The sequence below is a fragment of the Quercus lobata genome, chromosome 5 (genome assembly GCF_001633185.2).
Source record: "Quercus lobata isolate SW786 chromosome 5, ValleyOak3.0 Primary Assembly, whole genome shotgun sequence".
Taxonomy (NCBI): domain Eukaryota; kingdom Viridiplantae; phylum Streptophyta; class Magnoliopsida; order Fagales; family Fagaceae; genus Quercus; species Quercus lobata.
Window position 1 is genome coordinate 80380316 of NC_044908.1, and position 72089 is coordinate 80452404.

Below are 72089 nucleotides of genomic sequence, written 5' to 3' on the forward strand. Positions count from 1 at the left end.
TCCCAAAAATCCTGGCCATTCCAAAATCTGATATTTTTGGATTTAGCTCTTTATCCAACAAGATGTTACTTGCCTTTAGATCTCTGTGAATAATCCTTAATCTAGAATCTCTATGAAGATAAAGTAGACCTCGACCAATTCCTTCAATAATGTTGACACGTTTTCTCCAATCCAACAGTTTTTCCTTGTGAGGATCTAATGAATTTATACAAAAGCATTAAAGAGAAACTCACAAGATGAGAGAACATAAAGTATGAAAAAAGTAGTTCTAGTGGTGAAGCTACAAAGAATTGGAAAAGTCTGTTTCAATTGAAGTACCACAACAGAGAACATTCTTCAAATGTCTCAAAATAGTGTAACGGTAACTATTATGCAGAAAATTATCACTACTCAATAGTACAATACACTGACATTTATATTGCAGAAAATTTAATATTGTAACGCATTTCTATTATAAAAAAGGACTAACCAAAGAGGAATGCATCCAGACTTTTGTTTGGCATGTATTCATAGATCAACATCTTTTCTTCTCCTTCAACACAGCAACCAAAGATCCTAACAAGATTCCGATGTTGAAGTTTAGAAATTACCACCACCTCATTCATAAATTCTTGTAACCCTTGTCCAGAGGCTTTAGAAAGTCTTTTTACTGCAATCTCTTGCCCATCTGACAATTGTCCCTATAAACAAACATCAAATAGTTAACTAGACATTCAAATTATTATTAGACAAGAAACCTCTAGTAGAGCGATCATTACCCAATATACAGGACCAAATCCACCCTGCCCAAGTTTGTTAGATAGATGAAAGTTTTTAGTTGCACTTGCCAACTTCTCAAAATTGAATAGTGGTAGCTCCTGCAGTTTAACTTGGTCCAGGTTGTCACTATGAAATTTTGGTTGTGCTCCTTCTCTATTGAACATCAAGATCTCCATCACTTTCTTTTTCCTTGCTAATGTCCAATATAGTAGTGAGTAATGAAATATATAGAAACAATTACTAGTCAACCGAGCTAATTTAATTGGGAATATTACCTTTTTGATTTGCCATCCACCTCCACAGTAAATAAGTATAGATGAAAAGGATAATTGTTCCTGTGATCACTGTGATTGTGACAATTTTTTTCACATCTCCCACTTTATCTGTAAATGAGGGAAAAAAAAAGTATAATTCTTGTTCGAACAAAATATGCTACAAAACAGTCTTAAATAAAGTCTTTTAACACTAATTTCATTATCATGGGGAGCAGGGGGGAAGTTGGGTTGAAGTTATAAAACTAACCTAATTTGAAGCATAATTTTCACATAAAAGAATAAAACAAATACAACTTACCAAGTTCTGAGTAGGCCACACGAATATAAAGATCAACTCCCGAAATGGAGAATTGCTGTGTATCGATTAGTTTTTCAGTCCAAGACATACAACCAACGCCAGTTTCAAATGCATATGCCATGCAAGAACAATTTTCCAAGCATTGCTCTTCGCATTTGTTTTCTAAAGCACTTGACCAATCTGCAAAGTCTGGCACTTTCATCATCTTCAATTTCAAAAACCCATCCCTTTTGCCTTCTTCACCACCAGTGTTCACCCTCTCACACTGCAACGGTGTGCTCCTAACACATCCACTAGTCCAATTGCCTTGATTCCATTCTTCTGTATTATTTGGCTCAAAACCCTTGAAGCATCTGCAAATAGGAGAATTATTTGGATTACATGTTCCGAATGCCCCACACTTTCCATAAACATCACACTCAGTGTGCAAAGCTGACCACCCGATATCCTCTACCCCATTATATTTTTGCACTAGATTCCCTTTTGAATCCAAGGCAAAATTTGACAAGTAAGACTCGTCTACAAAATCAAAAGTTATATAAAAACTTCCATCTGGATCATCTCCATATTTGAATCCATCAAGATATACAGAATTCATATCCGGTATTCCAATGAAGATCCGATTGTTCCATGGACCACTGCGCCAATATGGGCTACCGTTTTTCCATATGAATACTTGAAGAGGACTACGAGGTTGAATACCACAAGAGAAGCTTCCAATAGATGGATCAGAAGGGCTTTTCCAAGATGTAATCTGGACATTCTTACCTGTTCTTACATTAGCACTAAGCTTCATCGTTGGCAAGATCGTATCAGAAGGATATTGGAAACTCTCCCATTTCTTTGTCCCTGTAGTGTTTTCTTCCAAGACAAGATTCCCTGAATCCAAAAGCTTGGCACTTGAATTGGGAGTAGAGTTTGTAACATTCGCTGACCAAATTACCTCCTTTTCTCCATTTAGTACCACAAGAACTCCATCCTCAGATATAGTAAGAACCCCATTAGAATCCCTAAGAGGTTCCTCTCTGTTAGCTACCCATACAACTGTGAATGCAGAAATGTTATTATACCATATTCCGACGTATCGATTGGTAGAATTTTTTGGGTTGAAGAATCCCAGTTTGAAAGCACTCCCATTATTGGAGATTATAAAGTCAGGGTCTTTGATGGGTCTAGAAGCTGTGATGGTGTTTGTGGCAGACCCAAATTCTAAACAAATGCAACATAGCAAGACTAGAAGAACTGACATGCTTGTATTTTGAACACGTCCCATAACTTGTTCAATGCTATGAATGAAAATTTAGATGCCAGGAGCATAATTAAGTCATTGCTTCTTTTCATACTTTTCTTGCACAGAAATATCTCTTTAAGAGCTGCATACTTGGAATTTCCATTATTCAACGCAGCCCATATTGACTAAAATGTGAAATATTTAGATCGGCAAATTCTGGGCCATTTATTCATTTGCCAACTTGCTCTTGTTTGTAGCATGATATTTTGAAATTAGATACCTAATGGGTTGCATTCACACAGAAGATCACTATCATGGGCTTCTGGAAAAACTCACATACTTCTAAACTTTTCAGCATCAAACAACACAATGGCTCCATGAAAGTCATGAGGAACCTGGAACCGTACATGCAGGCAATGAATTCCATCTCTAGGAAGTTAGTTGAATTATTTTCCTGTTATTTTTACATTATTTTTATTATTAGATTTTCCATAATAAGTATCATTTAGCTGAAATGAAAATAAATCATAAAAGTTACGCTAAATATTCTATCACACTCCTTCATATCCATTATTTCATTCAAATGTCCACAATTGATGCAAAAATGTACACATTTCAAAAAACAGGGAAAAAAATATCCACATTTAAAATATAAAAATGGATGTGAAAATATAGATATAAAAAAGTGGATGCAAAAGGATAAAAGCGGTAAAAGTTAAGAATCATTAAATGGACAAAATTTGATGTTGTTGGGCGTGTCATTGCACATTGCACTGACACCATTGGTCCAGCCCACATGGTAAAGGCCCAATTGTTTGGGCGAGTCATTTTTAGCTTAGATTTGGTCTAATATTTCAAGTATAATTAGGAGAAGGCGGCCAAAATGGCCCATTAGCATTAATTTTTGAAATATTTAGCAACAGAGCACTGTTTCGGAAATAATTAGGGAAATACCACTTTTTCGGGCCCTATAGCGGCGTTTTCCTGCAAAATTTTTTTATAAGTCCCATAACAGGTTCAAGGGGCCCTATAGTGGCGTTTTTAAGCCCTATAGTGACGTTTTTGGGCCCTATAGCGGCGTTTTCCTGCAAAAATTTTTTATAAGTCCCCATAACAGGTTCAAGGGGCCCTATAGTGGCGTTTTTTAAGCCCTATAGTGACGTTTTCGGACCCTATAGCGGCATTTTCGGAAAAAGTGGTACTTCCCTAATTATTTCCGAAACAGTGCTCTGTTGCTAAATATTTCAAAAATTAATTCTAATGGGCCATTTTGGCCAGGAGAAGGCAATGATATAGTTCAAGCTGCCAAGAGGAAGGCAAAAAAAAGAAAAAAAATGTGCAGTGTTTATGTGAGAGCCAAAAAAAAATTCTTTAATCGTGAGACATATACAGATTGATTAAAATTATTAATCAATTTTCTTAATTCATATGAGACTAGATTTGGATCATCAGATGTCATGATAGATTAGGTTTCTATCTCAATTTATTTTAGAGAATTCTTGGGTTTTTGTTCAAAACTAGTAAGTTGCCCGTGCGATGCACGGATAATTTTATGTAAAACAGTTTTGAATAATGTTGTACATTAATTAGAAAGAAAAAGTAAACTAAATTAGAGTAAAGAAACAAATACATTTTGAGATATTAAAATTTGGTTTAGTAGTTTCACTGCATATTTGTAGCCTTCTTATGGTAAGATTATTATTTTTTTTAAATCATGAAACCAAAAATAAATGCAAAAGAGTAATGGGACCATGAAATAAAATAATTTGTGTTGTATTCACATATTTCATACTATGAAATAAAAGTATACACAACTCTCTAACTATCTTCCACTCATTGATAGTGCAACATTAAGACATGGTATGGGCAAGTGTGTATGCATGTGTCTTATAGATGATTTAAAATTAAACCATGGTAGAATATGACTTTACATTGCGCACCAAATATTCTCCCTACTTATATACTCAAAACAAAAACAATCCAAATTACCTAACCTAAATCATATTTAAACCCCTAATTTAAAAAGGAAAAAAGATTACCCGTAGGGGTTTCGATGTCTTGATGGTGGTGGAAGGTCAGTATAACGGAGGTGGTGACCCCTTAGATTCCTCTTTCTCTCTCTTTCAAATGTTTTGTTAATTTCAGGTCTTTTATTTTGGTAATATATAGTGAAATAGTGCCTTTTATTTAACAACCCACAACATTTTTGTGTCTCTCTATCTCTCTTTAGAGCCTTATCTAGTTAGTTATTATTATTAGCCCTTACTTATTTTTATTTTATTTTTTTTTAAATACTAAAACAGTGGATATGTTAAAAGACATGAAGAATAGTGAAAGGTGTGTTGTAAGCTTAGGCAATTAATGAGATATTAATGAGATAACAGTAAAATAAGATAATGTGAACTTTTGGGTAACAATAAAAAAAAAAATTAAAAAAAACTTATTGAAAGTGGCAAAAAAAGGCTAAATGCAAAATTAGAGTGCCACTTGGTAAGACCTCATGCACTCTCGCATGAGGTCTCTGAGAGAGAGACATTTTGTAACAACTTTTATTCTACAATATTCCTCCAATTTTTTTTTTTTACTAATTCCTTGAACTGAATAATTATAATGGTTATGTGTGTGCAATTTATAACTGTTGCTTCACTGCATATTTATAGCCTTCTCAAAGTAAGATTAATTTTTCACCCTAAAAAAAAGGTAAGATTAATTTTTTTTTTTTAAATCATGAAACAAAAAATAAATACAAAAGAGTAATTAGACCGTGAAAATCAAATAATTTGTGTTGTGTTCACATATTTAATACTATGAAATAAAAATATATCCAACTCTCTCACTGTCTTCCACTCATTGATAGTGAAATATTAAAACATGGTGTGGGCAAGTGTGTATGCACATGTCCTATAGATGATTTAAAACCATGGTAGAATATGGCTTTACATTGCGTACCAAATATTCTCTCTACTTATATACCCAAAACAAAAACTATCCAACCAAATTACCCAAACCTAAATCATATTTAATCTCCTAATTTTTTTTAAAAAAAAAAAAATACCCGTAGGGGTTTCGGCATCTTAATGGTGGTGGGAGGCCAATATGATGGAGGCGACGTCCCCTTAGATTTCTCTTTCTCTCTCTTCCAAATGTTTTGTCAGTCTCAAGTCTTTTATAGTGAAACAATGCATTTTATTTAATAATTCACAATATTTTTATGTCTCTCTATCTCTCTCCCAAGACTTATCTGGTTAGTTATTACTATTAGTCCTTAATTTTTTTTTCTTTTTTTAAATATTAAAATGGTGGGTATGCTAAAAGACATGAAAAAGAGAGAAATGTGTGATGTAAGCTTAGGCAATTAATCAGAAACAAATGAGATAACAGTAAAATAAGTTAATGTAAACTTTTGGGTAACAGTAAAAAAAACTTAATGAAAGAGGTAAAAAAATGTAAAATGCAAAATTAGAGCGTCACTTGGCAAGACCTCACGCACTCCCGCATGAGATCTCTGCTTATATATATATATTGATGATTATTCCTTTATAATTTATAATCATTAATCAACATGAGTCTCAAAAAACTTTGTGATAGCACTTTATCATATGTACAAAATAAGTATAGATTTTTTTATCTTTATTTTTTTTAAAAGGATATTGCTATTGTGTTCATCCTTATAAGAATTTAAGCATAGATTAAATTTTCATTATTTTTGACAGTTTTTCTTTGATTCCTTTATAATTTATATACTGTGTTGGTTTAAATGAATTTTTTCTCAAGCTTTCAGATGATGGACTTTAGATAGGATGTTCAACTTTTACATGCCAAGCATTGACTATAAGTCTTGTACATGGAACAAATAGAGATAAGAAATTAAGAATATGGTCCATATTGGCCGGCCTTATCTTGATTTGTCTAGACATCAATTTTCTCTTTTGCCAAAAGTCCGACTTATTTTAGGTGGAAGTTTCCTTGATTATTACTTGTATACAAAATTCCAGGATCATTAAATTGGAATAGGTCCCTTACTAACCTAACTAATTGGAATAGGATGAAATTTCTTCCCATCCACACCAAATGTTGTGTACACTCCAAATTTTTTCTGCATCACATAAAGATACATTGTTGATAGGTGTCATCCAAGTCCAACATGATTGAGAGTTGTAATTAAGACTATGGCCCAGAAGCTTTACTATTCAATACTTTGCGAGAAAAATTAACACTCATTTGATGTAATAGGAGACTATGGAAGTTGACATTGTATACACTGGGGTTTGTTCTTGATGTTGTGAAATTGCTGTAGGTACTAAAAACTCCAGTTTGATTAGTTGGTAAGTCATGTTCTTTAATCGTGAAAAGTCTACAATGGAAAACTTTTATATTCCAACAATAAATGTTTTGGAGAGAAAATTGTTAACCCCCTCATCCCATAAGTCCCTTCTATTTATACAAAAGAAAAATGGTCCAATATTCCTAAGTGTGACTTAGTTACATGGAATTTTTGTGCAAATGTGCCTAGATTTCTTTTAAAATTTTAATTATAATTTTAAACTCTAATTTGGTGATTATTATATGATTTCATGTGTTCTTAAATAATCTTAATGATATTTCAGTTTGTGCAAATTATAAAACATATAATCGGTAATTTAGCAACATAGGTATAGGAGAAGGCATGTAGTGGTTTAGGAAGAGTAAGTATTTAGTTTTAAGGGAAGAGGAGTAGGCATAAACATAAGAAAACCTTTGGATGGAGGAATAAGGAAAACAAAGAGTTTTTGATGATTAACATCCCTCTATCTTATCCATTAGTCTTATTTATTACTAATTAAAATCTATTGAGTTTAGTAAATAACTGATGTGGCATATAATAAGTGTAATAAATTAAGAATGATGTATTTTATTTCAAAAAAAAAAAAAAATCAATTATCTATTCAAAGAGAGTGCCACTTGGCAAAACTTCGTGCTCTCTCGCGTGATGTCTCTGCTTTTATATATATATTGATGTGAAAAAAGTGCATTTTGTAGAAATATTTTGAAAATTTCATGTTGAATTGTGTTCTTCATGCATAACGTTTAGGTTGCCCCGGTGGTGGAGGGACGATGGAGTGATTGTGGAGCAGAAGAAATTTTCGAATTGGAGATTTACGATTTATAAGAATCTGAATTTGGGGGGAGGCTAGCACACACACAAGACAAAGAAAGATGTAGAAAAAATTGGCTTTTGTTTTAATTGATTTTGAAAAAGGGTGTTTCGCTCTTTTAAGTTTGTTCTACCTAAGCAAGAAGCATATGCTTGTCATGTGCAGTAGGATTCCGTCAAACTTAATAGCCAAAGTAACACTAAGGTGCAAAGTGTGATAGTTTATGGTGTAAAGTGTGTCTACGGATAGTTTAAGGTGCAAAGTATAATGATTAATCTAGTATATAGTTTAGGGTGGTAAAATATAATTTCCATAAGAAAAAGATAAATAATAAGTTCCTACTTTATCATTTATCGGACTAAATCTATCTTGAAATACAGAAGCCATGTTTGGTATTCGAATGAAGATCCAAGTGTTCCATGTACCACTGCGCCAACATGGGCTATTGTCTTTCCAAATGAATGATTGAGGAAGACCAACAGGATTAGTACCGGCAGAGAAGCTTTCAACAGATGGATCAAAATGGCTTTTACATGATGTCAACCCAACTTTCTTACCTGTTCTTGTGTTAGCACTAATTTTCATGATGGGCAAGAATGTATCAATAGAAAGTTGGAAACTCTCCCATATGATTCTCCCTGTTGTATCTTCTTGCAAGCAGTGTTGGCCCCATATACTACGCAAGTGAGGCGATCGCCTAAGGCCCCAAATTTTAACCAATCAAAAATTTTAAGTCCTAAAACATTAGATGACAAAATAATGTTAGTAGTGACCCCAATAAAAACCAAAATCTACTAACTCAATTGTTGTGAAAAATATCATGTTCTATAACATTACTTCTACCCACTAGGATATTTCTTTCCTGAAAGTATTAATTAAGCCCCAAATTTTAACCAATAAATAAAAAGTAATTTTTTTTATCAAAGAAAAAACTAGAACAAATAAATTTTTGGTTTGATGTGTAACCTTTCATCTTCTCCATGGGTGTTTTCCAGTGTAGAATTCATTAACTCCCACACAGAGAAGCCAAAAAAGCACACATTCTCTCTCTCAACCAAACAACTAAAGTCTGAAAACAAAAAATATATACATATTCAATTACAAACCTCAATTTTTCTTGTATTAATTGCTGGAAATTTCGCCCCACTCTTTATTAAAATTAAAGCATGAAAAAGGAATTTTTTTTTTTTAAGTTATAGCTGCTGCGCTTCAAACCTTCTTCTCCTCGTTCGAGTTGGATCCTTAGGTTTGTTACTTCTCTAGAACCTTTGTTTCTTTCTTGAACTTTCTCATAATTCAAGCTATTTTGTTTTACTTTTTCTTTTTTTTATTCTTTTTTTTTTTTTTTGAGAAACATTTTATTCTTTGTAATTACTTTACATTCTGACACAGCACATAAGTACACTCATTTTCATTCATTCATTCATTTAACAGATTAATTGGGACGGGGAGTAGCATAGGACCATAAATTTATTTTATTTATTATTTTTAGTAATTATGGAACTATGTCTGTACTTACACTCCTAGGGCTTTAATTTTTTTAAATAAATTTCACCATTCTTCTTTCTTTTCTTTTTTTGAGAATTTCTTTGATTCTTTATAAATAACTAAAAAATTTACTTGTATACTCTTGTGTGGGTCCACATTAACACTAGTTGTTATTTGTTAACAAATAAAACTAATTTAGTGAAAAAAAATCAACAAAAAAAAATTTTAATATTTCAATTAAAAAAAAAAAGCCCCCCTCAAAATTATTGCCTTAGGCCCAAAATACATTGTGCCAGCTCTGCTTGCAAGACGAGGTTCAATCTAAAAGCTGGGAACTTGAATAAACAACAGGGCTTGTAACATTCGATGACCAAAGAATCACCTTTTGTCCATTTAATATTATAAGATTGCCATCATCAGATATAGTAAGAACCCTAGAAGAATCCTTGAGGGGTTTCTCACTTTCTCTCTGTTAGATACCCATATGACTGTGCAAACAAATACGTTATTATACCATATTCCGATGAATCAACTGGTAGAATTTATGGGGCTGAAGAATCCCAGTTTGAAAGCACTCCCATTGGAGATTTTGTTAAAATGTAATTTGCAATTGTCAAAGTGGGTCCCTAAGTTTCATCTAGGAGTCAACAAATGAAGAATCCAGTAGCAGAAAAACTGAACAAGCAAGCAAGTGGACAACTCGTGGATAAGTGTCAATTAATGAGAAATCAAGCAAACTTCTGTAATATATTCTTGAAGCTTGTAGTCATCCAAACTCCTAACACATCTATATATAAATGTGAGTGGTAAAATGAAGTAGGTAACATCCAAAAAAAAAAAAGAATCAGTGAATAAAAATTACAATGAAATGGTTATGCAGCAATGCTTTGCTTTTCCTTCATATCTAGCATTACAGTAACATCTCTACAAAAGGAAAACACTAAAATTCTCCTCACAGCCATATAATTAAGAACTTGCAGCCAACAATTTTTGTATCAGAGCTTGGTTGCTAACCCCTTTTTGTCCTAAAATAAAAAATTTAAAGACTAAAAAATGAAAAAAAAAAAAAAAAAGACTAATTTAAAGACTAAAAAAAGAAAAAAGACTAAAAATTTTAAAGAATAAATATCTCTAAACTTTAGTCTATTTTCATTTAAATTTTTATTTTTTTTTTCAAAACAAGTCTACTTTAGTATTTTAAGAACTTGAAAAATAAATTAATTAATTAACAAGGAAAATCCCAAAAATACAAAGAATCTCAATCAAAAATTCAACTAAAAAATACACACAGAAAATATGTGGAGAAAGGGAACAGAACCTGAGGCGAGATTGGATAACACAGAGAATAGCTTTGAAACCAATTCGAACAGAGAAGCTCGGCTTAGGTAAACATAGGGTGATTGCAGGATTTAAGAGGATAGATTAATGGCCAAAATAAATAATAATAAAAAGCCATAAATATATAACCAATTATGTCACTTGCCATGAACACATACTAGCTATCGACCTTAAACCATTGTAATAGTAACATCGTTAACCCAAAAAAAAAAAAAAAAAAAAGGATCTAAGGCAATCTACCTTTCAGTAAATGCCGGCTACTTTGGACGAGAGAGATCAACAATCTCACTTTTAAGCATGGAAGTAACAACAGATACAATAAACCTATCTTTGGCAAATTTTTGCACACATAACAGGTCGACATGAATGCATCTCAACATCTCCATTTCAAAGCATGGTTCATATATCATTGGGTCTATTAAGGCTATAATGTTGTCTGCATTCCACAACATGATTGAAATTCTTAGCATCAATACTGAAAACTATTGGAGGTTTTAAAAAATAAGGCAATGAGATAAGGATGACATAGAAATCCTAAAAGGCTCATAGACAGCTCATCATGATAAAAGCTACAGTTTCTTCTTCCACTTAGTATCTCAAGTAACAACACCCCAAAGCTGAAAACATCCAATTTTTCTGAAAATCGCCCTTCCATTGCATATTTAGGAGACATATAGCATCTAAATTTTTAACAATAAAACACATCAAAATCTTGTCATCAAATATTATTATTAACTAGCTTGTAGCTCCATGCATATGCATAAATACACTTAAAGATATACAATAAGATGCATAATATAATTCCTATATATATAATTTAAATAATATTCATAGTCATTTTTATATTTTATTAACTCTTTAAAAAATTTTGTAAGGATATATTATTAGGTATAAAATGTAAATTGTCCATATTTTTTTTAATTATTGTGAAGCACTTTTTTTTTTTTTTATTACGATTCATTTATTATAGACTCTTTGGTTTTTTTTACTTAATAACTCACTTGGATGAATATTTAAGATGTGGTCTCACGTTTGATTCTAAAATTAAGAAATAAAACTCTTTAAGAATAAATAATTTAGCACGCATGACGCAAAATTGGAACTCTAATTTGAAATTCTCTCAACTTCACCTATTATTATTATTATTATTATTATTATTATTATTATTATAATATATAGATGTCTAATTGAATTGACCAAAACAAAAGGTACTTACTATGTTTCGATGACCCTATTAGTATTGGCCTAGTCTTCATTATTACCAAAAATCCTGGCCATTCCAAATCTGATATTTTTAGATTTAGCTCTTTGTCCAACAAGACGTTACTTGCCTTTAGATCTCTGTGAATAATCTTTAATCTAGAATCTCTATGAAGGTAATGTATACAAGGACCAATTCCTTCAATAATGTTGAAACGTTTCTTCAATCCAACAGTTTTTCTTTGTGAGGATCTAATGAATTTAAACAAAAGAATTAAGAGAAACTCACAAGATAAAAGAACATGAAGTTTGAAAGTAGAAGTTCTAGTGGTGAAGTTATAAGAGAATTCGAAAAGTCTGTTTCAATTCAAGTATCACAACAAAGAACATTGTTAAAATGTCTCAAAATAGTATAACCGTAATTCCTATGCAGAAAATTATCATTGCTCATGGTATAATACACTAACATTTATCTGCAAAAAATTTAACATTATAATGCATTTTGAAATATGCTAAATTACTCCTAGCACGTGTAAACTAGACTAGATAATATAGTAAGTGTAAATGATTTAACCAATTTCCAAGCAAACTAAACTACTCTACACAAAGCATGGTAATATAGTAAAGCAAAGGAAATAAAGAGGAAACCAATCAAACCACACTGAACACCAAGAACTATTTAGGAATAGGAAAACCCAAGCCTCGTGAGTAAAACCTCTCCCCTGACCATTTGTCAAAAATCTTCACTAGGCAAGATAGTTGCAATACATTAGGACGCTATGAATCCTCCATGCCCAAAAGCCTACATCTACTTGAGACCTCCAAACTCCAGCTAGTAACCGACTGCTCCAAGTTACCACAACACATTAGCTTCATTGATGCTTTAGAGGTTGTGTTGATACCATATTTTGTCTGCCCTCGGTTTGCGTGCCAAACCCCAAAAAATCCAAAAATATTATTTTCTTTCCATGGGGCCGCGAGAACATCTAGAAAGATGTGGCGCAACCCGTTCAAACATTGGAGCACCCAATGTGCATTTTTCAACTCAAATGACCAAAATGCCCCAAGTTAACCCTAGGTTTGACCAAAGGTCAAACAAGGCCAAAACTCTCACAAAACAATACTTTTCATAGTTTTACATCAAACCCGCGCTTCTTGGAGATTTTTCGCCACTTTGACTGAGTTTGACCCAAAGTTGATCTCGGGTGGGCCCAAAAACCCTAATTTTGATTTAGTCGCCAGAATGGGTTGAAACCAATGTCATTATGAAGATTATCAAATTCTCATTCCAAAGACTATTCATGGGTCGAAATTGAAGTTAAAAAGGCCGAGATATCACAAGAACCGGGATAACGTACCAATCGATGCACCGCTAACTTCCAGGAGCCATAACTTTTGATCCAACCGTTGGATTTTCAAGTTACATACCTTTTCAAAAACAAGAAGTCAAGATCTTTTCAGGAGTGTCAAGATCAACCCGATCAAATATTGTTTGAAGGGGGCATCCCTTGAAGGGCTACCGCCTCGAAAATCGTGTCGAGGCTATAAAAGGCCCCAAGCACCCTTTAGACTCAAAAAAATAAAAAATAATAAAAAATAAAAAATAAAAAAAAGGGTCTCTGTCGGTTCTGCTCTCTATCTGAATGTCTTTTACACATTTTTCCTCTCTTCCAAATACAAAAAACACATCAAAGCCTCTTGATTCTTCTCTTCACCAAAAACCCAAGGTATTGTTCTTATACCCAATCTTCTTCTCCTTGGTTTTACACTTTGGGATTTGGGGTTTAGGGGTGTGGATATAGCTTTTTAGCTACTATCCACACCCCCTAACCTTTTAAATTCTTTTATCTAGTATTTATTTTGCTTTTATGCTTTCATAACATGATTTATTGCTTTCCTAGCATGTTACTTGCTTTATTTGTGTTTCTAGCCTAAATCTCCATGCTTTTTATGCTTTTTTCCATGTTTCATGCTTAGATTTACATCCTTACATGCTTATATGTTTAGATCCACATGCTTTATACCCTTATGCCATGTTTTCCTATGCTTTGTTCCTCTTTTTGTTCTAGGTTGATGTTAAGGTTACATGCTCACATGCTTGTATGATGTTGTTGGCTATGCCCTACTTGGATCTATGTGTCTATGTGTTTATTTCCATGTTATATGGTTAGATCATTGTCTTCACATGCTTGTATGCTTGGATCCATGTTCTTCCATGTCTATGTGCTAAGTTTCTACGTGTTTACATACATTTTTCTATGCCTATATATCTAGATCTATGTTTTCGCATGCTTGTGTGCTTAGATCTAGGTTCTCTACATGATTTATGCTTTCTTCCATGTTCTTGTACACTCCATACTATGTTTGTATGCTTAGGCCTAGACCTTGTTTTTCATGCCATGTGCTATTGTAGCCCTTTTGTTGCTTTGTCTTTCTTTCTTATGTTTTGGTCTAATGGTTAGGACCTAATCTAGACCATATGGTCTTTGTCATCATTCATACATCAAGGCCCACATAAAAGGGTTTGGATCACCCCTATTTGCATGTCTATGCTTGCTTGCTTGCTTCTATGCTTTATGCTTGTGTTAGCCTCTTTAGTTCTAGGCTTTCCCATGCTTGACGCCCTTAGCAGGTTTGTGGTTATGTGGTTACATCCGACGCCCACGAGGTCTTGTTTGGGTGTAAACACTTGGGATGCATCACCATGATGCCGATTGCTTCTTGCATACCTTTCCCCTTTTCCACTCCGTGCCATGATGTGCATACCATGCTTGTTTGTGCCACCCATTGGCTTTATATGTATCTTTACACACTTGCTTACATGTCCATGCATGAGTCTTGCTTGCTAGTTTGTCTTCCATACTTCAACACAATGAGGCTATAGACATTAGATCCAAACCTACATTTGTCCCTTGCGGACACCACCATTTGTTTGCAGTCTTGCTTGTCTCCTTTCTTGCTTGTTTGCTTGCTTCCTTGTTTCTTTGCTTGCATGTCTATCATGCTAATCTACTTTATACCTCTGTCATGTGCTCTTTGTATCTTTTCCTTCTATTGCTTATCTGCAAGTTTCTTGTCTTTGCCTTTGCATGTACACACATGGAGTGATGACGCATGGAGCTAAGGCACAGTTTCCCTAGCGCAAGCAAAATGGGCGAGGATGCGAGCATGCAGGTAAGTGGCTATGTTCAGTAGATTTAGGGGGTCTAGCCTTTCCCATCTGGTTTTGTACTCTTTTAAAACCCCTTCCTTCCTCCTCCCTTTCTTTCTTAGATGGGTTATATTAGGTATATCATGTCGTGTACCATTCATCCTCATCTTTAGAGTGTGGCGACCCCTGTTTATTTTCCTGCACTTATATTTTAGGTCATGCTCTAGGGATGTAGGCATTTACTTTTCTGCTATATGTGCTTGCATTGTGCATGATGTATGTGTGTGTATATATATATATATATATATATATATATATATCTACTCGTCCCTTCTGGTGTGATTGTCACAGTCCTTGTCACCTAAGGCAAAGCAATGCCTAATTTCTACTACGAAAGTAAGGTGACATGTTGCCGGATTTTTGCCGTGGAAATTTGGCATTTTGTCCGAATGCCTTAGGAAAGCATAGATTGGGACCACGCCCATTCAAAAGCCAAACCTCAAAGCCCCTATGCATGCAAAGCCCCGAAAGCCTGCCAATTTTTGAAAATTAAGGTTTTATCAAAATAAAGGACTATCCTTGAACAGGCATTGTGGGGTGCCTAACACCTTTCCCACATGTAACCAAACTTCCGGACCTAAGAATCAAGATTTTTTTGCCATCCATATTAGATTAGGAAAAATGTCCTTTTTCTTAGCCTAGGATTGGTAATAAAATCAACTAGAAACAGGTGACCAATCACACCTTAGAAAAACCTAATGATTAGTGATGACTTCACTTACCTTTGGTAATCCCTTAAAACTTGGCCCAGATTCCTGCCATAACGCCAAAGGTAGACCTACCTTCCTTCACCGAGAGAGAGAGCGCCTAAAGCCCTGCGCGAATCACGCCCCACACTGTTACACACGCGCATACCCATCATTAGAGAGGGGGACCTCCAACGGGGCCCACGCGCGCAAGAGCGTCGCCACTACTGGTGGTCGAATGAAGGCCCACAACGGTGACAGCTCTCCGCTCTGTTTTAAGGCCGGGTGTCTACAGGTTGCTCTCAAGAAGTTATCTCAACTAGATTTTGACACCTTCTACACGGCATGTTAGCTAATATGGAATTGCAGAAACAAGTTAATTTTCGTGAATAAAAGTCCATCCTCTATGGATCTGTGGTCATGGGCTGAATTATATAGGCTAGAGTATGTGGAAGTTCAACAAAGAAACACCAAAGCTCCAACTCGTCTTTTCCCAAAATGGCAGCCATCTCCCTTAGATTCAATTCATAAATTGAACTTGGCCATTTCATAATCAAGGAACAGCTCATCTATGGGGGTTGGACTGCTTATTCGGAATTGCAAGGGAGAAGTCTTAGCAACAACATGTTGTTGACAACAAAAGAACTTGAATCCTGTTTGCACAGCGGCTTCAGTGATGAGAATGGCTCAGTTGTTTTGTCAAAGCATCTATTTCTTCGAGTTGTATGTTGAATGCAATTTTGCTAAATTGATGTACCTGCTAATTTCGGATAGAATTTGTCCTCTTGAGGTTGTTTGGATACTCGAAGACATCAATCTTTTTAAGGATAGTTTTGCTTTTATTTCTTTTCATATTATACCTTTATGATGTAATCTTGCTACCTTAACTTTGGTTAGTACTGCAAAAGAGGAGGAGGTCATTGTATGGTTAGAAGAATGACCCTCCTTCCTCTTCCCCATCTTACAGCGTGATTTATCATAAATAAAGTCTACTATCATTTCTGCTCTAAAAATAAAAATAAAAATAAAAACCTCAAAGTTTTTAACATGTTTCATAAAGTTTCTACCACACCACACCACACCACACCACCACACATCTTTGGTGCGGTGGTCACTCTACAAATATAAATACTTATGGGGTGCAAGGGCCAGGATTCAAGTCTCTAGGAGGAAACTCTATGTACATATACGCTTAGATTAGGAAAGAGTAGAATTTTTATCTTGTGTAAAAAATAAATAAATAAATAAAAAGTTTCTATCACATTTATTCAGTTAACACTTAACACTGATAAACATTACATTACTAATTGTATTCAATGACTTTGAGTTTTAAATGAAATTTGCCCAGTAACTCTAAGGTTTAGATAAAAGTATATGAAATGGGTTCCAGTTAACTCAACTGGTAAAGTCTCTGATGGTTGTATAAGAGATCTGAGGTTCAATCCTCGCCTACACCAAAAACTAATTGGTGTCTTAGTTTGATGATAAAAAGCTATCATTAGAAGTGGACGCCATAAGTTGAAACTCTCTCTATAAAAAAAAATTAAATAAATAAAAGTATATGAAACTATATGGTTAAAATGAGATATTCTCATAAATTTGAGGTTTGAATGGAACAATTTGAAAGTTTTAAGGTTTAAATGAAACATTTCCAAATTTTTAAGGATTAAAAGGAATTTACTCAATCTTATTTTCAAATGAATAAAATTAAAATACCCACATGCCCATCAATCAACTTGCTTACTCAAAACGGCCATATAGAGACATTTAAAGAATTAAAAAAATTATTAAAAAAAAGAAAAGAAAAAAACAACAACAACAACAACAACAACAACAACAATGTAGCGTTCAATCATTCAATAAAATAATGTCTCATTGTTGTTCTAGTCTTCTAGAGCATTAGGTGTTTTTATTTTTTTTATTTTTTTTTCTTCTTCTTTCTTGGGACCATTGGATTTGTTCAACTTGGCAGCTTTGGAAGACAATTTATCCTAAGCCACGGATTCAACCCAGTTCCAACTCAAGAGCGAGTTTCATCAAAAAATAAAAATAAAATAAAAAATTCAAGACCGAGGAAGATCAACAATCTCACTTTTAAGCATGGAAATAACAACAGATATGATAGGCCTATCTTTGGCAAATTCTTGCACACATAACAAGCCGACATGTATGCATCTCAACATCTCCATTTCACAGTATGGTTCATATATCATTGGGCCTATTGAGGCTATAATGTTGTTTGCATTCCACAATTTCCATGCTTGGAAACATCAAAACAAGATTGAAATTCTTAGCATCGGTAATGAAAACTATTTGAGGTTTTAAAAAATATGGCAATGAGATAAGGATGACTTACAAATCCTAAAAGGCTCATGAATTGCTCATCATGATAAAAGCTAGAGTTTCTTCTCCCACTTAGTACCTCTAGTAACAACACCCCAAAGCTAAAAATATCCGATTTTTCTGAAAATCACCCTTTCATTGCATATTCAGGAGACATATAGCCACTAAATTTTTAACAACAAAACACATCAAAATCTTGTCATCAAATAGTATTACTAGTATCTAAATGAACTGACTAAAATGAAAGGTACTTACTATGTTCCGACGACCCTGTTAGTATTGGCCTGGTCTTCATTATTCCCCAAAATCCTGGCCATTCCAAAATCTGATATTTTTGGATTTAGCTCTTTATCCAACAAGATGTTACTTGCCTTTAGATCTCTGTGAATAATCCTTAATCTAGAATCTCTATGAAGGTAAAGTAGAGCTTGACCAATTCCTTCAATAATGTTGAAACGTTTTCTCCAATCCAATAGTTTTTCCTTATGAGGATCTAATGAATTTAAACAAAAGCATTAAGAGAAACTCACAAGATGAAAGGACATGAAATATGATAATAGAAGTTCTAGTGGTGAAGTTATAAGAGAACTGCAAAAGTCTATTTAATTGAAGTATCACAACAAAGAACATTGTTCAAATGTTTCAATATAGTATAACAGTAATTCCTATGCAAAAAACTTTTATTACTCCTAGTATAATACATTGACATTTATATATAGAAAATTTAACATTGTAACACATTTGTATTATACGAATAGGCATCAAAATTAACTAACCAAAGAGGAATGCATCCCAACTTTTGTTTGGCATGTATTCATAGGCCAACATCTTTTCTTCTCCATCAACACAGCAACCAAGGAGCCTAACAAGATTCCGATGTTGAAGTTTAGAAATTACCGCCACCTCATTCATAAATTCTTGTGACCCTTGTCCAGAGGCTTTAGAAAGTCTTTTTACTGCAATCTCTTGTCCATCCGACAATTTCCCCTATAAACAAACATCAAAAAGTTGACTAGACATTCAAATTATTAGACAAGAAACCTCTAGTAGAGTAACCATTACCCTGTATACGGGTCCAAATCCACCCTCCCCAAGCTTGTTAGATAGGTGGAAGTTGTTTGTTGCACTAGCCAGTTCCTCAAAATTGAATAGTAGTAGCTCCTAGACTTTAACTTGGTCCAAGTTGTCACTATGAAATTTTGGTTGTGCTTCTTCTCTGTTGAATAATAAGATCTCCATTGCTTTCTTTTTCCTTGCTAATGTCCACTATAGTAGTCAATAATGAATTATATAGCAACATTTACTAGTCCACTGAGCTAATTTAAGTGGGAATATTACCTTTTTGTTTTGCCATCTACCTCCACAATAAACAAGAGCAAATGGAAAGGAAAATTGCTCCTGTGATCACTGTGATTGTGACAATTTTTTTCACATCTCCTACTTTACCTATAAATCGGGGGGGGGGGGGGAAGTATAATACTAGTTAAAAAAAAAAAAAAAAAGACTACAAAACGGTGTTAAATAAAGAGTCTTTTTACACTGATTTACTTGGTTGAAGTTAAAAGACAAAGTAACCTAGCAACTAGAACATTTATGGATAATTTGAAACCTAATTTTCACATAAAAATATAAAACAGAAACAACTTACCAAGTTCTGAGTAGGCCACACGAATGTAAAGATTGACTCCAAAACTGGAGAATTGCTGTGTATCAAGTAGTTTATTTGTCCAAGATATACAGCCAATACCAGTGTCATATGCATATGCTATACAAGAACAATTCTCCAAGCATTGCTCCCTGCAATTGTTTTCAAAAGCAATTGACCAAACTGCAATGTCTGGCACTTTCATCATATTCAATTTCAAAAAGCCATCTTTTTTGCCTTCTTCAACTCCAGTGTTCACTCTCTCACACTGCAATAGTGTCCTCCTAACACATCCACTAGTCCAATTTCCTCAATTCCATTCTTCTGTATTATTTGGTTCGAAACCCTAGAAGCAGCTGCAAATTGGTGAATTCTTCGGATTACAGGTTCCAAATGCCCCACACTTGCCATAAACATCACACTCAGTCTACAAAGCTAACCACCCAGTATCCTCACTCCCATTATACCAATCTTTTTGCACTAGATTCCCTTGTGAATTCAAGACATAAATAGATGGGATAGTCTTGTCTGCAAAATCAAAAGTTAAATAAAAATTTCCATCTTGTTCATTTACAAAACTGAATTCGTAAAGATATACATAATTCATATCCGGAATTCCAATGAAGATCCGACTGTTCCATGGACCACTGCACCAATATGGGCTACCATCGTTCCAAATGAACACTTGAGGAAGACCAAGAGGTTGAATACTGATAGAGAAGATTCCAATGGATGGATCAGAAGGGCTTTTCCAAGATGTAATCTACACTTTCTTACCCGTTCTTACATTAGCACTAAGCTTCATATTTGGCAAGAATGTATCCGAAGGATATTCGAAACTCGCCCATATGATTGTCCCTGTAGTCTTTTCTTACAAGACAAGGTTCCCTGAATCCAAAAGCTGGGCACTTGAATTGGGAGCAGAGTTTGTAACATTCGCTAACCAAATTACCTCCTTTTGTCCATTTAGTAGCACAAAAAGTCCTCAGATATAGTAAGAACCCCAGAAGAATCCCTAAGAGCATCCGCACTAGATGTGCTAAATGTGCCAAATGCCAAATATTTGGCACACTAAACACCAAAAACCCCTTTTTATCAGATGTTCCAAATCTTATAAAATTTGCAACATGCTACAGTATCCTCACAAATTTTCCACAGTACAGACATATGTGGCATATGCTCTCTTTTTTTCCCTCTTTCTCTCTCATCTCTCCGTCATTCTCACCCTCAAACCCTAATCCTCTCCTCTCTCTCACCCCAATCCTCTCCTCTCAAATCCCAACCCTCACTGCTCTTCCACGCCGACACCAACGCTGATGATCACTTCCACGCCGATCTCTCTCTTGCAATGGTTTTTCTTTTTCTTTTTTTTTTTCTTTTTTTTTTTTTTTTTGGGCTGTGGTTTGATGGGTGGGTTGGGCAATTGGTGGGTTTAGACAGTGATGTGTGGGTTCAAATTGTGTTGGCTGGATTCAGTTCGGATGGGCTAGGCTATGGGTTTCGATGGATGGGTCGGCGATGGGTGGGTATGGGTCTGTTGTGTTGGTCGTTGAAGCTTTTATGGTTAGGAGTAATGTCGATGTCGATGGCGGTGATGACGAGGTCAGAGTCTGGGTTGACAGCAATGATGATGACGGCAATGAAGATGGTGGGTTTGGAGTCTGGGTTGACTTGGATTATGAAGGTTTTGGGTTTGGAAGTGGGTATGGGTGAAGGTGTGGAGGCGGTGGGTTTGTTGGGGTTTGTGGTTGAGGTGGTGGGGCTTCCGATTTGGTGTTGGTGGGCTATGGGTTTGTTTTGAATTGTGTTTTGGGTTGTGGATGAAGATGGTGGTTGTGTGGTGGTGGTTGTTGGTTGTTGGCAGCAATGTGGTGGCTGTTGATTGTGTTTGATGAGTTGTAAATATTATTTTAATGTGTAGTAAATATTATTTTAATGTATAGAATTGAATAATAAAACATCTGATAAATGGAATGTTATAAAATGATGTGGTAAAATAATAAAGTAGACCTTTGGTGTGGCAAAATTGTATAAATTATGCCACAGCTGCTGTGGATGCTCTAAGAAGTTGCTGTCTGTTAGCTACCCATACAACTGTAAATACAGAAATGCTTTTATGCCATATTCCAACATATCGATTGGTAGAATTTTCTGGGCTGAAGAATCCCAGGTTGAAAGCACTCCCATTGGAGGTTATATAGTCAAGGTCTTTGATGGGCTGAGAAGCTGTGATGGTGTCTGTGGCAGAACCAAATTCTAAACAAACGCAACATAGCAAGACAATAAAAACGGACATACTTGTATTTCGAACACGTCCCATAACTTGTTCAATGCTGAGAATGAAGATTTTAGATGCCAGGAGCATCATTCAGTCATTGCTTCTTTTCATTCTTTTCTTAAAGAGCTGCATAGTTGAACTTTCTATTACTCAAAGTCAAAGCAGCCCATAGTGACTCAAATGTGAAACAATATTCATTTGTCAACTTGCTCGTGTTTGCTCGTGTTTGTAGCAAAATATATTGAAATTAGACACCCACTGGATTGCATTCACACACAAGATCACTATAAAGGCTTGTGAAAAAACTCACAAACTTTCTTCTCAACAATTTAACATTTCAGCATCAAACAACACAATGGCTCCATGCATGGAAGCTTCCATGATCCATCTCTAGGAAGGCAGTTGAATTATTTTCTTCTTATTTTGACATTATTTTTGTTATTAGATTTTCCATAATAAGAATCATTTATATCCACCATTTCATAAAAGTTAGACTAAATATTTCCACCATTTCGTAAAAGTTAGACTAAATATTTTTTCACTAAATATTTAGACTAAATATTTTTTTGCACTCCTTTATATCCACCATTTCATACACATTTCCACAATTAATGCTAAAATTAATATACCCATTTTGAAAAGCAGAAAAAAAAGTGTTCGTATTTAAAATATAAAAGTGGCTGTGCGAAATAGATATATAAAAGCAAATTCAAAAAAATAAAAGCCGGATTCTCTTAAATAAAATAAAAGCCGTAAAAGTTATGAACCATTAAATGGACAGAATTTGATGTTGTTGGGTGCACTGTGAACATTGCACTGGCACCATTGCTCCAGACTACATGGTAAAGGCCCAAATGTTTGGGCGTGTCATTGTTAGCGTACTTTGGGCCTCTTGTTTCAAATAGAAGGAGAAGCCGAGAAGGCAATGATAGTACAAGCCCACAAGAGGAAGGATAAATTTAAATTTAAAAAAAAAAAAAAAATAGTACAGTGTCTATTCGAGGGCAAAAAAGAAAAGAAAATATTTTCTTTAATCGTAAAACATGTACAGATTGATTAAAATTATTAATTTATTTTTTTTAATTCACCTTAAAACTAGATTGGGACCCAACAGATGTCAAGATAGATTAGTTTTCTATCCCATTTTATTTGAGAGGTTTTTTTTGGGTATTTGTTCAAAATGTGAATAAATTTCATGTTGAATCGTGTTTTTCATGCATACCCTTTAAAATTCTAGTATGTAGTCATTCAACTTGCATCACATACCCAAAATAAAATATAGTTTCATTCTTAGATATCACCCACATGTCATAGAATAGGTCCTTTCATTTTTTTTTTTTTTTTTTTCATATAAAATAATAAATTTTTAATTAAAATTTCAAAAATCCTGCTTGTGAAGAAATTGGCTAATGCGACATAAAACTTCTTACTTTTTTTTAATTTCTTAAGAAATTACACATGAGAAATTGTTGCATTTAACAATCCCATGCAGCATGTAGATGGAACATATCTATTAGGAATGTACACCAAAGCAAAAAAAAAAAAAAAAGACAAGAACAATCAAGAGTGACAGTGATGTATATCCAGAATACTCTAACTCTTGAATATACAGCACAGGTTTTAAACCTCTTTAACTCACTCATTTTCCAATATGGGATTAACCCACTGTTTTTTCTTTTGAGAATACTAAGTATTTTAAAACACACACATCACATTAATAACATATATTAATCTTTATGAACACACATATATATATATATATATATATATATCGAATTAGTAAGCCAAATAATATTGACTAACTAATTCTAAGAGCTTCTTTTCATTCTTCCTATCCCAGGTGTTGTTTCAAATCTTTGCATTATCATTAGTGGTATGCTTTCTTGTGATAATAAAAGTAGTCTACATTTTTCTTAGCATAGATCTAGATTGATATCCATTTTTTTAAAAGTTCCTTCATCTTAACATGCTTTTGCCTTAGTTGTTAGACTCTAATTTTACAACAAGTTCATCAGCTTAAGAATCATTGCCACTCTTCTTCATATTTACATGCAACAATGAGAGCACTTGCAATACTCCTGAAATCTATGTCATAATTTTAATCAATTTCAACATTAAGGTTGCGTTTGGCATTAGCTGAAAAATATAGTTTTTTTTACTAGCTTATTTTTGCTACTATTCATAAATCTAATTACACTTTTTAGTACTATTTATTAGTCTCACTATACTATTTCAACTAGTTTTTAACTTTATCTATAGTATTTTCAGCAAAAAGTTTTCAGCTTCAACTAAATAAACTATTCTCAAACGGACTCTAAAATTCTATTTTAATCCGATTCTATTTTTAATTGGGGTTGTTAACTATTTTATGAAAAATATTTTCAATATTTCAAGCACGTGATAGCATTTAGGAAATTTTAAGATGAGCCAAGTGAAATACGGAAGAAAATGATATTAGGGTCATGGATTTGAGACATTATTTTACCACATTTAATTAGAGAGAAAGAATATAAATAAAAAGCAGTAGAAACAAGCACAAAAAACACTAAATTGTGTTTGGTTTGGCTTTTTTTTTTATATAGGTGCGGTTTGGATTGAGATGAATCCTGCATTTGTGTTTGCCTTTTTTATTTTATTTTATTTTTTTTCCTTTTACCCAAAAGCACATGAACACAGCTGCCAGTGGGTCCCACAGCTACTAGTGGGTCCCGTGCACTGTGCACGGTACCCACACCACTTTCAACGTCCACACATTTGTCTGCAATTACACTGTCAATGGGTCTCGTGTACTATTTATGGAATCCACAAATCTCAACTTTTTCATTAAAAAAGGGTCTCACGGTACTATTCACACATTTAAAAATTATTTTGCTACAGTATTTTCAATTTTCAGTTTTCAGTTTTCAGTTTTAACAATAATAAGTTCAATCCAAACAGATCTATAGTTAATTTATTTAAACACAATTTTTCAAATTTTCATTTTCTATAGATACAATAATAAGCAAGCCCAAACAGCACACTACTACTAAAAACATGTGTACCTATTATCATTGTTATCTAGAATGAGAAAATCTACAAACACAAAAAAAAGTTCAAACCCAATTGATATGGCAAATTGTTTAGTAATAGGTTAAAAAAAAAATGTTTTCAATGATAAATCCGAATAAGAACCAATAAAAGCTTGTTAACTCAATTGTTACGATAGATGTGAAATTTTGTGTGTTCTTGGCATTCCTTGCCTAGACTTTCAAACACCTAGTTATTTCTTGAGTAAACTTAAATCAGGCTTCAAGATCCAAGTTCTGTTTAACAATCATGATATCTTCCATCTCGGGTTTACATTTTTTCCCCATTAATTACATTTATTAGCTTACATACATGCTACAGCATAAGGTGGGGCAAGCTCAATGCATCCCACAAAAGAGGAATACAAGAAATCCTCTGTGCAGTACAAACAAACTAGGGAAAACAAAATACAAGCACTTGGATTTCATCTTGTTCCGGTGTTCCCCACTCTTCGTAGCCAAAAAAATCTGTGCATCCATTAGCTTACTAGTAGATATCATATGAGATTGCTCAACCCTCTAGTCCAGGCACAAAATCTTCCTAGAATCAGACACTTACACAGAAAATCATGGAGAAAAAACCAGAACTCAATTTGTTTCAAACAAAAAATGTCTAAATACACCTGCCAAGCCAGTTACAGTGTTATACTCCTTTCCTTGATGCACAAAACTCTGCTGTAACACTTTGTAAGTATTACCCAATTTTAAGGAAAAACCTGTCAACCAGTTTCCATGGTGGTCCTGAAGGCCCTGACTGGGTTTCCCTTGCAGGTACCATGTTAAGCTTTGCTAGATGACCGGAAGAGGGGACCAGGCTATCAAAACTGATATTTTTGGAGCAAGAACTGTACGGATATCTAAGTGGAAAAATTCCCTTGCATGTTTTTTTATCCAAGAAAATATAAGTCGTGATGAGCAAAAAGAGTGCATGTTTTGTGAACCAAATATTCCCAGTAGTCAAGAGAAAAGGAAACAAACCCAATTAAGAAGGTGAATGAAAGAAAGAAATCAGTTCAAAGAAGCAAAATGTAGTACCAGATTCGATGCAATCTCATTGTAGGTCAATGCACGATTCCATTGACAATATGTTTGGAAGTTTGGAAGGAGAGAAGATTAGAGATTATCATATGAAAAGAGAGGAAAGAGGAGGAAAATACTTATCCCCATTTCTCTTGTTTTGACCTCCTTAAAAATAAAGAAATTGGAGAATATCCCTCCCTTTTTGGATGTCATAAAAATTAAAATGGGAAGAGAGGAAATGATAAAATATCATACAAATTGACAATTATACTTGAATAAAATTGAAAGGCTCATGAGATAAGGATGACTTACAAATTGTCAAATCCTAAAAGGCTCATGGACTGCTCTTGACCATAAAACCTAGAGTTTCTTCTTCCACTTATTAGTACTCGTTTCCAGTTGAATTGACCAAAATGAAAGGTACTTACTACGTTCCAACAACCCTATTAGTATTGGACTAGTCTTCATTATTTCCAAAAAATTTGGCAATTCCAAATCTAATATTTTTGGATTTAGCTCTTTATCCATTAAGATGTAACTTGCCTTTAAATCTCTATTAATAATCCTTAATCTAGAATCCCTATGAAGGTAAAGTAGACCTCGACCAATTCCTTCAATAATGTTGAAACGTTTTCTCCAATCTAATAGTTTTCCCTTGTGAGGATCTAATGAATTAAAACAAAATCATTATGAGAAACTCACAAGGTGAAAGAACATAAAATTTGAAAAAGAAGTTCTAGGGGTGAAGTTATAAGAGAATTGGAAAAGTCTGTTTCAATTGAAGTATGACAAAAGAAAAAAACTCAAATGTCTCATAATACTATAACAGTAATTCCTGTTGCCCACGGTGTGTACGTACACAGTGTGTGCAACAATCACTACTCATACACTGATATTTATAAGCAGAAAATTTACCTATAACGCAAATGTATTATAAGAAAGGGCATCAAAATTAACTTACCAAAGAGGAGTGCATCTAGAGTTTTGTTCAACATGAATTCATAGATCAACATCTTTTCTTCTCCTTCAACACTGCAACCAAGGAGCCTAACAAGATTCCAATGTTGAAGTTTAAAATTAACTCCACACCATTCATAAATTCTTGTTACCCTTGTCCAGAAGTTTTAGAAAGTCTTTTTACTACAATCTCTTGTCCATATGACAATTTTCCCTATAAACAAACATCTAATGGTTAACTAGACATTCAAATTATTAGACAAGAAACATCTAGTAGGGCAACCATTACCCTGTATAAGGGACCAAATCCACCCTGCCCAAGCTTGTTAGATAGATGGAAGTTGTTCGTTGCACTTGCTAGCTTCTCAAAATTGAATAATGGTAGGTCCTGGGCTTTAACTTGGTCCAGGTTGTCACTAAGAAATTTTGGTTATGCTTCTTCTCTGTTGAACAATAAGATCTTCACTTTCGTTATACTTGCTAATCTCCACTATAGTAGTGAGTAATGTAATATATGGCAACATTTACTAGTCCACTGAGCTAATTTAAGTGGGAATATTACCTTTTTGCTTTGCCATCCACCTCCACAGTAAATAAGTCCAGATGGAAAGGAAAATTGTTCCTGTAAATCAGTGATTGTGACAGTTTTTTTTTCACATCTCCCACTTTATCTGTAAATCAGGGAAAAACAAAAGAATAATACTTGTTCAAACAAAATAGACTGCAAAATGGTGTTAAATCAAGAGTCTTTTAAATGGTGTTCGGTTGAAGTTATAGGACTAAGTTTCATATGGTATTAAACTGGACCATTAGTGGATAATTTGAAGTGTAATTTTCACATAAAAGCATAAAAAAATAAACAACTTACCAAATTCTGAGTAGGCCAAATGAATGTAAAGTTCAACTCCAGAACTGGATAATTGCTTTGTATCAATTTGTTTATCAATCCAAGACATACAACCAATGCCAGTTTCATATGCATATGCTATACAAGAACAATTCTCCAAGCACTGCTCTCTGCATTTGTTTTGGAAAGCAGTTGACCAATCTGCAAAGTCTGTCACTTTCATCATCTTCAGTTTCAAAAACCCATCTTTTTTGTCTCCTTCACCACCAATGTTCACCCTCTCAGACTGCAACGGAGTCCTCCTAACACTTCTACTAGTCCAATTGCCTCAATTCCATTCTTTGATATTCTTTGGCTTGAATCCCAGGAAGCAACTGCAAATTGGTGAATTCTGTGGAGATTGATACCATCATATTCTTCATTATCTCAAGATTTGTGAGTGTTGATTAGTGCCTTAGGAATCATTGGAGCAACCCAAAATTAGCCATGGTGGCTTGAAGTTGCAATTAGAGCTCAGTCACAAATCCAGATGGTAGAGTAGAGAAAGGAATTGCGAAGTCGGCTGCAAGCAAAAGCTTAGAGGGCTTGAGTACATAGATATTATGCACTGCAACTATCTATTCTAGTAGATTGGTTTCGGCAGTAAGACCACAAAGGGGTTTTTCCGTCCAATTCTTGAGTTTTCCTCTTCAATAGCACATCCATGTGTTATGGCTGTGTTATTGTAGTTTTGATTTCTGTGGGCTATTCATTTTATTTGCTTATCCATGCTTAGTTTTGATTTATGTATTCTTATGTTAATTGGTTAATCACTTTAATTTGGACTTAATTCTTAGTGGCCTACAACTGACTAAATCTTAATCAAGTTAGATTTGATTGTGCTCAAATACTTATTTCTCCATTGTTTAGTTGACAAGAGAAAATAGGGGTGAAATAGTGGGACTCGAGTTTTCCATCTGGCCTACCAAATTGTCTTCTACCCAAATTGTTGCTGGTGGTATTGTGTATAGAGAATATTTTGTGTACTATGGAATCCTTAGTTATGGTTCCCTATTAGTTATTTTCATTGGTTTGGCTGGGCTAGCTATTTGGAGTCAGTAGTGTTTTAGGACAGCTACAAAATCTTCTTTTAGTAGCTTCCATGGATCAGGTCCTTGGGCCTTGTGGTATTTTTTGAGTTGAATGAAATCCTTACCGATTGATTAAAAAAAAAAAAAAAAGTAGTCAGCTGTTTATTGTAGCCCAATGGATTGAAAACTTGAACCGTTTTGAATTCATAATTAATTTAAAAACTAATTAAAAAAGAAATAAATAGGGCATATATGTAAGAATTAGCCACCTTGATTGAAAATGTCTAAATAAAATTAAACAATTTTCAAGGGCATTTTCTTAAACTACATAAGAAATAACAAAGAATAAACAAAAAATTAATATTATAATTAAAAATTAAAATGTCTAAATATTATAATCCTTCAAACACAAAGTATAATTACATAAATAAACAAGCAATTTCGAAGTTTTACATTGTAACATTACAAAACAAAGAACCATTCAAAAAAAACACACCATCATCATATAAACATAAATTTTAATCTTTTTAAGTACATAAAGTCATAATGAATCAAATAATAAAAAATTGCAAATAGATTTTTTTGGGCGGGGATAAATTAGGATAAATTTTATTCTAAAGAAACAATAAGGGATCTCAGAGGAACTTGACATTGAGTATCAACAAGAGCCAATTGAAGAATGGAATTGATGATTTACATTTCCATGAAACAAGCAGGATGAGGTCTACTGCATGGTTTTGACTTCTCGGATTGGTTTGGAGGGAGAAGAATGGAGATAGTTGTTGGGGATTGTACGGACCCATGGATCAGTCCATATATAATATATTGGTATTTGAGTCTGTATATAATATATATACAGACTGACCCTTGTTATTGTTAAGCAATGGAATTGAGTTCTGAATTCCTTTCCAATTGGGAGCCATTGATTTCTTCAATCTTAAAGATATTAGAAGCTCCTGATCAGCCCAACTTAGAGATCAAGGCTTTATTTAGATCATCAGTTTTTTTGGGGCCAAGACCTTCAACTACTCTTGGGTATAGGTGCCTATCTGAATGTTCATTTTGTGGCAGATGCTTTTTCAAATTAATAAGAACTAGTCGCAAACCCACACAATGTGTGGGAATATATAAATACCAGTCACTAACCCGTGCTATGCACCGGTAGTTAGCAAAATGTATCATTAAGATCAAGTTTTCAAATCAAAGAATCTCTTAGATTACTATAATTCTGTGAAATCATCTGAATGCGATGATTTTTTTTTTTTTTTTTAAATATTGATAAGACTAATCCCTAAAACTGTAAACACAAATTACAGCTTCATGTAAAGTTCATAACCCAATCACACAACTCTATAGCTGTAAGGAAGGAAACATCAAAAACCTCTTACATATGTGGGTTAGATTTAAATCAAACTACATATATTCCAAGCCTGATAAGCCAACTCAATGGTAGATAATTCAAGGAAAGCTTTTAAGAACCTGAGACCGTGAACTTAATCTCAATAGATTAACAAAACTTTCACCTAATATGACAGGTAATGTAGTGGGTTCATGGATTGTAAATGGATTTTACATATCGATTGTCTGTAAGACATGGAGCATGTACTGTTGTGTGTGCTTATTAGACATTGAGCATGCTCTATCATGTATTCTATAATTGATTAGTAATGTGAGTCAAGCTTGAATTCAAGCTAATGAGTGTCTCTATACTAAACAAAAGGGAGAAAAAAAATTCTACAATAAGAAGTACACCACACAAACCAAAAAAAAAATCTAAAATAAATTGCTACAATCTGGAAGAAGGTAAAAAACCATGTGCTAAATGGAAATTGTATATACTAAGTACGAAGAACATCTCCAAGTATTAGACCTGCAAAATGGACATGGTACAAATTTAAATTCTAGAAAAGGAACAAAACATTGGTTCACACAGCAAAAATTGCCCCACAACAAAGAAGGCTGAACCTGTTCCCAAGCTTGGACCGAGTCTTGGCTGCCCATTGTTATTGGGGCCAAAATTAGCAATTAACACCAATTGCCATAGTATATAGTTAGTTGGCAACGTTTTGAAAGTATATATCAAACTAACATCTCGAGTTTTAGAAACTCGATTTACTCCTCCAAACTCAAGTCTCTAAGGCTCGATTTACGTGGTTTGATTTGGCTTTTTTCCACGTGGCATCCACCTAGAACTTGAGTTCTATCTCGACACTTAGAGCCTCGATTTTTGTGTTATGAGAATTACGTGGTTTATCCACATGGAATCCACTTGGATATTAAGCCTTAGAAACTTGGTTTTCAAAAAGGGAAATCAAGTCTTAGAGATTCGATTTGTAAGCTGTGCTGGATATTAATCCACATGCTTTAGGGCAGCTTCACTCTTGTCCTTAGTCCTCATAAATCTCTGTTGTGGGTCTCTTGGGTACATTCAGGTCCTAGCAGATTCACTCTTGTACTCTCTCCCTCTCTCACTCTCATACAAAACTCACCTCCATTACAAAACTTCAAATCATTCTAACAATGTGTATATTTCAAAGTTAACCAAACCTATATCTTGTTTCTAAACATGTAAAAAAAGGTATTTTCATATCTAGCCCAGTAACATTGAAGCTATTTGCTCGCGATACTTGTCACTGAAGATGTGGGAGGGCCTATTTTTCTTGTTTAGGACCCACAACTACCTACAATCAAGAACAAGGGATCAATATCTACAACTTTCCTACAAAGATAATCGTATGATTAAAACTATAATGTAATCAAGTTACATGGTTAGGTAATGATCACATAATGTATATGAGGTGTATGAAGTAGAGACTTACTTCAGGGACAATGGACCACGCATTGGAGGACCATAAGCACCTACTGGCGGGCCATGCTCAACTCTCGGGCACAAAAATAGGAACTTGGCCCATGCCTAATACTGGACCAACAGCAAGCACCCACCAATCTGACTGGTTGTCTTATCGCTTGCCCTGCATATCTCTCTGTACAACCATGCAAGGCAAGCACTTCCCCAACTGTACCTTCGTGGGTTGCGAAGGTCTTCCAACTGCTGCACCCATATTAGATGCACCCTATCGCCAAATTTGTCCATGAGGATTGTGTCCCCCAGTAGCACTAGGATGTAGGACTGTGCATACTTATGCAACCGATCCTCTTCAGCATTAGGCAGCAATGGAACTGCAACTTGCTCCAAAAGCCGTTTGATAACAATCCTTTAGCCTTGCAGCACCTTTGTATTATCATTTTGAACTAAAAAGCCAAGGAAGTCCTGGCACACACTCGGCCATTCTTTCTGCGTGCTCCTTGTTATAGCCTCGCCATCAACAGGAAGCTCGAGAAGAACCTCCACATCCTGTAATGTGATGGTGACCTCACCATGTGGCATGTGGAAGGTGTGAGTCTCGGGCCGTCATCGCTCCACTAAGACTGTTATCAGCCCATGGACAATCTCTCTACCCGGAGTCTTGAGGAGTCCTTCCAAACCAAGTCCCTTAATTATTTCAACAGCACAGTCATCCACCATTGGCTCTAGATTGGTAAACTCTTCACTATGGTTGCGGCAGGTAAGGGACCCCGGATCCTACACAGAACAGAACCATGGATTAATATATAACATAAGAAGGATACAATTCAGAACATAACAAATGGTTTTAGTGTTGTGTTTTACCTGCCCATTCCAAATAGCATCTGACCAATGTTGGGATTGCAGAGTCAACACCGAATCACCAGTGGGTCCAATGTGCACAACCTCAATCTCTCCAGCATTTGTAGCAGTCATACTGCACAAGAATGATAAGCAGTTAGTTTGAGAAATGAACACAAAATATGCTTATGGAACTAGGTATGATTTAGAGCAACAAAAGCCAGTTTGTACAATGAGAATTCAGTAAAAGATGAAAGAATGAAGAATTTAAATCCTCTCATTATCAAATTCTAACCACACTAACATGAAAACCCAAAAATTGAAAAGGTAGAATATAAAGCCACAACAAATTTGCACAAACTTAAACTCTAGGAAGCAATTCAACAAGCACCTTCTGTGCCCAAGAAAGGCAAAGCACCAATTCTATGTTTTCTTATAATCTACAACAAAAAAACACTACTAAATCTAAATGTTATAAATTTTAGATTTTGATGCATAATAATAATAAAAAATATCATAGCAACCAACAAGAAATGGATATAAATAAATGGGAATGTAAATTAATTTCTAAAAGTATACACTTAAGCAAAGCACTGCCAACTAACTTCCGAACAACTAAATGAAAGAAAATGTCCTAAATTAGCCACACACACAAAACTTCTAATGAATACAAACCAGATCACACAAAACAGTTCATTTCCTCTGTTTTATATGTGGCAAATCCAAAATCTCCAAAGCTAACAGACACACACACACACCAAAGAAAGAGACCTTAGTGCCTTGAGCCCTAGAAAAAATCTGGAAAAATATGCAGTTTGTATTTTCCACCATAATAAATATGAAAATATATATATATATATATATATATATATTGCTCTACACATTTGTTGCCTGCATATGACTTCAAACCAACAAAATTTTGGGTTTTTGATAATTGAAACCTTACATGGAGGATCAATGCCTTCTCTCAGCAAGTTCACACCTACCTAGAATTATCAACACAAGTTCTAATAGATTGTGTTTGAGCTTAAGAAAACTTAGCAAATAAAATCAAATAAAACAACACTACAGAAATATTACATTAATAAACAAAATATCATTTTTGACATTATCAAAATTTACCAAGAATAAAGTCATCAAACTTTCAAAATTTCTTAAAGTTTTTCAGTAACATGGATCCAATTAAACACTAAATCATCAACTTTAACAAACCCTAACATCATCACTGCAAAAAAATGGGTTTAGCCCTTTCCCAAAACAATGCATAGTTCAACATAGAAATTTGAAATTTGCCTAATATCAACAGCTCAACCCACGAACAGAAAAAAGTACAAAAAATAAAATAAAATAAAATAAAATTCAAACCCACAAAACAAAAAAAGCATTTAAGAAACGAATTACCTAGCGTGGGTTTCAATGAAGGTGAGTCTGTGGAACAGGAATTTGGTGGAGGACGAGGATTTGACAAAATGAGAGTGAGGAATTGAGAGTGTCTCTGTGCCTCGGAGGAATTAAGAGTGAGGAATTGACAAGATGAGAGTGGAGGTGCGTAAGAGTGGAGACTGAGTGAGAGTGGAGAGGGTGAGTGAGAGTGGAGGTGTGTGAGAGTGGAGAGGGTGTCTATGAATTATGAATTTTGAATAAACCCTTTATGAAATCGAGTCTCTAAGGGTCGCTTTCCAGGTGGCTTCCACGTGGATAAACCACATCATTCTCAGAACACAAAAATCGACGCTTAAAGGGTTGAGATATAACTCGAGCTTTTAATACTCGAGTTCTAGGTGGATGCCACATGGAAAAAGGCCTAATCAGAACATGGAAACCGAGCTTTTGAGGCTCAATTTACAAGGCCTAAATCGAGTCTTTTAAACTCGAGATGCTAGTTAGTAATATACTTTTGAAACGTTGCCAACTAACTATATACTATGGCAATTGGTGTTAATTGCCAATTTTGGCCCTCTTATTGGTCTCAGCATCAAGCTAAGCCAATTGGAAAGCATCAAGCTGGAACTCCAAAGATCATGGAGCCACTAGCTGAGGTCCCAATTGAATAGCATTGAGGTGAAGGTATCTAATTGTGATGATGTAAAGAGATAAAACAAAAAGGTTGACAGGAACATAAACAAAAATTGTACAAATAATTCAATTTCATGTAATATTCTCACTCAACTCATTGCTAGCTTTCCCACAGTGGAAAGGTTGGCATTTGTAAATGGTGTGATGGAATAAGGTCATCATTCTAACACAAGTTACATTGTTTTTCAGTTAAATTGATTCATTGTGTAGAGAACTTAAAAAGCAAAATTGTACAAATCACATTATCATCTTCATTGGCTTTCATTTGTTGTAGGCTTTTATTCAAAGTTGCAGGCAAGAATTCTCACTTCCCAAGTTGAAACTTGTAGATTTTTCAATATTTTTAGAACTGAAAGTAACGGTTGGTTTATATTAGACAGGGAAGAAATTCATGTTCACAGTTATCCTTTTGCTTTACAAATGTTGACACCAAAATAATAAAGCAATATTTTTGACAGGGGTGATTGGCAGAGAGAGACAAACAAATCAAAGCTTCAGAGAAACAAAATAAACAAACACTGAATTAGAAGGTGAAATCAAGGTGACCTATTTTGGTTGCTAAACAAAAGATTTGATTGCTTCTATTAGATCAGACAATCAAACAAATATACAATAAAACTTGGACGATGCTTAATGTCAACACTATCTTTATAAGCCATGCCTCCAAGCCAAAGCCCCTTTTTCAGTTTGGCTCAGGCATTTTGTCAAACACTTTGAGGGTAAAGGGTTGGCCTATGTTCATTTCTTATACGATGAAGAACTATCAGAGCCTACTGGGAAAAAAAATTCAGAACATAGAGTTTGAAAAAACTTAGAAGAGAGATAAAGATAGACCTGGTGAGGCCAAGTGGCCAACTATGACAATCGAGAAGGCAGCCACACCCACTGCCGGAGATGGACCTGTGGTAGGATTCGCTTAACGGTGGGACTAAGGCAGCCATTCAAGTGGGGTTGTTCTGCCTTGGGGTGTTGGGGGCTGAAACCGTTGCCGGAGAAGATAGATAGTGGACCCTATAAGATTGGGCTCCACAGTAGCTGGGTGGTGGTTGCTGGTCATCTTGCTGGAGAGAGAGGAGTTGCACTCTACAATGTTAGAGAGAGAGAGAGCAGAGGGAGAAGTGGAAGAAAAGGTCTGGTATAAAATCATAAGGAAAAAAAAAAAAAAAAAAAAAAAAACAATTTTCTTAAAAATTAAAATAAAAAAAAAAATGCATACGTGAAAATTTGTAAGCCCTCCAAATCCTACGTGGCACAATCTATGGAAGTAAACTAATTGTCAAACATTTTTTATTATATAGTATTTATAGATTATAAAATATATAAAAAATAATTATCATTTCATGTATTATCTATATTTTTGAAAGATTTTTGTAAGTATCTTTTATCTTTTTATCTCTATAAATATATAACTAAATTTTATAAATTTTAAATTTATTATTTAAATTTCTGAAATAAGGAAATAATCATCTATATATATATATATATATATATAAAACTGAAGCCTCTGCTGGCACCACAATTTTCCACGTCAGCACAATATTTAAAAAATAAAAATAAAAACAAAAACTTTATAATACCTCAAAATCCTAGCAACCTTACCCCTCTCTCAAGTTAAGAAATAAAACCCTAGCAACCTTACCCCTCTCTCAAGTTAAGAAATATAAAGTCATAGTTTCTGCAAACTCTCTCTCTCCAAACGTAAATATCAAATTCAACCCCTTTAATTTCTCTTTATATTTTTTAGGCTTCTATTGAGTTATAGTGAGTTATGCTGATTTTGTTTTTTGTGTATGTATGTATAGATGGTCATAATACTCCAGTATTCCAAGAGAAGTTTGTGTTTTCGTTAATTGAAGGCCTTAGAGAGATAAGTGCTGCAGTTTGGAAAAGCAATACAAAAGACGATTTCATTAGCACCAGAAAGTAATTACTTTGTCTCATATTTTTGTTTTTTGAATTGATTTTGTGTGCTTTTTAGACCCTTTTGGATCAATTTTGTTTAATTGGGTGTTTTTTTTTTTTTTTTTTGATAGGGTCCAATTGGGGAAGGTTCTTTCAAAGGACTACGATGACCGCACTTGATGTCTGTATACTAATAGTGAAGGGTAAGTACTATAAATTACTAACCCTTTTAAATGTATTAGTTAGAATTATTTTCAAATGATTGTACCAATAAAAGTGAATGTGTATAAATTTTGTTTAACTATCTCGTGCATCACACGGGTTAGCGACTAATAATAATAATAACTCTTCACAAAATTACAATGTTTTCTCAACCAAAATTAAAATGAAACTAGAGGAATAAATTAAAGATTTTATAATAATTTATTACTCAAACAATTGGTACACATATTAAAATTCATAGCCATGTAGATTATGTTTTGATATAAACTCAAATTCCTTTTTCCAAAAAAACAAAGTATTAACCCAAACCAAAATTCAACCAAAGTTATAAAAGGGATAGAAAAGACTTTGTAAAAAAAAAACACAATAACAAAAAAAATTTCTTTTCTTTTTCTTATCTTTTTTCTATATAAAAAAAAATAAATAAATAAATAAATAAAAAACCTTCAACCTTAATCAGAGTTATAAGAAGGAACAAAAATCCACAATAAAGTAAAGAGAGAGAAAGAGAGAGAGAGAGAGAGAGTACTCATAGTTTTTTGTTGGAAAAATATGGATTGAAGGGGAGAAATGATATTGAGTTTATACGAAATAAAATTGAAAGAAGAAGAGTCAAAATATAAGAAAGAGAAAATGATTGAGAAAGTGTAATCATAATATAGAAAGCAGTGGGGAAGATTGGAGGAAGTGTAATAATAATGTGGAGTAATAGGGAAAAGAAGAGTTTTTTTTTTTAGAAGAGAGAGAATAAAAGTTTAAGAAGATAAAAGAAAAAGGCAAAAAATAAGTGGATGATGTGGCCGCTGATATGACAAAATAGGAGCGTTGCAACAATAAATGTTAAGCTTGAGTTGTTAGATATACATAGATATAGATGTTCATTTGTTATTGGTAGGTGCCAATAAATTGCTATTCACACCCTAGCAAATATTTAAACGCCAGTTAATTAATTTTAAGTCAAAATAACTTTTACACTAAATTAACAACTAATGCCAAATATAAGTGATTAACCAATTTTCATTGCATGCATATTCAAATAGCAATAAATGAATATAAAGTAATATAAAGTGCAGAGTAAAAGAAGGGAAGCAAACCAAAAATAACATCCGTTGTGTGCTGTAGCTTCTCCAATAATTTTTAACAATCACTCAAGGAATATCACTCAAAGGTAACATGGAGTATTTGGAAAATTACCTCTCAAGATATGGAAATGGTGAGTAGGGAAGAGAGGAAAAAGGCAATAGATTCACTCAAGGAATACGGGTTTTCTCTCTCTCAAAGGATGAGCACAATAAACTCTCACAAAGAATCACAATCTACTCTTTAGGGTTTTCTCTTTAGCTCTCTTGCAAATTGGAATGGGTTGTTTTTTTGGATAAGAATGACATGGATAAGGATAAGAATGTAGTGTTGGAAGTCTGTCCTCAAGCAAGTTGCAACTTGCATAAATACAAATGCTTCCTTTTTTTTGCAGCGTGTCCGCCTTACAACCTAGGATGCAGCTCACAATGGCGACTTGAGCTGCTTAACAACAGCAACCACAGCAGCCAGGGTTCAAGTAAATCTGCCCCAATAAATTGCAATCCCCAAAAGTAAATCAAAATTAAGCAGATTTTTATAAGTAAATTTGGTATGAAATAAAGCCACCATATATGGACTTTATAGGTGCCATAAAATTTAAATATACCAAGAAGATAATATGGTAAAATAATTTTTTTTCTTCTTAGATTGGAATAATGGTTGGCATTGAAGAGGTAATAGAGAAGTCAGTATTTACACTATATGAGATTTTTGGGATAGTGTTCAAAATGAATATGAAACCACAACATGGTGATGTCAATAACACATTCAACCTATCGACCTTGAAGCATTGTAATAGTAACATTGTTAACCGAGCATTTTCTTTGGCAAAGTTTAGAGGACTCTGTATCTAACCCAATCTGCCTTTCAGTAAATGCTGGCTTCCTTGGACAGGGAAGATCAACAATCTCACTTTTAAGCATGGAAATTACAGTAGACACAGTTGGCCTATCTTTGGCAAATTCTTGCACACACAACAAGCCAACATGTATGAATCTCAAAATCTCCATTTCATAACATGGTTCAGATATCATTAGGTCTATTAAGGCCACAATGTTGTCTGCTTTCCACAACTTCCATGCCTAGAAACATAAAAAGAGGATTGAAATTCTTAGCATCAATAATAAAACTAACAAGAAACAAGGATAGGAGGTTGTAAAAGGTAAGGGAATGAGATGAGGATGACTTACATGTCCTAAAAGGCTCATGGTATGCTCATCATGATAAAAGCTAGAGTTTCTTCATCCACTTAGTATCTGTAGTAATAGCACACCAAAGCTAAAGACATTTGATTTCTCTGAAAATCGGCCTTCCATTGCATATTTAGGAGACATATATCCACTAAATTTCAACAACAAAACACATCTAAATCTCATCATCTCAAATATTAGTGTTTAATTGAATTGGCCAAAGTGAAAGGTACTTACTATGTTCCAACGACCCTATTAGTGTTGGCCTGATGTTCATTACTTCTAAAAATTCGTGCCATACCAAAATCTGATATTTTTGGATTTAACTCTTTATCCAACAAGATGTTACTTGCCTTAAGATCTCTATGAATAATTCGTAATCTAGAATCCCTATGAAGGTAGAGTAGACCTCGACCAATTCCTTCAATAATGTTGAAACGTTTTGTCCAATCTAGCAATTTTTCAATGTGTGGATCTAATGAATTTAAACAAAAGAAACAAGAGAAAGAAAGTGAGGATTAAACTTACAATGTGAATGAACATGAAGTTAGCATAAGAAGTTCATTTTTTGGAAGTCATCAGAAAACTACTTCAAGCGAAGTTCCTCAGCATATTGTCCCTTAGCATATTGTTCCTCAGCATCCAAACTTTTGTTTGGCATGTACTCTTAGATCAACATCCTTTCTTCTCCTTCAACGCAACAGCCAAGGAGCCTGACAAGATTCCGATGTTGAAGTTTTGAAATTACTACCACCTCATTCATAAATTCTTCCAACCCTTGTCCAGAGGTTTTGGAAAGTCTTTTTACTACAATTTCTTGCCCATCTAACAATTTTTCCTATAGAGAATCATCAAATCATTAACTAGATACTCAAATTATCAGACAAGAAACATCTAGAAGAGTAACCATTACCCAGTATACGGGACCAAATCCACCTTGCCCAAGCTTGTTAGATTACTGAAAGTTGTTTGTTGCACTTGGCAACTTCTCAAAATTGAATAGCGGTAGCTCTTGGACTTGAACTTGGTTCAGGTTATCTCCAAGCATGTTTTCACTAGGTATTTTTTTATGTGCTCCCCCTTTGTTGAACAATAAGATCCCCTTTGCTTTCTTCTTCCTTGTTAATTTCCACTACAGTTGTGAGTAATCTCTAATACGTAGCACCATTTCAAAGTCCATCGTGTTAATTTTAGTCAAGATATTACCTTTATGTTTAGTCATCCACCTCCGCAATATGTAAGTGCAGAATGAAATGGAAACTATTCCTATGATCACTGTGATTGTGACAATTTTTTTCACATCGATCTTTGTATCTGTAAAGCAAATGTTAGGAATTTCTAGTATTGGCAAATGCCATGTCAGATTTTTCTTTGTCATTGCAAAATCTCATTGTATTTAATTTTAATTTAAGCTGTATTTTAATTGGAGACAAGCGAAACAGAAGTTGAAGTTGGAATTGCAGAGGCCAAAATTTCATTTAGGCGAAAATTTTTGAGTGAATTGCCAATTTTAGAAATTTGTTAGGCAGCGAGTTTCACCTTAAACTCAACTGAATTTCAATCAAGTGAGTTTCAGCACTTGAGAAAAAACAGTTACAAAATATATAAATATTTTGTACTAGGATATGATGTACGATTAATTCTCTGAAATTTATTGAATATAATTTGTTCTACTTAAAAATAGAACTATTTCTAAAAGTATTTTCCATTTCTCTATTTCTATAAATATATCATTCTATTATTTTTGGTTTTTTTTGGGGAAAAAATTGGGTGTGTTTGATTAATATTATTCTATTTTCAAGTGATCTATATTCTTCAAGTTTTTTGTTATAGTGTATTATTTTTTCCCTTTTTTTCTATTACTAAAATTTTTAAGTTTCAAATTAATTATTTAAATTTCTCATTCTCTTAATGAGATTATCATGGTAATCAAATGTCATCACAAATTTACAATTGATATTACTCAAATAATTGGTAGGCACATTTAAATACATAGTCATGTAGATTGTATTTTGCTATAAACTTAAATTCTCACTTCCAAAATGTCTAAGAATTAACTCAAACCAAACCTATATGAGGGAAAGAGAATACATATGATGTGGAACTTAAAAAAAAACACATCAACAAAATGCATCAACCCAAAGCAGAGATGTTAGGACATATGTTATTCACTTGTTAGGAACATATATCACTATTTTATGTAATTGGCTAATCTTTTGACAAAACGCACTTTACTTGTGTTTGGGTAGATCTATGATGTGTTTAATACTTCAAGAAACTGTGTTTCAAGATCAAGTGTTGAAGGCATGCAAGTCTGTCCAAGATTCAACCTGAAGAAGTGCTGTTCATTAAAGCTCGACAGCTAGCTATCTATCGAGCTTAAGAAGTTGTTCCAGCCCTGTGGCTCGACAGCATCTCGACAAACAGGTATCTGTCGAGTTTTATGAAAAACAGAATTCCAGTTCTGTTTTGACTCCGATTCAGTTTTATGTATTTGGGCTTTCTTTTCTCACAACCCTAGACATATAAAAGGATTATTTTAAGGGTCATCAAAGAGTTCACAAGTTGCATAAGTGTTGAGCAAAGTTTGTTCAAGCAAATTGTGACTGGAGACAAAGTTTTGCCCTAGTTCATCATTATTGAAGAAGTTGCTGCGTATATGCACTGTAAGGTTTTGTGACCAAGCATCTTCTTTATCTTCATCGTATGGATGAATTGAAGAACTTTGCAACCAACAACCTTCTCTAGTTGGTGATTGAAGTCACATAATGGGATCCGCACAATTGATTAGTCACCTACTTGGGAGCCGTGTATCAAAAGGAGAAATTGTTACTATAGAACAAGTCCAATTGGGTATTGGGGTAAGGGTTCAATTGTAGGTTGGTATAAAGTACTGAGATTCCTTTACTTGTAACCACTTGTTATGATAATAGTGGAATTTCGGGAGTGGTGACCTGAAAATCACCCGGTGGAGGTTTTTGCTATTAAGTTTTCCCCATTAGTAAACAAATCACTGTGTCAAATTTATTTTATGCTGCATACTTAGTTTATTGATGATTTATTTGTGCTACCGCGCGTTTGCATGTTAGTTAATTTAATTAATTCACTTGGTTAAATTAATTGATTAATTTATCACAAGGGGTCAATTTGTTTTTGGCCTATCAAGAGATACAAAAAATACAAAAATTCATCAATCTAAAGTTGAGTTGCAAGATATAATAAATCAGAGAGAGAGAGGGGGGTAATAACCTGTTTTTGGGGAAAGAATATATGAGAAATGGCAAAATTAAATAAAAGAAGATGAGTAAAAGAATTATCAAAAGAAAATGTAACAAATTATCCAAGTTATGCTACATAATAGAATAAAATTAACAATCAAAGAAATTAAAATATAACCAAATATCATCAACCCAAAGTAGAGTTCAACACAAAAATTCATCAACATAAATAATTAGAAGTGCAATAAAGAATTAAAAATCCACCAAAAAAAAAAAAAAATATATATATATATATATAGAGAGAGAGAGAGAGAGAGAGAGAGAGAGAGAGTATTCATCTTTTTCTGTGGAAAAAATATGGATTTAGTGGAAGGAAGAAAAACATATTTTTATAATAGATAAAATGGGGAGAAAAAGAGTCAAAATAAAATAAAGATAAAGGGATGGAGGAATTGTAAGGTTAAGATATAAAGTAGGGAGGAGATAAAAAGGTAAAAGTGGGGGAATAGTTGATGGAATTATAATTGTAAGTTGAAAAATTAATAAGGAGGAAAATAATTAAAAATGAGAGAAAATGTTAGAAATAGGTTGGTGATATGGCTCAACAAGAGTATAACAATAATAAATGCTACGTTTTAACTTATATGTATATGTATATATATATATATATATATATATAGATGAATGTTCCCATCTGATTACTCGTCTTTGGTATCTCATAAAGCCCATGAATTCATACCCTAACGGCTTGTTTGGAAGTTTAGAGAGGGAGGAGAGTAGAGGGAAATGGTTCCCCTCCACCTTGTTTGGATTTTTTTAAAATTAGTAAGGGGGAATGGAGTAATTAGTCATTCCCTTATTTGGATGTTTTAAAAATTAGGATGGAGAGGAGAGGAAATGATTAAAATAGACAAATTTACCTCTATTTGAAAATGAACTTGCAACATTGGTTTATTATTAATTTAGAAATGGTAAATTAGGAAATTTCTCTAGTCAATAATTTATCTACTCTACTCTCCCTCCAAATCTCTCCAATTTTGGGGAATTAAAAATTGGGGGTTAAAGGTGGTTGAAACCCTTCCAAACCCTTCCAAACTCCTCCCCCTCCTTCCTTAAAAGATTTCCAAACAAGATAATTAAATTACTCTCTCTCCCTCTACTCTACTCCCTCTCCTTTTTTAAACTTCCAAACAAGCCATAAATTTTATGAGAGAGAGAGAGAGAGAGAGAGAAGAGCAACCAACCTAAGTGAAAAATCGCAATAAGCAAATCAAAAATAAACCCTGACCCCACAAGGAGAGTTATTGGAATTCACATTTACAGGTTTGGAGGCCAATTTAAAGGCTTCATTAAACTTGATTCTCATAAAAAAAAAAAAAATATATATATATATATATATATTTTAAAAAAGAAGAACCTAAAGTAGATCCTAAGTGATACCTACCATAATGGGACCCAAATTTGACCAGAAAAAAATTAAAAACAACTAAAATCAAAGATTGTTGTATCCAAGGGTGGCTTAATGGTTCCAATTCATTAGCAAGCTCAATAGGAGCAATGGGTTCTCCAATTTGGAAGGCATTTGAAATCCCATTTTGAAACTACACATTTTCACAGTATAACTTTTTAAATCTCACCTTTTATAGGTTAAACGTTTTTAAATAAACAACTTTCAAAAAGGTTTAGGATAGATTTGAAAATATTGTAATATAATAGCTATTCTTTAGGATTCTTTTTTTTTAAGAGATTTTCTTTAGAAATTATTGTTCTGTTATTTGATTGTGTTTTCTTTACATAAAATTTTAATTGTGAATAATAGATATTCGTTATCAAAAATCCTATAATATCTATTCTGTAAACTACTTAATACCCCCTTAAAATAAACTCTTGAAACACCCATTAGCTGTTGCTCCCCATCCCTCAAATTTTTTTTTTTTGGTGACTCTCTCTCTCTCTCTCTCTCTCTCTCTCTCTCTCTCTCTCTCTCTCTCTCTCTCTCTCTCTCTCTCTCTCTCTCTCTCTCTCTCTCTCTCTCTCTCTCTCTCTCTCTGTTTTCTGCCATATTAGACCCAGAAAGAACACTTTAGTGTTGACTGTCATTCCTATTTTTGCTGCTAATTTCTACCATATTAGACCCACGAACAAAGTCCACGTGATATTGACTATAATTCTTATATTGACTATAGGCATTTGCGGTTGCATCAATGTTATCAATTTCATTATGTTCTGCCCAGAACAGTCAGAAAATTCTATTTCGATTAGTTAATCAGTACAAATTACCCATCTATTTTATCTCATTTTAAATTCCAACCCATCTTAATCAATATCTCTAAACTTTAGTCTTTTTTTCATTTAAAAAAAGAAAAAAAGAATAGAGAGTCTACTTTAGTATTTTAAAAAATTGAAAAATTAATTAATTAACAAGGAAAATCCCCAAAAATACAGAGAATCTCAGTCCAAAATTCAACTAAACAATAAACTCAAAAATATCTGGAGAAAGTGAACAGAACCCGAGGTGAGATTTGATAACACAAAGAATATCTTTGAAACCAATTCGAACAGAGATGCTCAACGAGATTGATGGCCAAAATAAAAAAATGATAATAATAATAATACTCCATACAATTAATAATTTAAAAAAAAAAAAAGATTGCCTGACAATGATTCAATTAAAAAAAATTGTAAACAGTGTAAAGATCCCAACATAAATAATTAAATATATAACCAATTATGTCAATTGTCAAGAATGCATGCTAGCTAATGACCTTGAACCATTATAACAGTAATATCGTTAACAAAAAAAAAAAAAAAATTGACCGCCTGTGGATGAATCTGTATCTGAGGTAAGCTGGCTTTCGGTAAATGCTGGCTGTTTTGACAAGGAAGATCAACAATCTCACTTTAGCATGGAAATAACAACATATACAATAGACCTATCTTTGGCAAATTCTTGCATACATAACAGGCCGACATGTATGCATCTCAACATCTCCATTTCAAAGCATGATTCATATATCATTGGGTCTATTAAGGCTATAATGTTGTCTGCATTCCACAATTTCCATTCCTGGAAACATGAAAACAAGATTGAAATTCTTTGCATCCTGGGGCGGAGCTACATGTTAGGGTGGGGGGGCCATGTTTTGGAAATTTTTTTTTTACTATATAGAAATATTTAATATTTTAATAATTAGCCCTCAAAAATGGAACTTGGCCCCCCCAACTATTTGAGTTGGTCCAATAATGTTCTTAAAAAAAATTATCCAATTTGTCTAGTAGTTATAGAGAACATATTGTTTCTCAAATTCATTTTTTATGGTAAAATGTGTTCTCATATTTTTTAAAGTTTTAGATTATTTATGTCTTTGAACACTTTATTAATTCCATTGAAATTTTTTTACTCACAACGGTAGACAATTTGGTAACTTATATTGAAAATAAAAATTGTAAAGATTTCACTATAGAAGATGGTGAAAGATTATTATTATTTTTTTTTTTTGAGAAACTGTGAAAGATTAATTTAATTCTATGAAACATTTAATTTTGTGTGTGTATAGATACATGTGTTTGTGTATGTGTATAAAAGTTTGTATAGACTAATAAATTAGCAACACAAATCGGCCCCCCCAAACAGAAATTTCTGGCTCCGCCCCTGTTTGCATCAATATTGAAAACTATTGGAGGTTTTTTAAAAATAAGGCAATGAGATAAGGATAACTTACAAATCCTAAAAGGTTCATGGACTACTCATCATGATGAAAGCTAGATTTTCTTCTTTCACTTAGTATCTCTAATAATAACACCCCAAAGTTGAAGACATCCAATTTTCCTGAAAATCACCCTTCCATTGCATATTCAAGAGACATATAGCCACTAAATTTTTAACAATAAAACACATCAAAATCTTGTCGTCAAATATTATTACTAGTATCTAATTGAATTGACTAAAACAAAAGGTACTTATTATGTTCCGATGACCCTATTAGTATTGGCTTGGTCTTCATTATTTCCAAAAATTTTAGTCATTCCAAAATCTGATATTTTTGGATTTAACTCTTTATCTAACAAGATGTTAGTTGCCTTTAGATTTCTGTGAATAACTTAATCTAGAATCTCTATAAAGCTAAAGTAGACCTCAACCAATTCCTTTAATAATGTTGAAACATTTTCTCCAATTCAACAGTTTTTCCTTGTGAGGATCTAATGAATTTAAACAAAAGTATTAAGAGAAACTCACAGGATGAAAGGACATGAAGTGTGTGTTTAGATACCAATGAAAAATTAAAATTTTTTTACTATACAGATTATTTTTGTTACTATTTATGGGTTTTACTATACTTTTTGATACTATTCATAGATCCTGCTGCACTATTTCAACTAACTTTTACTTTATTTACACTATTTTCAGCAATAAGTTTTCTGTTTCAACAAAATAAGCAGTATTCAAACAGAGTCAAAATATGAAAATAGAAGTTCTAGCGGTGAAGTTATAAGAGAATTGGAAAAGTAAGATTAATTGAAGTATCACGTTCAAACTTCACGTCTCAAAATAGTATAACGGTAATTCCTACACAGAAAACTATCATTACTCCAATATAATATACTGACATTTATATGTAGAAAATTTAACATTGTAACGCATTTGTATTATAAGAAATGGCATCAAAATTAACTATCCAAAGAAGAATGCATCCAGACTTTTGTTTGGCATGTATTATCAGCATCTGAATATAAAAGTTGATGTGCAAAATTCATATAAAAAAGCGGATTCAAAAGAATAAAAGCCGTAAAGAATCATCAAATGCACAAAATTTGATGTTGTGGGGTGCACTGTTCACATTGCACTGGCACCCTCGGTCCAACCCACATGGTAAAGGCCCAATTGTTTGGGCGTGTCATTGTTAACATAGTTTTGGTCTCTTGTTTCAAATAGAATTAGGAGAAGGCAATGATATTGTACAAGCCCACAAGAGGAAGGATAAATTTAAAATTAAAAAAAGAAAGCGCAGTGTCTATATATGAGTGCAAAGAAAAAGAAAAAGATTTTCTTAACCTTGAAACATACACAGATTGATTAAAACTGTTAGTTTATTTTTTTTTAATTCAGATAAGACTAAATTGGGACTCAGCAGATGTCATGACAGATTAGTTTTCTATCTCACTTTATTTGAGATGATTTCTTGGGTATTTGTTCAAAATGTGAACAAAGTGCATTTTATAGAAACATTTTGAAAATTTCATGTTGAATCCTGTTTGTCATGCAAACCGTTCAAAATTCTAATATGTACTCATTTAACTTGCATCACATACCCGAAATAAAATATAGTTTCATTCTTAGATTAATAGATCCTTTCATTTTTTTTTTTTCATAAAAATAGTAAACTTTTAATTAAAATTTCAAAAAGTCTGCTTGTGGAGAGAAATTGGCTAATGCAACGTAAAATAAATAAATAAATAAATAAAAATTTCTTGAGAAATTACACATGAGAAATGGTTGCATTTAACATTCCCATGCAGCGTGTAGATGGAACATATCTATTAAGAACGTACCCAAAAAAAAAAAAAAATGCAAATTATCTAATTAACTAATTAACAATAGTCGAAGTGCCAATCGATCTGAACTCCTTATTGGTCTCAGATTCACATGGCAACTCCCTCTTATTCCCATGCACGTGAATGAACCTTAATTTGTTCACATTAATAACATATATAAATCTTTATAAGCACATATATATCGAATTAGTAAGCCAATAATAACTAACTGGTTCTAAGGGCTTCTATTCATTCTTCCTATCCCTGGTGTTGTTTCAAGTCTTTGCATTATTATTAGTGGTATGCTTTCTTGTGATAATAAAAGTAGTCTACATTTTTCTTTGCACATGATCTAGATTGATATCCATTGTTTTTTAGAGTTCCTTCATCTTAACATGCTTTAATTTGCCCTAGTTGTTAGACAATAATTTTACAACAACTCCATCAGGTTAAGAAACATCACTATTCTTCTTCATATGTAAATGCGACAATGAGAACACTTGCAATACTCCTGAAATCTTTGTGTTTATTCATAATTTTAATTAATTTCAACATTAAAATTATATTTTAATCTGATTCTATTTTAATTGGGGATGTTAACAATTTTATGGAAAATATTTTTGCATATTTCCAGCACATAATAGCATTTAAGTAATTTTTAGATGAGCCAATTGAAATACGGAAGAAAGTGGTATTAATTAGGGTCGTGGATTAAGACATTATTTTACCACATTTAATTAGGGAGAAAGAAGAAAAAGAAAAAGGAATAGAAACAAGCACAAACAACACAAAATTGTGTTTGGCTTGGATTTTTTTATATATATAGTTAATTTATTTGTGCACAGTTTTTCAAATTTTAATTTTCTATAGATACAATAATAAGTAAGCCCAATCAGCACATGACTACTAAAAGAATGTGTAATTATTATCATTGTTATCTAGGAAAACATCTTAAGTATTCCGGGAGTATAGAGAAATTGTGCTCCCTCCTCTTACTTTCATAATAGGCCACATCATAAATTTAATGAGTGAATTACATCATGAATGTTGGAGGAGAGAGTACCATTCTTCGTACTCTTAGAGTACCTAAAAATTATTTGTTACCTTGAATGAAAAAGTCTACAAACACAAAAAAGTTCAAACCTGATTGGTATTGCAAATTGTTTAGTAATAGGTAAAAAAATGTTGTCAATGACGAATCCAAATAAAAACCAATAAAAATCTGTAAACTTAACTGTTATGATAAATGTGAAATTTTGTGTTTGTGGCATTGCTTGACTAGAATTTCAAACACCTAGTTATTTTTTGAGGAAACTTAAATTAGACTTCAAGATCCAAATTCTGTTTAAAAATCATGATATCTTCCATCTGGAGTTTCAATTTCCCCCCCCCCCCCCCCCCCGTTTTTCCTATGGAAAGGGAAAACGAAATGCAAGCACTAGTCGTAGCCAAAAAATCCGTGCATCCATTAGCTTCCTAGTAGATATCATATGACACTGTTTAACCCGCTAGTTCTGCCGCAAAATCTTCCAGCAATCAGACACCAACACAAAAAACCATGGAGGAAAGACATTAACTGCGAGTTGTTAACAAAGAAAAAACCAGAACTGAATTTGTTTCAAACAAAATATATGTCTAAACGCACCTGCCAAGCCAGTTATAGTGTTATACTCCTTCCCTTGAAGCACAAAACTTTGCTGTAACACTTTGTAAGTATTACCCAATTTTAAGGAAAAACCTATCAACCAGTTAATTTCCATGGTGGTCCTGAAGGCCCTGGCTGGGCTGGGCTGTCCTTGCAGCCACCATGTTAAGCTTCGCTAGATGACGGGAAGAGGGGACCAGGCGAACAAAACCGATATTTTTGGAGCAAGAACAGTACGGATATCTAGGTGGAAAAATTCCCTTGCATTTTTTGTTATCCAAGAAAATTTTAGTCGTGATTAGCAAAAAGAGTGCATGTTTTGTGAACCAAATATTCCAAATAGTCAAGAGAAAAGGAATCAAACCCAATTAAAGAAGGTGAATGAAAGAAAGAAGTCGGCTCAAAAGATGAATTCTTAATAAGTAATGTTACAATCACAAACTATTTTATAAAATTGTTACAAACTGTTAATGTAGCCAATTTCTTACCGATTTTCATCTAGACCCACCATTATCATCACTTTTTCACTTTTTATAAAAAAAAATTGTAAAAAAAATTTGTATCTCTAACATTACTCTTTTTTTATTAGCAATCTCATTGTAGGGCGATGCAAGATTCCATTGACAACAAGTTTGGAAATTTGGTGGGAGATAAGAGTAGAGATTATTGGATGAAACAAAAGGAAAGAGGAAGAAAATGATTATCCCCATTTTTCATCACTTTTTTATTTAACAATAATCACTCATCACATTAGTAGTTTGTAAAATTTTTTGTAAAAAAATTTGTATCTCTAACATTATTCATTTTTAATTAGCAATCTCGTTCTTGTTGTAGGTCGATGCAAGATTCTATTGACAACATGTTCAGAAGTTTGGTGGAAGAGAAGAGTAGAGATTATTGGATGAAAGGAAAGGAAAGAGGAAGAAAATGATTATCCCCCTTCCCCTTGTTTTGACCTTGTTAAAAATTAAGAAATTAGAGAATATCCCTCCCTTTTTGGATGTCATAAAAATTAAAATGGGAAGAGAGGAAATGAAAAAATATCATACAGATTTGTAATTATATTTATTTTTGTTCAATTTTTTTTAAGGTAAATATAAATTGATATTATAAGAGCAAAATTGACAATTTAAAATTTTTAAATATAAGTAAAATCTATCTCCTCTAAATTCCCCCGCCCCTCCAAATCCCTCAAACATTTTTCCCAAAAATATATATATTCCAAACAAAGAGTTAAATCTCTCCCCACCTTTTTCCTCTATTCCTCTCTCCTCCTCTCCAATCAAAACACAAGGTAAGACTTGAATGCAAAGTTAAGAAGGTATAATAGTCTTTGAAGCAATTCTCTGTTAGTGGATTGTGTTGGGAATTTCTTGATAATGCACCCATTGTTTCTCAAAGAAACAAAGTTTAATATGAAAAATTAACCAAAATGCATGGCAAAATAATACCCCCCCCCCAAAAAAAAGCCCACAAGAAATTAAAAAAAAAAAAAAAGTATTTGGAACACACATTGACATGAATTACATAGGCCTATTAATTTTAGTTTAAAATCTCAACTTATTTTCATCACTAGTCTATCTAAAAAATTTTAGAGTTTCACCTTCTCTTATTATGATTGTACTTTTACACAATTTATTTTAAGAACAAAATGTCAATGAAAATAATATGATCTAAATTCTTTCTTATACACCTAGCCAATTAGCAATTATTAGTGTCAAGAAATAAGAAGAAAATTAATACCCAAATAACTTTATGGTGAAAGGTAGTCTCTTTCTTTTTTTTTTTTTTTTTGGGCTGGGTAAGTGTTTATGCAAGGGATAGAACCCTTGAGTTGAAAGTCACTAGCATGACTAGGTACCACTTGGGCCAGTGAAAGGTAGTCATTGTCAAACAAACATCAATTTCTTACAAATAACATATTAAGGTAAGAGATGGTCACAAGTAGTTTCATTAGTTTAACTACATTGTGAACATAATTATGCATGTTTAAAAAAATCATAAAAATCCTTTGGTAACATATAATTTGTAAAATTAATGATTTTTTTATATAATTTGATAGCTAGGATAAATAAGAAGAGTGAGGATTTAAACTGTAGCTCCTAAAATGATGTGACTAAGCTACAAAGCGCTAAAAAAAAATGATGAAACTTACAAGTATAAGAATAAAAAAACCCTATGTGAAATCATGGATGAATTAATGTAAAATTTTGGTAAAATAACTCTTAATTAGTGAAATAAGTTTCTTTCAACCAAAAAAAAAAAAAAGCTACAAAAGTCTGAATTTGACTCAACCTTTGACTATACATGAGTACATCAAGTCTCTTTCTATGCTATGCACTAATCTATCTATGAATATGCAGGGAGTTTTCTAGGAAAGTGGTAACCCAAAGACACAAAGTGATATAGAAGCTGAAGGAAGCCGTCCGTTTGTGGCTTGCACAAAGTTTCCTGTCTGTAGTGGTAACTCCTTTTGATGGTCAGTTTCTTGGATTGAAATATGCTTTCCATAAGTGCTGAAATTACTATTGACAGTACATCCAAACCATAAGTCTAAATCAGCAATTTCATAGCAGTCAAAAGAAAAAGCTGACATATGGTTCACATCATGCTTTTAGGAGGAGCCAGTCAAGATTTTTAGTGTCGTTTTTAAGCATACAACACCAATTAAGCTTAAACAGTACAAAAATATTTTTGCTTGGGAACATGAAAAAACTTATGTATAAGTGTGCATGCCGATACAATCAATTTTATAATATAGTTGAATGTTAATTTGTGATTGGATTATAAAATTTATATCTAAAAGTTGAGATAATTATGATTACTTGCTAAGAAAATGAATTAATGTACTCTAATCATAATGTAACTTTTGAAGTATATTGTGTATTTTGGTGTATCTTTAAAATTTTTATTACATATCAAATAAATCGATTGTTAAAATAATAAAAAGTAAATAAATTGTAATCAGATTTCAATGGAATCATGAAGACTATAAGATAGGGTTTTAAAAAATAAGGCAGTTACATTATGTTGTGTAACTTTTTTTTTCATAACATCTCATAATTTATATCAATTCTAATCTTAGTAGCATCATTGTTTTGTATAAAGTTATCAACTAATTAACCAAGATCTTAAATTAGTAGTGAATTATATTTTTAGATGAAAGGATATAAATCACATGAATAAAAATAAGGAACTCAATTAAGTAATATCTTTTTTTTAATGATTCCATTTGAGTAATATTATTTGCTTGGATATCTTGATTTTCTTGTTTTATCTATGAGTTTCAATTTAATTAAAACTAATAGATAAAACTATACACGTGTATAACTTACCCTTTTATAGTATAATAGCGGATGAGATAGGTTCAAGATATACTAAATATTTGTATAACTTACCAATAAAAATAATATATAATAAAAAAGAAAAAGGCTTCAAAGAAGGTACTTGATAAAAGAAAGTGAGATTTAAAACTCAGTTCAACCTTCAGGTGAAAATTTTCTTTCCTTTGTTTTTTTCCTCAACTCAAAGAGTAGGAAGACATAAGCAAGGGATTCAGTCATAACTTAGCCTCATGGTTCACCATGGGATTTATCCATCAAGCAATGGATTCCAAGGGTTATTGATATACCAATCAAAATAAACTCAAAGCACATACATACGCAAATACATGCACATGTGTTAGTATAAAACCAAAATTAAAATATTAATTTTATTTTAATACTACAATTACTCATATCTCATAATCCTACTGTATGCAAAATTATTAACTAATAATTTTTTAAGAGAGCATGCCTCGAGATGCCTTGCAACCCCGTCCTTGGATGCCTACGTCACAGACAATAAAATATTTTGCTCATCCTTTGGCCAGGCCCAGGGTTGAAATTCCAACTCTTGAATGAGGTTGATGAACTAGCTAAGAAGGTGGGAAATATATCTCTTATGCCTTGGATTTATCTCCCCTAACATGACTTCCCTTGTCAATCTGACTTTTGACAAGAATCAGGGTGCTAGAAGGCACGGATTTTTGTATTGGAAATGTCATGATAATTTCATCTTAAATAAATTAAGATAAACTACGTTGTTTAGGTAAAAATTAATGGAGTTGAGCTAATGCTCTTAGTCATATTACATTATTTAATCTTTAGATTTTTTTATTTTTTATTTTTTATTTTTAAATAGGTCAATAGATCATTTATTGACCCACCAAGCAAGTGGAGTTGAATGGCAAAAAGTGGAATCCAATCATAAGCCCCAAACTTGTTATCAAGATCCGAGATTTGAGTCTTTTGAAATCTCTATATAATCTACCTCTGCTAGCATTCCTTCTCAATCACTTTAACTATTCCCCAAATTGATTAAAGTTCTCTAAATCACCTTTAGACCTATCCTAGGGTTGTCACTATACATCACTATCGATGTTTCTAATTATTGTATTTTGATCACCAAGGTGATGCTACACCTTCAAACTGTTTCTACAAATGCACATTTGGATTAGATTAATTGATTTACCATGCATCACATGCGCAAATAATATACAATAGAAAACTCTCTATATGTCCTATCAAAATTATGCTCCACAATAATCTTTTGATAGAACCGACGAAAATTTTTGGCCACAACCTATAAAAAGTTCAAAAAATACTCTATATTATGAAAATTTTAAAATTGTAGGGGGCCAAGACCTCCCCTTCCTCCCCCACTTTCTAGTTTCTATGTGACTTCCTCCAAAGCTGAAATGAGCATTACCCCATTGTCACTTACCTTGGTGGTGGTACATTGAATTGACTACCTCAATTTGAAATTTATCAAGCAGATGAATAATGTGGATTTGAATTGACCTGTCACAATTTGGCCAAAAAAAAAAAAGAAACCCATCACAAGCAAAAAGTTACACTTGGATGGACCAAATAGTAGGTCCATATATTCGTATAGAAACATGTGTCATGGGTCATTGGAAATTGGGGGTGCTAAATTTAATAGCTCCTGAACAATCCCCATCTTCATCGAAACATCGCGGTAGGCTCCTAACCAAATCAAAATACCCATGTTGCCCGTACCCTTTGATCAGCATTCATTAAGTAAATGGACACTAAAGCATTTGAAGCTATTGATGATGAAAATGAAATATAAGTGTATTTTTGTTTTGGGTAAATATGCCTCTGATTATGACTATGACTATGCGTCTATTAATTCCTGATTTTTATGCATGCATGATTTCCAAGTTTTCAACAATCAACACCCCCCTTGGAATTTGCTGGCTTTGAGATCAGGTTATTTTAGACCGTTAGTTTTTGTCGTTATCAAAGGGAGGCATTACTTGCAGAGAAATAGACCCTGCCAGAGTTTTTGTCGTTATCAAAGGAAGGCATGACTTGCAAAGTAGAATTTAATTTTGGAATTAAGATTTTATTAGATTATGTTTGGTTAGGCAATTTGGGGACCTGAGAGAAGTGTGTTTGTAAAATCCCAAACACCATTTCACAATAAAAACTTTTCATAAAATATTTACAAACATTATTTTAAACTCAAAACACTATTTTGTAATAGCTTATACAAATGCACCCTTATTATTCCTATATTATGCTATATGTTTGATATTATTAATAATAAATAATATGAACTATATGCTTTTTAAATCTTACAATAAAAAGAAGACTAGCCCAAATCCCACAACATGTTTCAAATTAGTAATCTCAATTTGCAAAATCAAAGATTTTTTAGTGTAAAAAATATCATGAATTTCTAATTTTGTTAAAGTCTAAATACAAGATTGTCAGTTAATAGCCGTGCAATTTTATTAATATTTTCGAGTATATCTAACAGCCAACCAACACAAACCTCTAAAGTTCAAATTTTCGCTAGCAACCATCAAATTATCATTATCAAAAGAATCTACTACATTATTTCTCATCCAAGTGAACATCAACTTGAGTCAAAGTTGTTGAATCCTTAAAAGCAATACTTATCCTTTTTATAGACCAAAAAAAAACTTAATTACTTCTTTGATTAGAAAAACAAATGTATTTTCCTTCTAAATTAAGAAAACCAAAACAAACAATTAGTTTTAAAAAATTGAGGTAAGGTTTAACAGCATGAAACCTTTTTTTTCAACAGAATATCTCTTTCTTATAATTATTGTTATAAATCATGCCAATCCATTCCTTGTATCTAAAATTATGGGAAGACCGGGTAAGATTACTTTTTCTTTTCCTAATAATTAGCATTATTGTTCCTTGTCATATTAAGCATGCGTTTGCGAAGCATTGGGATGAAAATTTTGTACTTTTTACTAAAAATAGTGGGTCTCACGACATTGTTCATGGATCACCAAACTCAGCAAAATACAAATTTTTAAGTAAATTTAGATCTCACGGTACTATTCACACATTTAAAAATTATCTTATTACAGTGTTTTCATTAATAAGTTTTCAATTTTAACAAATAAGATCCATACAGAACCTAAAATTTCATTGTGTGTTCTAACTTTGCTTTTAAAAAAAATTCAAATTACGTGTCCAAACCCCAATGAGTGGCTTCTGATTAGACATTTGCTGCTGAGTCAAAAATTATACAATTAAAAAAAGTTTATCCTTTTTTTTTTTTTGGGGGGGGGGGGGGGGGTAGGATGGCACTTTTGTAAAAAAAGACACCCCCAAACCAAGTTACATTAATGTGTTATATATATATATATATATTGTAGGAAAATGCTTGCCATGACCAACAGGTACCTTTCCATGCAACTTCGAGGAAGGAGATTTATACAGAGCAAAATGCTGGTAATATAACCTCTTTTCACGAAACAAAAACTCAGTCTTATCTGTACCTTTGTTGTCATCCTCAGCGACCTCTTTCCTCCAACACTTCCTTTCAATTTCCTTTTTAATTCTTTTTAGATCTTCTTCTTGAATTCTTTCATTGATCCCCTATGTATATATATTGACCCCCAACCTACTAACCTTTCCATACAAACCAAGCTTCAAGCAATCAAAAACGTATTGTACACAAAAGGGTCTTTGATTTTTTTTACGTGCATACTAGCTTGATCATCAATGGGGTCACGAAATGGGGTTGTGTTTGAAGATTTCTTTCCAGCCATGGTGGAGAAATTGGGAGCTGAAGGGTTTATGAAGGAGCTAGACAATGGGTTTCGGTTGTTGATGGATGAAGAGAAGGGTGTGATCACATTTCAGAGCTTGAAGAGGAACTCAGCTTTGTTGGGATTGCAAGGCATGAGTGATGAGGAGCTAATGTGTATGCTTAGAGAAGGAGATTTGGATGGGGATGGGGCTTTGAATGAGATGGAATTTTGTACTCTCATGTTTAGGTTGAGCCCTGGATTGATGGAAAGCTCAAGCGAATTATTGGAGGAAGCCATTGTTAGTGAATTTTAAATATTTTATTCGTTTCCTTTGAAGAATTGCACCAAGAATTTAATTAGTTATTGTTGATTTGTTGTACTTGTTCTAGGGCATCTTGTCTTTTCTTATTGTTGTCCTGGTCGGGTTGGGTTGTTTTGTATTGAGGAAGCTATTGTTAGTGAAATTTAGAATCTCTAGCTTTGAAACCCACCCCTCTTCTTCTTTCCTCAAAAAAAAAAAAAAGAACAAAAAATGTGGTCTCCATGTGTGTTCTTCTAATGAATATCTTTCTCTTTTTGATGGCCATTCTGTCAATTCAATAAAATTATTTTTCTCTCCAATGTAGCTTCATATATTGGTCTATCTATTTAAATTCTGGTTTGAAAACTTGATTAGCACGTTACGTCAACTGTGACCCTATGATCATCATATAAATATGGCATAAGTCTTTTTGGCTAACTTATTTGCTTAAAGGTTTGACATTACTAACTTTAAACAAATAATTTTAAACCAAATTTTATCTCACCTTTTTAAGTGAATAATTTGACAACCAATAGCCAATAAACGCTGGTAAATACATAAAGAGTTATGTTAAGAACACAATAAATTATTGCAATATTTTCATAATAGTTGAAGTAACAATCTTTTGTAAGTTAAAATAAAATAATATTAAATTATGATCATCTATAAAAATTAAAAACAAAAGTACCGTAAGATTTTGTTGTGTTAATAAAGTTTCTCAAACGTACAATGGTTCGAGCAATTCGTCTCCTAAAGTGATTTGGGAAGCCATAAATCAAACCACCATGGCTTTTATTATACATATAAAATGTTAGTTAAATTGTACTTTGAAAATGATAACCCACATAACATGCATGGTGACCAAGTTGTTCCAAACGTCAGCAAAGTTGGTGCCAGGCCAAATGCTTAAGTTATAAATGAGAAATTGACCTGTGTAAATTTGGCAAAAATCACTTTTGCTTTTTGTCTTTTGCTTTTCTTTTTATCTCAGAATTTTTTTTTTAAATTTAAAATAAATTAATTAATTAAAAGCAAACAAAGCAAACTATATATATATATATATATTTTAAATATACTAACTTTTTGTCTTTGTCACGAACAAGTGACAAATTAAATAAACGACAGTGTTCCTGAAAATTAAATACTTCTTTCAAAGATAGAAATCTCATTACTCATAAATCTGAAGAAGATGGCAGTGCCTTTTTAAAATTCATCAAAAGAGAAAGGTGCTTGAAAGAAAAACGATTCGTATTGATAATATGTCGTATATGTCTTTTGGTGATTTCAGAGTTTCTCAAATTAGAGGGGGGTTTGGGCTAAAACTCATTTTAGGTCATTATGGGCTCTCCATTAAGTCCAAAACTTTGATGGGCTAGATTATGTTGTTTTTCTAGGCAACATCAACCATGCAGGCTTGGGCCCAACAAAAAACTCAATGAGTGTGATTCTAGCTAGCCTGGGCTTGCCTTCAAAGCTTGCTTCACATGAGTGAGGGATAGTGGTATGCGGACTCAAAAATCAGTAATGTAGGCATAAATATAAATAAATTAATAATGTCCTGTCTAAAATGTCAAATTTTTTAAGGGAACATCATTTATTATTTTATCTATTTTTTAAAAATGTTTAAATTTCTAAAACTACCCTTAAATAAATTTATCAAAAAATTGAATTAGTAAATTAATAGGGGTATAATAGGAACATTCGTAAATTAATGACTTTTATTTTTAGAAACAGGATAATATTTTGAAACATTCCAAAATGAAATAGAGGACAAACAAAATGGGACGGAGGGAGTATAAAGTTTCATGTAAAGAGAATTTCTTACAAGATTGTGTATTTGAGTTGACAAAATAAAAGATTCTTGCCTTAGCTAACCCCAGGCCCCAACAACCAAAGGATTGGCCTAGACAGTTACCAACTTATCATTTACAATTGGAATATCATAAAACAGTAGCTATGCTGGGTTAAACATGTCTTGTCAGGTTATTCGTTTAATAACAAATCGTGTTAGGGTTAAGGAATCCTCACCCGTTTACTAAACGGGTCGGATTCATGTTAACCCATATAACATAATACTCATAACTCAACCTAGCACGAATCTGATGAACATGAATTGTAACCCCTACATCTACCCTTTCCTCCACTAATACCTATCAAAAAAATAAATCAATAACATGTGAGCAAGAATCAATAATCTTAAAAATAATACTAATTGTAGGTATGTATTGATAATTTTTCTCTTAAGAGTTTGTTATCTGCTTACAACCAATTCACTATTAGGATACATCAAAAACTAGAATATATCAAAAACACCAACTATAGATAATAATTATGAAGTTTTGTGCGATGAGATTTTCTTACAAGATTGTGCTTGGCTAAAAATGATGAAGGGAAACAAAAGTAATTTCTTACGTGAAAAAAAAAAAAAAAAAAAAAAAAATTTGTATTAGACTTGACTAAAAATGACGAAGGAAACAAAAATAAAGTGAATATATTTAAGACCCTTAATTTATAGTCAATATCTTTAAACATTTGTAATTTCCAAATCAAAAAACATAATCCATTTAAGTGTCACCCGCATGTATTTAGAGTCACATCTTCATAAATTCAATCAATTATTTTATTTGTTAATGGTGTTTGTGACTTTGTGTTACTTTATATACCTAAAATTTTACTTATCATAATATATATAAATATATATATATATATATTTATAGACACACACCATAAAAGCTTGGTTATTTTTCCATGTGGGACAAGTTTATTTAAACACGAACTTACTTCTTTGGTAATTCCTTCCTCTTCCATTTACAATTTACTCTACCATTTTTAAACAATGTCTCTATCGGCCAATGATGCATCCATTAAATATGTAGCCCTTGTCTTGTCACCTCCAATATTAATTAGTGGACTAGACCCTTAGCCCAAGCTAAAATGAGAGCTGCTTGAACCTTGAACGGCCTTATCTAGCCTCAACAGCCGAAGGACTGGAAATTGGGATATTACACATTTTACACTAAGCCCAGGCAGTAACAAAATTATCATTTTACAATTGGAAATTTGGAATGTCAGAAAACAGCAGCTATGCAGACTCGGTCCTTGCCAAGCGCAACATCACAATTAACCTTTACCTGCACGTGGCCTTTGTCATCAACTTTTTTTCTTTTTGATAAATAAAGATATTACAAATTAAGGCAAAAAAAGGACTTAAATGTAAAAGAAAATAAAACTAGTGCATACATAAGGAAAGGACTTACATGTATCATTTCTACAATCCCTTTTAATGCCTTAACTTTTGTTAAAACATTTTCATCAGTCTTTTATAGTCATGTATTAAAGAGTTTAGGGAGTGTAGGGGTTGAGACTACAAAATACATATTCCCATACCCTCCGCTTTAATCGAATCAAGAGTCCTCTAATTTAATAGCATAATCCGAACTTTTTTATGTTAAGAATTAGAGTTCAAATCTTTCATCCTCACTTATTATAACAATAAAATTATAAAGAAAATAAATGCTAATTAATTGATATTAATTAATTGACTGTTCAGGGTTGACACATTGTTCTTGGAAGGTGTGCTAGAAGCCAAGTAAGACCGATGACTTATGGTGAAAAAAATTTAAAACTCCATAGGCAAGGGGAGCTAGTACATAGAACTTATTTGTGGCCTACATAGAGACAATAATTCTCAAGTGATGGAGAGATTGTTAGATATACACAAACTCATGGAAGTCCTAAATAGATGAAAGATTAAGGAATGGAGAAATTAATATAGTATAATTAAACTGTCTACTCATGCTAAAAAAAAACAAAAAAAAAAAAAAAAAAAAAAAAAAAAAACAAAACAAAACAAAATAAAAAGCATTCATGTGTTTTTCCATACCACAAGCTTGCGGTATCATCCTGTCTATATTCATAGCACGAATCGAATCCAAGGCTAGCCCAAAGGTTTTAAGGCCAGACCACATTTACTAGGTTGAAATTTAAAACAATGCCAAATTCAAAAGGCTGTCAATTGATCACAGCCGTTTGAATCTAGCTAGTCTCATATCAAAGAAAAGCTCGATACAGATGTATCATCCAATTTGAGTACTTTTATATAATATAACAAAGATGGACATAGATAAGACAATGTTTTGAGAAAATATTATTTCAAAAATGCTATAGGAAGAAGTGTAATATTATTTCTAAAGCCATGTTACTGTTACAACCAATGGCAGGAAAGTATATACATATTTACAATAAGTTTTGATACAGATCTACTATCATCCAATTTGAGTTCTTTTATTTTTTTTCTAACAAAGATAAACTTTAGTAAGACAATCTTTTGAGAAAATATTATTTCCAGGAAGAAGTGTATTTATGGATGATGGATCACAATTTTCTAAAGCAAGCAGAAGTGCAACAAAAATTATAAAAGCCATGTTATTATTACAACCAATGGCAAGAATGTGTGTGGGTATATATATATAAAGATGTACATAATAGAGGAGGATCTTGATTGAATGGTCATTAGTTTTAATTAGATAACTTCCCATCGATTGTATAAAATTTAATAAAATATGTTACATAATATGTATTGAATATTTTAAATAATTAACTTAAATTTTTTTTAAAAAAAATTGCATGCTAATTGGAGTTTAAAAAATATTAATAAGTAAAATTTAAATCACAGACATAAGACACAAGAAATGATGTTATTACCACTAAACTATTACTTAAACCCCAACATTTATATTTTCTCTATGATAAACTTGCATACTTTATTCTCATTTTATGGGAAAGTTTTTATCTTCATGAAACTTTTAAACTCATGATTATTGAAATTTAGGGTAAATTATAATCATCCCTAATGGTTTGACCCATTATAATTTAGTCTACAAAATTTTCAATAGTTACATTTGACCCTCTAAGATTTAGCTTAAAATAAAACCATTAGAATTCTATCCAAAATAACGTTTAGGATTTCAGTTTTGTCCAAACCTTAGTGGTGAAAATGTTGGAAATTGAAAATTTCATGAAACTAATTTTTGAAAAGAGCATATCACAAAAATGAAAATAATTTGTCCATTAAATGCTTCATTCTTATAAAAAAAAAAGTTAAAAAAAAATGCTAAATCTATCAATTTGAATGAAACCCTAACCATATCATTTTATTACAAAGGAGTCAAAACTTAAATGTAACATTAGTAAATTGTAGATTAAATCGTGATCCAACCAAACAACAACAGGAAAATTATATATATCTTTTCATTAAATTTAAGATCTATACACTTTATTTTAGGGAACTCATAATTTTATTTTCGGGGGGAGGGTTCAAGGTAGAAAAAACTAAGTTCTACTTATGTTTTATATGAGAGACTAAATTTTTTTAGTAACTAGACTAAAATTATATATATATATATGTGGGGCCCAATAATTTATGGGCCAGGCCCACTTGCTCATGGGGAGTCCAAAGACCCAAGCCGAAAAAGATAATGGCCCGGAGATGCAGTCGAGGACAGTTTCGTCCTCGGCAGACCCCAAAGCTCCATTGAAGGGAGGGGTAAAAAAGAGATAAAGGAACAAATGTGGAAGGAGACCTAAAATATCTTGGGAGAGTTATCCTTACTACCCTTCCCAGATAAGACTCTGCACCTAACAGAGCCGTATTCTCCAGCTTTATCAACCATCCCCAACAATTTTGGGATTAGACTGATGGGACAAATATCAGTCTTGTAAAGGTTGACCCTACACGTGGACGAAGGAGAGCGGACGCAAGCTAGTATAAAAGAAAAAGTAAGTGAACCTAGAAGGGGGATCTGATCCTATCTCCGGAAAGAAACTCCATGGGTGAAAACACCTTAAGAACACATGCACATCATAAAAAAAAACCCACCGTTGGGTAACCGGGGTAAGACCTTAATGGTCCTCGAATCAAGTCCGAGGAGCCCAACCCCATAAGATGCGACGCTATAGGGTTTAAATATTCAAACCCGACTCCTTTTTCTACAGGAATCCCTCTAAAATCAAGACCGGAACATCTCCCCGTGACCAAAGGCAAGCTTTTCAAGCCCACTCTCTACAAATCATATTGTGAGGGATCTTTCATGTGCGAGCCCAACATCTTCGTTGGGCCCCAAAAGAATCGTGTCCCTACAATTGGCGCCGTCTGTGGGTAGGCTTGCGCGTTGGCGCAGGTGGTGGTGGAGTCAACTCTTTAGCAAGCAGAAATTCCTGGGGTTTCCTTCGTCTCCGGCGACATACAGTTGTTGCTCCGGCATAAACTTCTGCTAGGGGCTACGCCTTGCAGTGCCAAGGGCGCTAGCATCTCTAGGGGCTTCCGGCCTCAAGTCAACTTTCCCCGCCCTGGTATAAGGGCTTATGGTCGAAAAGTAAACCAAGTAAAAAGAAATCTCATAGGTTTTGGACAGAACCAAGGCCTTGCATGGTCCTCGGACTCAAGCCTATGGGGAAACCAAGTACAAAAATAAGTTTTGGACAGAACTAAGGCCTTGCATGGTCCTCGGACTCAAGCCTGTGGGGAAACCAAGTACAAAATAAGTTTTGGACAGAACCAAGACCTTGCATGGTCCTCGGACTCAAGCCTGTGGGGAAACCAAGTACAAAATAAGTTTTGGACAGAACCAAGGCCTTGCATGGTCCTCAGACTCAAGCCTGTGGGGAAACCAAGTACAAAATAAGTTTTGGACAGAACCAAGGCCTTGCATGGTCCTCGGACTCAGGCCTATGGGGAAACCAAGTACAAAAATAAGTTTTGGACAGAACCAAGGCCTTGCATGGTCCTCGGACTCAGGCCTATGGGGAAACCAAGTACAAAATAAGTTTTGGACAGAACTAAGGCCTTGCATGGTTCTCGGACTCAAGCCTATGGGGAAACCAAGTACAAAATAAGTTTTGGACAGAACCAAGGCCTTGCATGGTCCTCGGACTCAAGCCTATGGGGAAACCAAGTACAAAAATAAGTTTTGGACAGAACCAAGGACTTGCACGGTCCTCGGACTCAAGCCTATGGGGAAACCAAGTACAAAAATAAGTTTTGGACAGAACCAAGGACTTGCACGGTCCTCGGACTCAAGCCTATGGGGAAACCAAGTACAAAATAAGTTTTGGACAGAACCAAGGTCTTGCACGGTCCTCGGACTCAAGCCTATGGGGAAATCAAGTACAAAATAAGTTTTGGACAGAACCAAGGCCTTGCACGGTCCTCAGACTCAAGCCTGTGGGGAAACCAAGTACAAAGAAGAAAAAATCACAAGTTTTGGACAGAACCAAGGCCTTGCATGGTCCTTGGACTCAAGCCTATGGGGAAACCAAGTACTCAAAAGGTTTTGGACAAAACCAAGGCCTTGCATGGTCCTCGGACTCAGGCCTATGAGGAAACCAACTACTTGTAAGGAAAAACTACATTACATGGACTTTAGGATTTATCCGAGGAAAACTCTCCACTAACAATTGGGTTAGTTCCTAAATTGCGAGGATTCTCAAGTCTGCTTTCGGATCTGCAGCACCAAAAGGATCGATGCAATATAGAGCAATAGGTTGCCTGAAAAACAATCTGAGTTCTCTACTGCTCAGTCAACTACTCGGATGGATTATTCAGAGATTATCATTCTCGAACAGTATTCTCGCACTTATCACAGAATATTCAATTGTTACCTCGGTTAGTTTCCTAAGTTTAATTTACTATGAATTATCGTCGTATGCCTGGTAGTGTTGGTAAATTAGAATTAGTTGGATTATGTTTCAAGGTTTCCCGCTCTAAGTATCCTTGAAGAAACGCACACATGGAGCACACCCTTTCACAAAGTAGTGTTGCAAAAAGAATAATATTCAAAACAAGTAAATAAATTTCCCTTTTTACTAAAACAAAGAAATAGTACAACATACAATGAAAAGCTGGAATCAGCTTATGTCAAAGCTCACTACATGATCGGAAGGAAAGATACAAGAGAATAAGATAAAGCCGAGGAAGTAGCACAGAGGAGAGGTTGGCTACTGCTTCAAGACCTTGTTCTTCCTCAATGCTTTTGCATGCCCATAACTCAGGCAGCAAAAGAACCCAACTTGAGCCTCACACCGCTGAAGGAAAGGTGCAGGGAGCCGGAAGTTGAGGAGCCTTCACCACAAATTTGCCTACAACAAGGCAGAGGCGCTGATGGCGGAGAATCTTTCTTCTGACACACCAAAATTCTGGCATGAACAGAACCTGCTTCGGATTTTGACTAAAAGAGGGAGAAACGCCCTTTCCCCTCTGTCGAAACGGAATATTCCCTTGAATTTATGCCTTCTTTGCCCGTACCTCACTATTTTGAGTCTCAGGAGGACATGGCGCCTTTGTGGCGGAAAGAGTTCCTTTTCCCTAACCCTCGCCTCAAACATGATGTACTAAGGGAGGAAACTGAAAGATTTATGCGTAGGTAAAGCAACTTTCTCTCCTATTTATTTAAAAAGATGAGGTGGTGGCATTTAATTCACGCAGCGTCCCAAGGAACACTACAGACAAAATGTCTCTGGCTCGATTTCCAACGCCGTCTGCAACCCTGAGATTAAAGGAGTCTCGTGAAGGCGCACCTCGAACACTGGGATGCCAAAAAGTACCGCATGACCAAAAACTACGGGAATACCTCTTAATTTGTGGGCCCAGTAAATTCGCGGCCTAGGCCCTTTCAGCATAGGGGCCTAGGGACAGAACCAAGGCCTTGCACGGTCCTCGGACTCAAGCCTATGAGGAAACCAAGTACAAAAAAAAAAAAATAAATAAAAATTACAAGTTTTGGACAGAACCAAGGCCTTGCATGGTCCTCGGACTCAAGCCTATGGGGAAACCAAGTACAAAAAATAAAAATTACAAGTGTTGGACAGAACCAAGGCCTTGCACGGTCTTCGGACTCAAGCCTATGGGGAAACCAAGTACAAAAAATAAACCTTACAAGTTTTGGACAGAACCAAGGCCTTGCATGGTCCTCGGACTCAAGCCTATGGGGAAACCAAGTAAAAAAAAAAACAGAGAAAAATTACAAGTGTTGGACAGTACCAAGGCCTCGCATAGTCCTCGGACTCAAGCCTATGGGGAAACCAACTGCTCGGATAGGGAAAGTCCTCGGCTCAAATACTGTAAAATGTTAAGGCCAATAAGAGTGTTAGGATGATGGCGGGACGCTCCGCAATTCGGTAGCCTAAGGGGGCTGTTCATTTTTGCGGGTGATATGTCTTCGAATAATTACTTCCTACACCACATAGAACATCCAGTTCTAATCTCGGTTTTGTTTTGGGCAAGTATCGCTATTTACAGGTACGCATTGCTATGTCAAACAATTCTATTAAAGTTATGGTGACATCTTTTTATTAGCAAGTATTTTGGCTTTAGTTATCATTGATTCAAATGATATATTATTGTGCCGAGCAGCGCTTGCAAATTTGTAAAAACATAGACAGAACATGCGAAGTAAAATAACAACAACTTTTATTAATATGAAAAATTATTACAACATACAAAGTGGGGCTCAAACAAGCCTATACAAAAGGTGAACTGCCGAAACAACACTAACATCCGCAGTACAGATAAGTAAACAGTCAGGTGTCTTTTAAACTCGTCTTCAAAGTCTCTCCAATCTCTGCCTCAGTATTGCTCATATCGAAAGAAGAACCTTCTTTGGAAAAAGATGAAGGAGAAGGAAGAAGAATTTGAACGAGAAGGAAGAAGAGGATGGAGGAGATGAATGAGGAAGATGGAGGACATGAGTAAAGAAGGAGGAGAAGAAGAGAAAAGAGATGAAAAGAAAGAAAAAGGAGCAAAAGAGGGAGAAGTGAAAGGACCAGGAGGGATCTGGTGCTGGGAAGACTAAGAAAGGGAGGCGGAGGGGGCAACCAGTGAACGAAGAGAGGAAGAAGCAGAGGCAGTTAGTCCCTGCCTCATTCCTGACTCCTAACACACTGGGGCCATATTAGGTATGTTCGTAAGAGAGCGGTTGGTTACGATGATGGGAATTCTCGACTCAGTCACGCCGAAAGTTTGACGTGATGAGCCCCTGCTTCGGATTCTGGCTGAAAGGAAGGGGGGACAAATCTTAAGTCTCCGCCATCCTTGCCCTGACCGAGCCATTTCGAGCTTCGTTAGGACAGGGCGTTTCTGGGAGGGGAATGGTTTTTTCATTGCTTACTGCTATGGCGAGTGTATTTCAGGTTAAGGAATAACCGGAGAGTAAAAGTAAACTCCGGAAGGAATCTAAGGGTTTCAAATCTTGAAGGGATTAAAGGGATTCATCTGTGGGAGAAACGATTCTCGTTTCTCCTATTTATATAGGGGACGAAGAGGAGAATACTTAATGTGTTCAGATCCCCGAGGAAATCTGCAGACAAGAATACACCCGTTTCGTTCCCCCACGCCATCAATAACCGTCAAATCTGGGAGGTCTCGTGAAGGGAAGATATTAAAGACGCGCTTCGGATAACCAAACGACATAGGCGCATCATGAAGAAATTAAGAGGAGCATCTTGTAGACCGGTACACTTCTTGGGCAGGTGAAGAGTCGCCAGCGTCAGTCAAAGGCTGAATTAAGTGAGTCACAATAAAAGCTTGGTATTACCAAAACCCCCCATTCCAACCAGGATGTTGGACAACAGGGTTTTGAGGGGCTATTGTGGGGCCCAATAATTTATGGGCCAGGCCCACTTGCTCATGGGGAGTCCAAAGGCCCAAGCCGAAAAAGATAATGGCCCGGAGATGCAGCCGAGGACAGTTTCGTCCTCGGCAGACCCCAAAGCTCCATTGAAGGGAGGGGTAAAAAAGAGATAAAGGAACAAATGTGGAAGGAGATCTAAAATATCTTGGGAGAGTTATCCTTATTACCCTTCCCAGATAAGACTCTGCACCTAATAGAGCCGTATTCTCCAGCTTTATCAACCATCCCCAACAATTCTGGGATTAGACTGATGGGACAAATATCAGTCTTGTAAAGGTTGACCCTACACGTGGACGAAGGAGAGCGGACGCAAGCTAGTATAAAAGAAAAAGTAAGTGAACCTAGAAGGGGGATCTGATCCTATCTCCGGAAAGAATCTCCATGGGTGAAAACACCTTAAGAACACATGCACATCATAAAAAAAAAACTCACCGTTGGGTAACCGGGGTAAGACCTTAATGGTCCTCGGATCAAGTCCGAGGAGCCCAACCCCATAAGATGCGACGCTATAAGGCTTAAATATTCAAACCCGACTCCTTTTTTTACAGGAATCCCTCTAAAATCAAGACCGGAACATCGCCCCGTGACCAAAGGCAAGCTTTTCAAGCCCACTCTCTACAAATCATATTGTGAGGGATCTTTCATGTGCGAGCCCAACATCTTTGTTGGGCCCCAAAAGAATCGTGTCCCTACAATATATATATATATATATATATATATATATGTTTCATTAAATTTAAGATCTCTAGACATCTCCTTATGTAGGTGTATTTGATCCAAAGCCAAACTTGAAAAACGTACTATATAATAATTTTTATACTGATAAACAGGACACAATGGATCCTAATAATAAAGATAAGAGGTATAGTGATTAGGGAATCCACGTAACAGACCCGTTGCAGTTGGTGTACGTTGAAGCTAAGAAAGCATAGCTTGCCAATTGGTATTACGGTTTAGAAGTGATAGCTTGAGTGTTTTCATTGACATTATTATTGTTGTGTATGCATGAAATTGACTAATGGAATGCAAAAGATTTCATGAATTTACAATAAATGAAGCCTATATATATATGCCCGTATATAATTTTGGATTTTTTTCGAGTAACACAACAATATATATGTGCTACAATTATACAAAGTTACTATTTACTAATATACATTAATTTCTATCTAAAAGAAGTTCTTCTTGCACCATTAACTTTGTCCGTGGGGAGAAATCTATATTTTTTGCAATGTATCCGATAGATTCATTAGAGTTTTAAAATCAGGCAAATTGTGTGCCTTTATAATCCTTTTCAAATTCTTATTGTTATTTACCAATCCTCTTATCAAAATTTGAAAATCTTTATTTAAGCTCTGTTGAATTTCTAAGTTGCAAGCATAAAACCTTAACTCTTATGGATGTGACATGTGAAAAAACTTTATCAGAAACATATGTGACTACCCCCTCCCAATTAGTCTATTCTCATCAAATTCTCTTGTGGCCTCTAGTATTTATTTATATCTAACAACAAAATGAGTAACAATTTTTCTGTAAAATATCTCATAACTATAAATATGCATTTTAGGTCTCTCCAACTTTTAATTCTTGATGCATTTCGCAAGATATATTTATTTCAAATTGAATCTTCATTATTCATTTTTATTTGAAATACTCTTTTGATGGAGGCTTATCATTATTGCTTAAAAACTTTATCATCATTAGCCTTATTCTTTCTTCTTCTTCTTTTTTAACTCAAAATAAAATTTTTATTCACCAATCAAATATCTACCAGCAATCAATCGGAAGTTTAGGATGATAATTAGTTTTTAGTTTATGTTGAATTTTATTGTTATTTTTTTAATGTTTATGTGTATTGTTATTGGTAGCACCATGCCCCCTAAAAGCCACACATTAATGATATATATCATCGAAACAACAAACCCAACTCTAAGAGAAAATTCTGGTCTCAACGAAACATATTTTATGGTTTGCTAGAGTTCGTCCAAGTGTAAGTAAAAGAAAAGAGTTCAATTTAATTCCTATAATTGTAATAAAAAAAATAATTATGAGGGGGCCATCTATGGAGATGCATAAAATGCATTAATATTCCTAATAGGATATCATTATCTCCACTCTTGGCAACCCTCATTTCGAAGAAGTAGCAAAAGGCAAAACAAACCATTGCCAATGTGTTTTATCATTTCCTATTCATTGCCTCCACTCTTGGCAACCTTAATATTTATGTTGATGTGTATTGTTATCTTGTTCATGTTTATGTGTATTGTTATTAATAGTAATAAGTCACTAACATGCGCAATGTGCATGAAAGTTATATATATAAACAAAACATGTTGTACCAAAATTAAAAAAAATACAATATTACTAATGCAAAAGGTAAGTTAGGGAAAATATTCATTTCTTAATAAAAATATTAATAACATTTTGTGCATAATTAAAAAGCATGTTAGAAACTGGAAATTAAACTTTCAATTTTTACTAACTTTCTCAAACATTTTTAAAAATTCTTTCTACAATTCAAAACACCAAAACGCATCTAAATAATTAATAAGACTTAACAAAATTGCATTGTAAAACCAAAGTGCAAAAAGATTTACTTCAACACCTTTTATGTGACATTAAGACCAAAGTTGGAATAAGAGATGAGAAGAAGATATAGGGGGAAAATACTTTAGTATATTTTGGGATCCTTCTTATTTTTCTCATTAAGAATATATCATTTGTAATAAATAAAAAAAAAAAAAGATAAAATATAATTTATATTGTGGGAAAAAATTGCAAGAATGCATGATTAAATTCAAGATTGTTAATAAGACTTTGAGAAACGCAAGGTGGTTGATCCTAAGCAGAAGTGTTGGTCGTACCTTAGGTATTGCACCTAATGCAATAGCTTTAGATGGTTGAGATTGATGACCTTAAAAAAAAATAAAAATAAAAAATAAAAAAATTCAATCTCAACTATTGAAAAAAATAATTAGAGATTTTTTTAAAAAGTGGGTGTGATAAAAAAAATATTGTGAGAGAAAAAGAGGTTAGTTGCACCTGGTACAATACCTAGCATACACCTTATACATGATAATTGTCACTATTTTCCCTTTAATTAAAAATAAAAAATAAAAACCTAGAGTACAAGTTGAAAGGAAGAAAACAGGTTGAGGAAAATTTTGAAAAAACAAATTTGTGTAAATACCATCAAAGATTACATAAGATTTGTGAATATCTTTTTTATAAACAACATTTTCATTGATTTCATTATTCAATGATAAATATCTAAATCAAGTATATGAATATTTAAAGGAAATTTTTTTTTTTTTTTTTTTATATTCTTCATTAACTACAATAGTTAATTATAAACAATTAAATTAAAGTAAATAAATATGTTAAAGCAAAATTATATGTATAGTTAAAATTACACCCAAGATGAATGGATAAAGTCAATCTATTCATATTTTTAATGTATAAATCTATATATATAATAATAGGTGAAATTGAGAGAAACTCAAATTAAAATTCCAAATTAGAGTTTTAATTTTGTGCCATGTATCCTAAATTATTTATTCTTAAAGAGTTTTATTTCTTATTTTTAGAATCAAAAGTGGGACCACATCATAAATATTCATCCAAGTGAGTTATTAAGTACAAAAATTAAAGAATCTAGAATAAATAAATCATAAATAAATAAATAAAATAAATAAAAAGCGCTTCGTAATAATTTTAAAAAAAATATGGAGAATTTACATTTTATACTTAATAATATCCTTACAATTTTTTTTAAAGAGTTAACAAAATATAAAAATGACTATCAATAGTATTTAAATTATACATATAAGAATTATATTATGCATCTTATTATATATCTTTAAGTGTATCCATGCATATTATTATATGTCTTTAAGTGTATTCATGCATATGCATGAGATTACAAGCTAATAATAAATAAATAAATAAAAAGAATGATGATATAACAGATGAGGTGCCACAATTAGAGCACCACAATATTAAATACTATGCTTCCATTTTAATATAGTATAAAATATAGATTTTGAGTTAACTCCACTTCCGAATGTCTTGCTTCTAGATCATGACCTAGTTTGGGATGACAATGCAAATATATTCAAAGAGTTAATCAAGTAGTTTCTAAGTTTCATGAAATGCTAGATTCGAAATCTCTAGCTAATGTTTTAGGATCAAGAGAATTTCTCCCAATAGTTATACACTCCAAAAAATGGTCAAGCTGTTTTAAGGGGTTTTGGGCACTTTGTTTGTTTGTTTTTTTATTTTTATTTTATTTTATTTTATTTTATATATATATATATATATATATAAACCAAAGGAACTTCTAATTACATTTTTTTTTTAAAACAATAATAATAGCTAACAGCCAGTAGGAATAGCCAATAAATGGTTTGACCTATTCGCTTCCTATGTCATTTGGGAGTCATAAATCAAACCACCATGTCTTTAAAACATTAAATATTATTTATATTGTACTTTGGATTTTTTTTTTGAGAAAAATATTGTACTTTGGAAATGATAATCCACGTAACATATGCCGTGACCATTTTTATTTATTTATCTTTTTTGGAAGAAATATGGTGACCAAGTTGTTACAAACTTTAGCAACGTTGATAGTTGATACCATGTCAAAACTAAATTATATATGAC

At 33.5% G+C, this 72089-nt stretch overlaps 3 protein-coding genes, 1 long non-coding RNA gene and 1 pseudogene across 7 annotated transcripts in view; 1 reads left to right on the forward strand and 4 right to left on the reverse strand.

Moving 5' to 3' along the window:
• The window catches only part of LOC115991775 (G-type lectin S-receptor-like serine/threonine-protein kinase At1g11330), a 3498-nt gene extending 747 nt beyond the window's left edge, over window positions 1–2751 (reverse strand). For both annotated transcript variants that reach the window (XM_031115680.1, XM_031115681.1), the window contains exons 1-5: window positions 1333–2751; window positions 1035–1142; window positions 759–952; window positions 470–680; window positions 1–195 (exon numbers count right to left, since the gene is read on the reverse strand). The exon at window positions 1–195 is cut by the window's left edge and continues 43 nt beyond it. In XM_031115680.1, coding sequence (XP_030971540.1) covers window positions 1–195; window positions 470–680; window positions 759–952; window positions 1035–1142; window positions 1333–2605 — 1981 coding nt within the window. In that variant the 5' untranslated portion in view covers window positions 2606–2751. The remainder of the gene's footprint in view (window positions 196–469; window positions 681–758; window positions 953–1034; window positions 1143–1332) is intronic.
• Window positions 2752–17684: 14933 nt separating this feature from the next.
• On the reverse strand, window positions 17685–21929 carry LOC115991250 (annotated as a pseudogene).
• A 3250-nt stretch (window positions 21930–25179) lies between these two features.
• LOC115989424 lies at window positions 25180–29007 on the reverse strand. Of its 2 annotated transcripts, XR_004091921.1 has the most exons (4): window positions 27798–29007; window positions 27492–27600; window positions 27219–27372; window positions 25180–27143 (listed from the first exon to the last, which is right to left on the reverse strand). It is a non-coding gene; the product is annotated as an uncharacterized LOC115989424 (long non-coding RNA). The 2 variants fall into 2 exon arrangements; XR_004091920.1 differs by having other exon boundaries at window positions 25180–27372.
• Window positions 29008–30918: 1911 nt separating this feature from the next.
• Window positions 30919–38043, reverse strand: LOC115988629. 2 transcript variants are annotated; one of them, XM_031112207.1, is made up of 5 exons: window positions 37887–38043; window positions 35403–35629; window positions 32517–32628; window positions 31666–32429; window positions 30919–31527 (listed from the first exon to the last, which is right to left on the reverse strand). In XM_031112207.1, exons 2-4 carry the CDS (start codon window positions 35507–35509, stop codon window positions 32259–32261), a joined length of 390 nt encoding a protein of 129 aa, XP_030968067.1. In that variant the 5' UTR covers window positions 35510–35629; window positions 37887–38043; the 3' UTR covers window positions 30919–31527; window positions 31666–32258. The 2 variants fall into 2 exon arrangements, with proteins under 2 accessions (XP_030968067.1, XP_030968066.1); XM_031112206.1 differs by having other exon boundaries at window positions 37787–38043.
• Window positions 38044–56400: 18357 nt separating this feature from the next.
• On the forward strand, window positions 56401–57059 carry LOC115992283 (calcium-binding protein KRP1-like). The gene has a single exon (XM_031116434.1). The coding sequence runs from the start codon at window positions 56410–56412 to the stop codon at window positions 56749–56751; it is 342 nt and encodes a 113-aa protein (XP_030972294.1). The 5' UTR covers window positions 56401–56409; the 3' UTR covers window positions 56752–57059.
• Window positions 57060–72089: the final 15030 nt, after the last annotated feature.

Coding starts and splice junctions, on each gene's coding strand:
- LOC115988629 (XM_031112207.1), bottom strand. CDS start 35,509: ATGGCTGCCTTAGTCCCACCGTTAAGCGAATCCTACCACAGGTCCATC. Junction 32,629..35,402: donor TGGCCACTTGGCCTCACCAG/GTCTATCTTTAT, acceptor ATTCTTGTGCAG/TATGACTGCTACAAATGCTG. Junction 32,430..32,516: donor ATGCTATTTGGAATGGGCAG/GTAAAACACAAC, acceptor TGTTCTGTGTAG/GATCCGGGGTCCCTTACCTG.
- LOC115992283 (XM_031116434.1), top strand. CDS start 56,410: ATGGGGTCACGAAATGGGGTTGTGTTTGAAGATTTCTTTCCAGCCATG.